Source organism: Triturus cristatus, chromosome 6 (assembly GCF_964204655.1).
Source record: "Triturus cristatus chromosome 6, aTriCri1.1, whole genome shotgun sequence".
Classification (NCBI taxonomy): Eukaryota; Metazoa; Chordata; class Amphibia; order Caudata; family Salamandridae; genus Triturus; species Triturus cristatus.
Window position 1 is genome coordinate 1932744510 of NC_140589.1, and position 72089 is coordinate 1932816598.

Sequence of the window (72089 nt, forward strand, 5' to 3'; positions counted from 1 at the left end):
AGAGGTGGCCGGTGTCCTGGGGGTATTGGGTATCTCGGCACCCACGGGGTACACGGTGCTCAGCCTTGCTGTGCACACTCACTGGCCTCTGGGATGCTTGGGAACCCCCCTCAGGGTAGGCAGAAGTCTTCTATGTCTGTAGGAGCAGCAGAGTGCCAACCGGGTCACTTGCAGTGTTTCAGGTGCCTGCCAAGCAGGGGGGTAACTCCTTTACCCCAAGGGAGATTTGTTCCGTCAGCTGAGTGGCAGCTCATCGAAGTTTCAAGTCTTTGAAGCAAAGTTCTCGTCCAAGATTAATCTGAGGCTCTGGGGACCCCGCACCCACCTTTATCCAGGGATTAGGGGAGTGACAACCAGGGCCCACCAATGGGAGTTCAGGCAGGAAAGGGTGGCTACACCCTCTCCCCTTTGTGTGTTTCCTGCCATGGCAGGGGACAGGATGCCCCATAACTGGTCTGAAGCAGTGTATGCAGAAGTAGGCACTGGAGGAGCCTACGTGCAAGTTTGAAAGGAATCCTAAAGTGCACCCACCCAGTTCCAATCCACATAGTCTGTCTGGGGAGGTGAGGGCACCTCCCTGCAACAGGATCCCTATTGTCCAGCTGCCGTGGCTGGAGTTCTACCCAGCAACAGGCAGCCAGAATTGTGTGGGTGGCGGGTAGCATCCATTTTGTACAACGTGTGGTCTTTTAAATTAGTGTTTGAATCAACCGCTTTTACCTTATCACCCCCCTAGCAGGGTGGAATCATGCCCTCCCTCCAATGGCTGGATTGGGGGTGTGATTCCAAGATGTTTGACACCAAACACGACATGGTTCTGTGCAGTCATTCTCAAGTTAGCATTCTACTGCGATTGATTTATAATGCGCTTAAGAGTATATGGTATGGCTGCACTAAAAACAACCTCGCAATCGTTTTACGAAAGTTACAGAGGGGCCCTACTCACGTAGGGGTTCCCCTCACACACATCTCAGCACCCTGCCTTGTAGGATTAGCAAGGCCTGCCTTAGGGGTGATTTATGAGGATATATGTGTTGTATTTAGGTGGGATACAGGATACCTATATCCTTGTAAGGGGTGCAAGCGCCACCTTACCCAGACTACAGTAGTGGTCTGGTGGTGTCAGTTTGTATGGCTGTCCCAGGGGTGGCACATTGAGTGCTTCAGCCCCTGGTAGGCCTAGGGTACCATCTACAAGGGGCTCATAGGGTGTCCTTCGTATCAAATTGGTATGTACATATGGTACTCACATCGGTTTAGAGAGGAAGCAGATAGGCTGGGGTCATGGATAGCAGGGCCACAGCCTGGCTAGAGTCAAACAGTTAAAACATCAGCAAAAAGTTGGGGGCAACTTTGCAGTCGATGCCAATCTCCTACATGATCCCCCCCCCCCCCCCCCAAACGCAGGGACATTAAACTAACCTTGACCAGTTGAGTCTTCATGTTCTAAGTGGAAATATCTGGAGAGCCCATCTGCATTGGCATGGTTGCTCCAAGGTCTATGTTCCACTGTATAGTGCATCCCCTGTAGGGAAATGGACCACCTGAGTAGTTTGGGGTTTTCACCCTTTATCTGTTTTAGCCATAGGGGGGGCTTATGGTCGGTTTGAACAATAAAGTGAGTGCCAAACAAGTATGGCCTCAGCTTCTTCAAGGCCCAGACCACAGCAAAGGCCTCCCTCTCTATAGATGACCAACGTTTCTCTCTGGGGGTCAACCTTCTGCTAATAAAAGTTACTGGTTGATCCTGGCCCTCTTCATTCAGTTGTGATAATACAGCACCTACCCCCACCTCAGATGCATCAGTTTGAACTATGTATTCTTTGGAGTAGTTGGGGCTTTGGAGCACTGGAGCAGAGCACATGGCCTGTTTTAGGTCATCAAAAGCTTTCTGACAGCTGACAGTCCACTGAACTTTCTTGGTCATCCTCTTAGAGGTTGTCATTTAAGGGGGTCACAATGGTTCCATATCCCTTTACAAATCTTCTGTAGTACCCAGTCAGGCCTAAGAAAGCTCAGACCGGAGTCTGGGTGGTGGGAGCAACCCAGTCCATGATGGTCTGGATTTTGTTCTGTAGTGGTTGAACCTGGCCTCCACCTACAAGGTGGCCCAGGTACACAACCTGACTCTGCCCTATCTGGCACTTGGTAGCCTTGATAGTGAGTCCTTTCAGGGCTTCCAAAACTTTCCTTAGGTGGATCAGGGGATCCTCCCAGGTGGAGCTGAAGACAGCAATATCATCTAGATATGCTGCACTAAAGTCATCCAGGCCTGTGAGGACTTGGTTCACCAACCTTTGAAAAGTGGCAGGTGCATTTTTCAAACCAAAGGGCATTACAATAAATTGATAATGCCCACCAGGCGTTGAAAATGCTGTTTTGGCTTTTGCAGATTTAGCTAACCTTATCTGCCAGTAGCCAGCTGTCAGATCAAATGTGCTCAGATATTTGGCTGAGGCCAATTTATCTATGAGCTCATCTGCTCTGGGAATGGGATGTGCATCAGTCCTAGTGACTGCATTGAGTCCTCTGTAGTCTACACAAAACCTTATCTCTTTCTTGCCACCCTGGGTGTGAGGTTTGGGTACCAGGACTACTGGGCTAGCCCAAGGGGTATCTGAGGGCTCAATAACTCCCAATTCCAACATCTTTTGGGCTTCTGTCCTTATACAGTCCCTGACATGGTCAGGTTGCCTGTAGATCTTATTCTTCACAGGCAGACTGTCCCCAGTGTCCACTTCATGAGTGCGAAACTAGTTATGGTCAATTGTGCACTGCTGTGGTTAGAAGAATTTTCAAAAATCTGTGCCGTGCTCCAGGGTATCACTCCCTGCCAGAGAGTGTGTGAAAATCAAACAATAGGTAACGACCCCACCCCTGTGGGGTGTATCCCCGGGCACTGGACTGGAGTAACTAATTTTTTCGTGGTTGTCAATGAATAATTTGCTTAATTATGTAGTTGAAAGTTTTTTAATTTTGCACTTGATTTTTCATTAATCCGTTGGAAAACTTCATTTCCCAAAATGCAACATGTTAATTTCACAAAGTTGTCTCAATCAGTGTTCCAATGCATTTCGGCAAACTGCCTTCATCAGGGAACATCTAAAACAAAAGATTTAAACTGTCTGTAGTGATACCAGATAGATATGTACAATACACAATACTAGTCACATACATTGTAACAAATATTAAACAAATGGCATGCAAATGTATCTAGCGTGGTTTTTAACTCGAGAGAAAGGCTGTAAGGGGACCGTGTGGGTGAACATCGTGCCAAATAGCGGTTTACTCACTTAGAAAAGATGTGTGGGGGTTATAACTGAAATCGCTATACGGAAGTGACTAAATAAATATAATACGGACGTTGAAGAGTAAATGAGCAAACTGGAGGGGACTACGGAGGCTAATATCAAGATCTTACCGGAGCTGAGACCGTCGGTTCACTCAGGTGCCTTCCATGAGTGTGCTGCTAGTTCGAAACTCGCTGTGTGGTGTGGTATTTAAACGTGAATGACGTGCTACTAAAGGTGAAAAGCGGACTGCTAAAGTGTGCGTGTGGGAGAAAAAAAGTTCCTAAAAGAGAATTAAATTAGGCTCTCATGGCGTGCTGTTTTTGTGGTATGTAATATCAAACGTTTACCAACAGTCTGTATAGTGGATACAGTTAATCAGTTCTAAGACATTGTCAATCAATGAGAAAACGGCAGCCTTCCGATATGGTACCCAAGGCTAATATCGCAGTCAGTATGGTCTGTTTAGGTTGAATGTTTATAAATAACAAGAAAATTCGACCCTGTCATTCATTCTGTGCGGTTGTAGAGAGTTCAAATTGTAAATCCAATGATTTTCTCTTTGCAGTAATGCTGTACGGTTATCAATTCCTTCCCGTTTTTGCACTACCTCTAAAATGCAAGCTTTTAATTGGCTGTTGTGGTGTTGAGCTTCAATAAAGTGATGAGCTACCATTGATTTGGTTTGTTTGGTTCTTATATTGCTTTTGTGTTCATTCAATCGAACTTTTAGTTTGCGTTCTGTTTGTCCGACATAGACTTTTCCGCATGGGCATTTTAACATGTAGATGATATTTGAAGTATCACATGTAGCTGTCACCTGTAGTTTGATTTTATGTCCTTCCATGGGGTGCATGATGTACGTCCCCTTAATGATGTTGTGACAGTTGCTGCAATTTAAACATGGTATCGTGCCCTTGTAGGTAGCTTGTTGAGACTTTGTGGGTGAGTATTTAATGAGCTCTCCGATGTTTTTGCCTCGTGTGTAAGCAAATATCGGTTCACGGATGAAGGTGTTTTTGAAATCCTGCTCTAGTTGTAACAATGGCCAGTGTTTTTTAACAGCCTTTTTCAAGTGTTGGCTCATGGTAGAAAATTTGCTAACGCATGTGATTCTTTCAGCAGTAGTTTTGGGTCTTGTCAAAAGTAGTTGTTGTCTTGAGAAGTTGCTGACACGTTCTTTAGCTTCTGTTAGTATATGTTCTGGGTATCCTCTCTGTCTAAATCGCTGTAACATGTCTTCTTGTTGTTTGGTGGATTCAGCACAGTCTGAGACAATCCTTTTTACCCTCATTAATTGAGAATACGGTAGATGTTGTTTGAGCGGTTGGGGATGGAAGCTGTCATATGTTAAGGTGTTGTTTCTGTCTGAAGATTTTCTGTACAGGTTGGTTTCGAACCCTCTCACAGTTTTAGTCACTTTTACATCCAGGAAGTTGATCGTATGTTCGCTGATCTCATGGGTAAATTGGATCCTGTCATCAATAAGGTTAAGTAGTTGGATTTGATCTTCGAGTTGTTAAATCTCTATACACATCAATCCCACATCAAGCAGGGATTGAAGCAGTTGAAAAGGCCCTTTTAAATACAGATTATGACGAAGGCATGAAGATCTACTTGATGGAACTCCTAGATTTCACTCTTCTACACTCCTACTTCCAGTGGCAAGACACATGGTATTTACAGAAGACTGGCACTTCGATGGGCAACTGTGCAGCGCCCGCGTATGCCAATATCTTTATGAACTCCTTTGAAGAAGAATACATCCTAAACACTCAACCCTGGAAGAATCAGACCCCGTTGTACCTAAGATTCATTGATGACATCTTCCTATTATGGAAAGGAACCCATGAAGAACTCGAAGATCAAATCCAACTACTTAACCTTATTGATGACAGGATCCAATTTACCCATGAGATCAGCGAACATACGATCAACTTCCTGGATGTAAAAGTGACTAAAACTAAAAACGAGGCAAAAACATCGGAGAGCTCATTAAATACTCACCCACAAAGTCTCAACAAGCTACCTACAAAGGCACGATACCATGTTTAAATTGCAGCAACTGTCACAACATCATTAAGGGGACGTACATCATGCACCCCATGAAAGGACATAAAATCAAACTACAGGTGACAGCTACATGTGATACTTCAAATATCATCTACATGTTAAAATGCCCATGCGGAAAAGTCTATGTCGGACAAACAGAACGCAAACTAAAAGTTCGATTGAATGAACACAAAAGCAATATAAGAACCAAACAAACCAAATCAATGGTAGCTCATCACTTTATTGAAGCTCAACACCACAACAGCCAATTAAAAGCTTGCATTTTAGAGGTAGTGCAAAAACGGGAAGGAATTGATAACCGTACAGCATTACTGCAAAGAGAAAATCATTGGATTTACAATTTGAACTCTCTACAACCGCACGGAATGAATGACAGGGTCGAATTTTCTTGTTATTTATAAACATTCAACCTAAACAGACCATACTGACTGCGATATTAGCCTTGGGTACCATATCGGAAGGCTGCCGTTTTCTCATTGATTGACAATGTCTTAGAACTGATTAACTGTATCCACTATACAGACTGTTGGTAAACGTTTGATATTACATACCACAAAAACAGCACGCCATGAGAGCCTAATTTAATTCTCTTTTAGGAACTTTTTTTCTCCCACACGCACACTTTAGCAGTCCGCTTTTCACCTTTAGTAGCACGTCATTCACGTTTAAATACCACACCACACAGCGAGTTTCGAACTAGCAGCACACTCATGGAAGGCACCTGAGTGAACCGACGGTCTCAGCTCCGGTAAGATCTTGATATTAGCCTCCGTAGTCCCCTCCAGTTTGCTCATTTACTCTTCAACGTCCATATTATATTTATTTAGTCACTTCCGTATAGCGATTTCAGTTATAACCCCCACACATCTTTTCTAAGTGAGTAAACCGCTATTTGGCACGATGTTCACCCACACGGTCCCCTTACAGCCTTTCTCTCGAGTTAAAAACCACGCTAGATACATTTGCATGCCATTTGTTTAATATTTGTTACAATGTATGTGACTAGTATTGTGTATTGTACATATCTATCTGGTATCACTACAGACAGTTTAAATCTTTTGTTTTAGATGTTCCCTGATGAAGGCAGTTTGCCGAAATGCATTGGAACACTGATTGAGACAACTTTGTGAAATTAACATGTTGCATTTTGGGAAATGAAGTTTTCCAACGGATTAATGAAAAATCAAGTGCAAAATTAAAAAACTTTCAACTACATAATTGAGCAAATTATTCATTGACAACCACGAAAAAATTCGTTACTCCAGTCACTTCATGAGTGCACCAGGTGGTCTGACTTGGAGTCAGTGAAAACATATGTCTGAATGACTGGAGAACTTGTCTGCAGTCAGACTGTTGCTGGGCAGTGAGGCTGCCTGCCAAGGCTACACCATCTACTGACCCATCAGGGTTGTGAGAGAGCAGGTCTGGGAGAGGGTCACTCTCCTCCTCCTGTCTTTATCAGTTGCCATGAGGAAGCCGATGTCAGCCCTGTCCACATATTGTTTCAGTCTGTTTACGTGAAGTACCCTGTGGGGACATCTGGGAGTGCCAAGGTCCACCAAGTAGGTGACCTCTCCCTTCTGTTCCAATATGGTATGGGGTCCACTCCATTTGTCTTGGAGGCCTGCTGGAGCCACTGGCTCCAACACCCATACCTTCTGTCCTGGCTGGTACACCACCAGTACAGCCTTTTGGTCATGCCAGGCTTTCTGTAATTCCTGACTTGCCTCAAGGTGTTTTGTCGCCGCCTTCATGTACTCAGCCATCCTGGAGCGGAGACCAAGTACATAGTCCACAATATCCTGTTTAGGGGGTTTGAGAGGTAACTCCCACCCCTCCTTCACTAGACAGAGTGGCCCTCTGACAAGGTGGCCAAACAAAAGTTCAAAAGGGCTGTAACCAACCCCCTTCTGTGGCACCTCCCTGTATGCAAAGAGAAGGCAGGACAGAAAAACATCCCATTTTCGCCTGAGCTTTTCTGGGAGTCCTTTGATCATACCCTTTAGGGTCTTGTTAAATCTTTCAACAAGCCCATTGCATTGAGGATGATAAGGGGTGGTGAACCTTTGAACTATTGTATGAATCATGAATTATGACACAATGTATGTGACACATGTTCCCAAAACTGGAAGCAACATTCTAAAAATATGAATGGAATTAGTGAATGATTTGTACTGCTTCTAAACATGCCACATGCATACAAATGGACACAGAACAGTGGACTGATGTCAGCATGATGCTCCTCTTTGAATTATGGTTCCAGATAGTATGGTGTTAGAATTATAGGCAAATACATAGTGTTTTCAACCTACCTGAAGCCGAAAGAAAAACATACCTCGAGGTCACACCTAATTTGCACCTTGTTCCTATAAGCCACAAACATCAGAATTGGTACCATAATGCGTACATATCTCAGCTACAATCTACAATTGAAATTAAGTCTCTACCTTATACGCTTCAAGAATTATATGGCACATTCTGCTGTGTATTATATCCTATCCATTTCAATGGAGTGACCAGATGGCCTCCAGGGGTGACTTTATGAAGTTTTGAGGTTTAAGGGGGCAAAGTCACTTCTTCCACCCAGCCCAAGGTGCTCAAAATTGGGTACAATATCAAGTTTTTCCCTTGGCTGGAAGCTGAAAAAAAAACTTCAGATAATACCAAAGGTAGATAGATCACATGAAAGGATCAGACCTGACCTTTCTAAGAAGTGTATTTATATCTTGTGCACTCAAACAGTGTCTCTGATATCCAGATATCTGATATCTGATATTGCTAATTTTCAGTACCAACCATAATGACTGTTTGCAGGGTGGGTGCTAGGACGGCCAGGAGCTGTCTGACGCACATGCCCACCATGACGTCAGACGGCTCCCAGCCGTCCGTCGCACGCAATGGGTTAAAGTACAGAGAATAGAATATCCACAGTATTTTTGATGTAGTAAACCATCCTTAAAACTCTAAAAACTGTGGGGCTCATTACGATGATGGGTAGACTTGGTCCGCCTGCCACCATAGTGGTGATTGGGACCGGCTGCCAGATATGTGGCGGTCCCACCACTGCAATTAGTATACACCCTTCATACTGGCGGGCGCATCGTTGGCCTTTAACATTGCGGGTGGTGCTGCTGGCTGCAGCACCTTCCGCAATGTGAAAGGTGCTTGCACCTTATTTCCTGCACCACTTGGCAGGCACCATGCGGTGCCTGCCACTTGGTGCAAGGAAATGCAGGGGGGTGCCATGGGTATCCCCCAGTGTAGCAACACCCCCCCCCCCAAGGTTGGCCCACAACGATCCCCCAAACCCAATCCCTGCCGGGCCAGCGGTGGCGATCCTCCCGCCATTGTAATGAGCCCCTAAGTCTTATGTGAATTGTCCTTAATCAATGCAGGGTGGCACCTGGCCTCTGTGGGCTTTTGTTGATAGAACATAGTCAAAAGTAAGATCACAACTGATCTGAATAGTTTGCAACGCAACAAATAAAATAACGTATCTCAGCTTTTCATCTCTTTCAAAAGTCTCAAGAACTGGTTTGACATTAAATTTCTTTTTTGATGTCCGCACTAGCTTTCCAGGAGTTTCCAGTAAGGGGTGACATGAGCATGGACTGTTTGTGGCATCCATGCAATACCGTTCCTTCCGATAATTGGTAAAAAAAAAATAAGCTGTTCATTTTTTTTTTAGGCAGCTCATTTAACTTCTGTATTCCTTCTGTTGCAGATATTAGCTCCCCATGAAAATCATCGCAGACCACCTCTCCTTTTTGAAAAATGCGTGATGCAACGGCCTTCCTTCTACCTTCTTCATCAACAACAGAAACTCCACTCCACCGTTGGTGACTCAGACATGAGTTAATTTGTTTATCACCCATTGGTGAAGTGCTTTCTGTCATTGGTTTCCAATTCTGGATTAGCTCTGCAACTTCGGGTACATTCTTTCTCCATTGCATTTTATTATAAAACTTTAGTACACATTTTTCTTTTGGTTGCCTTCGCTGGAACTGTTCTGTGATTGAAAGAAACAAAATAAATTGATATCAGTTTCTAAAATTGTAACTTTTCAATATATTTCAGCATATCTAAATGTTTACTTACTCATTGTTACCTCCTTTCTTAGAAGTTGCTGTTTCAGTCTCCACTTATCATATGCACGCCGCTCGTGATCACCAACCAGGGCAATTCGGTCTTTTTTACCTGGTGGATTCCCATTCAGTGTCACAGGAAACTCTTTTTCAAAATGTATGAATACATCATGATTTTTTTCACCAGGTACTTTGGATGTAGAAGGCCCATTATGCCGTGCCCTTTAAGTACATAAAGACAAAGTTAAGCATTAGTAAATGGTTCTGTGTTATAGAAAGTGAATATTTTTCATTTTGCATATATGCAAAGTGCATAAAATCTATAACTGTCAATAGCCTAAGACTGAAACAGTAGCTTACAAAATGTATCTGTAAATTAGACCATGCAAAACACACGATCTACAAGGTGGTCATAATTTATGACAGATGATTGCATACGAAAAACAAAGCCGCACATTCTACGTAGCATACCTTTGCCGTCTCTTATCAAGTGGTTGTCTGCAGTGTATAGAATTATCTTGTTTCAAGCATCTGCAAACAAACACAGATAGTAAGAATGGTTAACAAATGTTCAAAATATGTCTAAATACAATAAATAGTTGCATTAAAAGCATAAGGATAATGAGTAAAGTAACTGTTTTCTAAAAATCAGTGAGATGAAAAACAATGACGTATTCTATTACCACTTCCGTAAGATTCCAGGTTTTTCCCCATGGCTGGAATTGGAAAAAACCTTCTTATAGTCCATAAGGTCCACAAACCCCTTCAAAGTATTAGATCTGAGCTTTCTAACAAGTATATTTAGGTCCTGGGTACTCACAAAGTTACTGTGATATCCATTCTGAGCTATTTGGAAAATTAGCAAATTTTGTCAAAAACATTTTTTGACAATTTTTGCTAATTTTCAATATCATCCCTCATGACTGTTTTCAGGTCCCTGTAGCCACCAGGACCCCATAATATATCTCAGGTGATATAACAAGAGTGGCTAGGGCTCATTTCCAGCCTCCAGGTACATGTCTGACTCCTATTTGTGACATTTCAAGGTGTTTGGTGTCAAACTCATTTTTTCCATTATAGGCCATAGAGCTCAGAGTAACATCACATTTCTAGTTCTGGACCCAAGGACCCCATAGTATATCTCAGATGACATACCAAGAGTGTCTAAGACCCATTTCTGGCCTCCAGGGATGACTTTTTGAAGTTTTTTGGTTTAAGGGGGCAAAGTCACTTCTTTCACCCAGCCCAAGGTGCACATAATCGGGTACGATATCAGGTTTTTCCCTTGGCTAGAAGCTGAAAAAAAACTTGAGATAATACCAAAGGTACATAGATCACATGAAAACATCAGATCTGAGCTTTCTAACAAGTATATTTAGGTCCTGGGTACTCACAAAGTGACCGTGATATCCATTCTGAGCTATTTGGAAAATTAGCAAATCTTGTCAAACACTTTTTTTTACAATTTTTGCTAATTTTTGGTATCAACTCATGACAGTTTGTGGGTCCTTGTGGACATCAGGAATCCACATTATACCTCAGGTGATGTACCAGCAATGTCTGAGTCCCAATTCTAGCATCCAGCCACCTGTTTTAGTGATATTTGTCATATTTTTAGGTGTTCAGGGAACAGAGTCACTTCTTCTACAGAAGGCTATGGTGCTGCTCCATGTGCTCCAAGAGGTCAAAAAAATATTTATTACAAAATCATTTACAAAGTATATAGGTACAATTGCAGTGTCTGGAATGCTATATAGGTGCACTTACAGTGTCCTGTGTACCTCCAAAATGAATTTCTAAGACTTTTGAAGTGTACCTGAGGCAAAAAATGTCAAAGACCCAAAACATCAATGATGCATCAAAGTGTTAAAAAATGCTCAAAAATGGATTAAAATGAAAATAATTGAGTGTTACAGTGGCCTAATCACATTATAAACACACAATGAATGAAACAAAATGAATAGTCTCAAAAATAGGTTGGGGGGGGGGGGACAAGGTCACAGTTGTGTCAGAGGTCGTGGAACTCTGAGCTGTGTAAAAGTTCAGCTTAAGGGCCCTCCCCATGGAGGTCAACAATGTTAATCAAAATCATTTAAAAACTATATAGGTGTAATTGCAGCTTTCTGAATGGTATATAAATGCATTTGCACTGTTCTGTGTATTTCCAAAATGAATTTCTAACACTGTTGAAGTCTCCATGAAAGGAAAAAAGACTAAGTCCAAATACATCATTGGTGCATCAAAGTGCTCTAAAACGGTCAAAAGTGGATTGGAATGAAAATAAATGAGTGTTAAAGTGGCCTTAGAGCATTATAAACACACAATGAATGAAACAGAATGAATAGCTTTACAAATAAAGATGAAAATTAGCATTTTCAATTTCAGGGGGACAAGGTCACTTTTGTGTACGAGGTCATGGAACTCAGAGTGGTGTAAAATTTCAGCTTGCCTCCCTTATGGAGGTTAAAATTTGTAATACTTCATAATCATTTTAAAACTATATAGGTGTGATTGCAGTGTTCTGAATAGGTCCCAAATGTATTTTCAGCACTTTTGAATCATCCCTCATCACAAAAATCATCAATTTCCCAACTCATCACCAGTGCTTCAAAGTGTCATAAAATGCTCAAAAATGGTGGAAAATGGGAAAAAAGCATGGAACAGGTGCTTAATAACATCCTAAACAAAATGTATATCTCCATTTAGTTTTAAATCATTTAATAATAGAGTTACTTTTTCATGGACCACTAGTGATGCACACTAAATCTGAGACGCAGCACTGGTGATGCACACCAAACCTGCGATACAACACTGGTGTTGCATGGGAGAAGCTCATTTGTATCACCTTTGCACAACCCTGGGTAGCTGCGGGTTCAAGCAGCAAGGCTTGACAAAGGAACGCAGTGTAACGCATTCAACAGCACCAAACAACCAAGTAAGTCACACACCAATTTATAATACAGTAGACATGGGGCGTTTGTGGCAGCCATGCAGTAAAGACTCCCCAACTCTGTAAAAAGCAAGTCCTCTCTTTTCCAGTTCTTTAATCTGAAGTCCTTCCACTACAGATCTAAGCTCACCATTAGAATCGGACACAATCTCTTCTGTTTGAAATATGCCATTTGCAGTGACTTTCCTTCATCAATAACAGACTCCACTCCCCCATTAACTATGTGTACACGATTTAATGTGTTTATCAGCTGTTTGTTCGTAATGTGATTTCTGTGATGGGCTTCCAGCTCTGGATCATATCCTGTACATCTGCAGCATTCCTTATCTATTTGTTTTTATTTGAAAGCCTTAGTACCCTCTTTTCTGTTGATTGCCTTTGTGGAAAATGTTCTGAGATTTAAAGAAATAAAATTTATTTTTATTTCTAAAAAGTAAACTTGTCAAACCATTTCCCTATATGTTCACTTGTTGTTTCCTAATTTCGTATAAATTGCTGTTTCATTCACTGCTTCTCATATGCTTGACAATCATGAACCCCAGCCACTGTAGTTTGTTCTTCGGTGCTCAGTGGGTTTCCAGTCAATAATAGAAATTATTTTTGAATACTCGTGAGCAAACAAAGCACATTTTTGCTGGACACTTTTGATGCAGGCTGCGCCTTTTGCAGTGCCATTTAAATAAAAAAAAAAGAAATATTGGCACAAGCGTATTACTATAGTGTTGTGTGGTTTAAAGTGAAATGATTTTGAAAGAGCATTCACATGTCTCGTTATTGTAATTATGCTACACGCTTGAACATCTATAGGTGTCAGTCGCCTATTTCTAAAGCAGTAGCTTAAAAATGTATATGTAAATTAAAGAACACAAATGTTTAATTCTTTGTGATCTTTAGTTGCTCATAACTTTAGGACAGATAATTGTATTTAAAAGATTGAGACACGTTACATAGCGTACCTTTAACATCTCTTTAGATGATGCTGCAATATGCATGGCCGGCTCTTGCTTCAAGCCTCTGCCAATGAACACAACCAATAATAATAGTTTGTGATTGTTTGAAATGGTGCTCTGCATACAATATTTACTTGTCATTAAAGTATAAATATTATGGGTATGGTTTTCTAAAGGTCAGATGGCAAAACAATTGTCTCACCTTTTGCTTTCCATGGGTACGTTCATCTAGCAGTTTGGCTGCAGCACAGATATTTTCCAATCCTCATTCAATAATACTTTTCAGCAGTGGGAGTTGAATGTGCCATTTAAATTCACAAAAAGGCTCTTTTTAGCGTCAGTGCTGTCTTCTTTTTTTTTGTGTGCTGTCTCAAACTCGTCTAGCTTCCTGACTCGTAACTGAAGGGATATTGTACCTGTAAGAATTAACATGTGAATCCTGCTGGACATACTGTGAATATTCAAATATTTCTTCAAGGTATCATATGGATCGTGTGCTGATACCGTTGTCAACAGAAGAAACACTACAGCCATGTCTTTGAATATTAAATAACCCTCATCCATTTTAAACTAGTAGATCTAAGAATATAAATTTTAATCACTATTTAATGATACAAAATGTATCAAACGACTGCAGGAAAATGACCTGGGTGTGTCATGATAGGCTGGGGGAGGGGCTTATCATAGAATACACGTACAGAAACTGTCTTGAGACCTGTCATGCTAGTCTTGATCACCTTTGCAGAACCTTGGTTAGCTATGGCTTCAAGCAGCAAGGCTTGACAAAGGAACTTACTATAAAGCATTCAACAGCACCAAACCACAATAGGAGTCACGCACCATGAAAAATCTATAAACAATCAGAATATTTTTAGACACTGAGGAAAATCCACCAGAGTTTTTCGTAGATAGTTTTTTGAAGATATAAATTATTTTAAATGCAACCACAAACAAGCATTCGTCAACGAGTTTAAAACTTTCCAAAGGTTTCCAAAGAGTTAGTTCACCATCTGTAGCCCGGCTTGGGTCAGCAAATCTGGCAGGATGGTGGTCTATGGGTCCAGAAAGGATACTTTGGGCAGTTAACTCATCGCTACAGCATTTTTACATCAAGTTCCAAACTTTTACAGGGCAAGCACCATAGACTATAAGAGTGGTCCTGATGATCCGATTATAGGAGAAAACAAAAGATGCTCAGGAATGCCACAGTTGATGTGCTGTCGACAGGAGTGCATTTGTGGTAAGTTCTTGGTCCATGAGTGGTGTGGGGAGACTTTGGCCAAAGAGGTTGGGGTCCACGAAGTCTTCATGGTTGCAGCAGTTGGCCAGCCAATGCTGGGTGTTAGAAATGGCGATTTCTGGTTGGCTAGGGCTTGCGCCAAAGCCAGGCAGAAACCACCACTCTAGTCAGGGCTGGGGAGTTACACGCCAAAGATAACCCCTGCTCACCCCCTTGGTAGCTTAGCACGAGCAGTCAGGCTTATCCCGGAGGCAATGTGTAAAGCGTTTGCGCGCGCACACAACACCACCACCCAAGGCCCACCACAAAGGAAACTCCACACAAGGTTCTATAAAAATAGCCTTTGTATTATACCAAAACACATTAGATACTATTCACACAATTTACACTGTACCAACTGGCACTGGGCAGAATTTTACAAGGGATTATATGTACAGGGGACAGGGCCACATGGACCACTGTCAGGAATTAGCACTTTTAGAACTTAGCACTTAGAACATAGGATATCAAATTATTGTAGCACAAAATAACACATGTAGCACACAACCAGTAACTACTGGTAACAGGCAAGTACCACCTACGCAACCCTAACCACCTTAGGAGAATGTCACGCAGGGAACCAGGACCTCACTAGCACCACCTGTACTAGGGAGAATAACCACCTAAGTATCACAATACCTGTAGGGGTAGAAACACATTACACATGATGCATCACAACACATTCAGAGGTGTAGGTTGGGAACAATAGCGCAAAACTCACATTAGCCACCACCTGTGGCAGTCCCTAGGCCAACTGGCTTCGTAGGGGCTAGGACGCCCTGTGTCCCAATGTCGGGGGCCTAAACGGACCAGCTGCCCATGAAGTGCTGGGCAGCTGTAGAACAATGGGGGGGCCAACGCCGGAACCTTGCAGGCTCTGGCCAACTGACTGTCCCCTGAGCCCCTCTGGGCTCTAAACACAGGACTGGCCCCTTGGAGCCTCGCTGGGCTCAAACAACAAGAAATGCCCCCCTAGAGCCTCCGTGGCTCTGAACTACAAATATGCCCTGGGGCAACGTTGGAGCCTCGTGGGCTCTAAACAAACAATGCGCCGTCGTTGGAGTCCCTCTGGACTCTGAGCAACAAATAATGCCCCCGGGGTCGGAGTCCCGCTCGGGGGCTCTGGACAGCTACTTCTGGCCTCGGGTGGAGCGCACTAGCGCTCTAGGATACTAACGCCTCTCCGGGGGCGAAGGGGCACTCTCTTCAGTGTTGCCCCCGTCGGAGCAGCCTGCAACTGCGGCGCCACTGTGGGGGACAGGGGGCAGAGACTACTACCATGTGGAGTCCCGCTTACCTGGGACTCCCGCGTTGTCTCCGCCTGGTCTCACCGGCGTCTTCCCCGCTGCCGGTCTCCTCAGCCTGCAGTTCTCTTGGGGAGCCTCCGAGGCTCGAGGCACACCGGACTCTTCGGGGGCAGTACGACGGCCACAAGAGAGCTCCAGCTCCTCGGGGGCTCTCTCCTTCGGGACGGCCTTTTCGCTGTGGCTACCGGAGCGCGGGGTGGGCTCCCATCGACTTCCGTTTCGGGACGAGGCCCCGCCCACGTCCTAACAAGAACTGCCTGACTTCCTGGATGCCACGGCGGTGATTTCAGTACGGCAGCAATGAGGGTATAAGAGTTGGCAGAAACAGCTTGACACAGGCGTGGTAGTCTTATGATTGTTTAATGGGGAATAGTCAAAGGTCTCGGTGTAACAATAAAGAAATGTCAAAGTCGGGCATCAAAAGAACCCATAACGAAAGGGGGTGAGTCATGTTCTTCTTCCTCCAGGGGGATAGGTTCTCCCTCTTTGAAGATGCTCGCCTTGTCCCCTCGACCAGGAATCACTCGTCCGACGTTGTTATGAGGGTAGAACAGAAATAGAAAGGAGACCGATTAGGAATATACAGGTCTTGTTTTGCTTAAGGGCAAGGGAGTGCGGGATGTCACCATCTATCGATTCTTGTTTCGTGCGCAGAGGTCAGGATTCCCTACCGGGCAGCCCCACTCCTCCTTCGGCTCTATGATGGACCCGGCTCCCGGTACCCAGCAAACGCTGCCGTACCTGTTCGAGCCACCGTCCTCCGGGACCGTGGCAGGGCGCTTCGCGGGATTGTTGGCCTCCAGGCTCCTCTGTACTCTCGTCCTCCGGGGTCCTCGACACCACTGGATTCTTCGCGTCCTCGTCTCCTCTCCTCTCCGTTGTTCGTCTCGGCGTTCTCCTTCCTCCTTCCCGCTGTTGACTACCTTTTCCGTGGCGGCCGGTCTTTTTACGTCAGATGACGCGATGGTGCTCCACCCCCGGGGGCGGAGTCCGTAGTCTTCCGTCTGTTCCTGAAAGGGCCAGTACCCGGAAGGGGGGGAACTCTGATGATGCCGTCCAAAGCGTGGCAGGGTCCGGCGACTGAAAGGTGGAAACATCGGTGAGTGGGGGAGGAGAAGGTAACATCGGTGTCTCAGAACCCGGACCCTGACAGAGGGGTAGGCTCCCTCTTCTTTAAACATACGAGCGGGGTGGGCACCCGTTATGGGCGGCAATGCCCCTGGCAGGGTGGGCACCTGCCAGGGGGGCTTCAGGATCTGCCAAGAATGGGGCAAAGGCCGGGTGGGCACCGGCTTTCAGAAATAAAGTGCTCCTGGCGCTAAGGGTAAAGGTGAAAGCGCTCTCTGCGCTGAAGGCAAGTCCAGCGCTTCCAGGCGCTGGAGGCTTCAGCAAAGCACCAAGTAAAGTGCTCCTCGACACTGGGGTCCCAAATAAAGCGCTCCTAGCGCTATAAGTCAAATAAAACTAGCTATTGGACTCCTGAGGCGGAAGCCGGGAGAATGCATAACCCTGTTTCTTAAATCGACAAAAACTTTTAAAACACTGTAATCTCGTGTTCCTATCACCCCCACCCCCCCTACCTGCACTTCTTGGCTTCTCGTTCACAGCGCTCCTCGCTGCAACGACCCCTCACCTCCAGACGCCATTCTCGAGCGCGAGGCGCGCCACAGACACGCCCACTCTGTTGGCCACGCCCCCTCGACTTCTGGCATATATAAGCGAGCGCTGAAGCAAGCCGCTTCACTAGCTATTGGACTCCTGAGGCGGAAGCCGGGAGAATGCATAACCCTGTTTTTTAAATCGACAAAAACTTTTAAACCACTGTAATCTCGTGTTCCTATCACCCCCACCCCCCCTACCTGCACTTCTTGGCTTCTCGTTCACAGCGCTCCTCGCTGCAACGACCCCTCACCTCCAGACGCCATTCTCGAGCGCGAGGCGCGCCACAGACACGCCCACTCTGTTGGCCACGCCCCCTCGACTTCTGGCATATATAAGCGAGCGCTGAAGCAAGCCGCTTCACTAGCTATTGGACTCCTGAGGCGGAAGCCGGGAGAATGCATAACCCTGTTTTTTAAATCGACAAAAACTTTTAAACCACTGTAATCTCGTGTTCCTATCACCCCCACCCCCCCTACCTGCACTTCTTGGCTTCTCGTTCACAGCGCTCCTCGCTGCAACGACCCCTCACCTCCAGACGCCATTCTCGAGCGCGAGGCGCGCCACAGACGCGCCCACTCTGTTGGCCACGCCCCCTCGACTTCTGGCATATATAAGCGAGCGCTGAAGCAAGCCGCTTCACTAGCTATTGGACTCCTGAGGCGGAAGCCGGGAGAATGCATAACCCTGTTTTTTAAATCGACAAAAACTTTTAAACCACTGTAATCTCGTGTTCCTATCACCCCCACCCCCCCTACCTGCACTTCTTGGCTTCTCGTTCACAGCGCTCCTCGCTGCAACGACCCCTCACCTCCAGACGCCATTCTCGAGCGCGAGGCGCGCCACAGACACGCCCACTCTGTTGGCCACGCCCCTTTCTACTCCCCGCCTCACGACCATAAATATGTGTCTTGGTAGGAAGCGCAGCGGACGAGCGCAGCGGGCGCGACGATTGCGCGCCGAAGGCGCGCCTAAGGCAAGCCCGTCTGCGCCCGTCCGCGACTGGCCGGGACTAGGGGCCTTATACTCTGCCCCTCCCATCACCTATAGCCCGGACCTACTTCGCAGCTACCAGGGCCCCTGGCCCATCACGACCAGTACCAGCTCTCGCATTTCTGCTCTCGGTATTGCCTCCCTCTCTTCCTCTCACCCCCCTCCTATTCTGGACACCCCGCCCACGACCTGTAGGGCTGCTCCTTCGCCAAACCCTAAAACTCTCACAGCTCTCTACCTCAACACCCGTTCTGCTGTTGCCCACTCGCACGAACTCTCGGTCCTATTAGACTTACAGGCCCCTGATCTCCTTTTCCTAACTGAGACCTGGTTCTGCGATGACTCCCTCCCCGCACTCCTATCCACTCTTCCTGCCCCCTACTACGCCCTCAGGGCCGACCGCCCTCCGGGCAGAGCCGGGGGCGGCGTGGCAGTCATCGCACGCACCGACTTCCCTTTCCAAATTCTCCCTCTTCCTAACATTGCCACCACCGAATTCTTGGTGATCCGCACGGTGTCCACCTCCCCTCCTCTTACCTGTTTCCTTACCTATCGTCCTCCTCAGTCCCCAGTGCAGTTTCTCCCAGATTTTTTGGAGGTCCTGACTACCATTGCAATCAACAACTCCTCCATCCTGCTCCTTGGCGACTTTAATTTTTGGCCCTCCGATCCTGCCGAATGTCTGTCATCTAAGGATTTCTCTGAAACCCTCCACTCCCTTAATTTCATTCCCCACGTTCACTCCCCCACTCACATCAAGGGTCACCAGCTTGACCAAATCTGGTCCCTAAACTGTCCTGTGGAATCCTTATCTATCTCCCCTTGCACTTGGTCCGACCATCATTTGATTTCATTTCTCCTTCCTATCCTCCCCCCTGCTATGCCCCCCCGACCCAAAAACATCTGGGTCCGATCATGGGGCCGAGTCAACCTTGAGAACCTCTCCTCTCTCCTTGCTGGCTCTCTCCCGCCTCTTCAGGGCCTCACCACCGTCTCCCAGGCTGATGCTATAGACCAGTGGCTCTCCCGCAGCTGCGACTCCGTTGCCCCGCTCAAGCGCATTACCTCTAAACGCGACAAAGACGCCAACCGGTGGTTTACCCAAGAACTAAAAGCCACCAAACTTATTGTTCGCCGCGCAGAGCGGGCGTGGAGGAGAAACTACTGCCCCACTTTGAAACTGGAATATATCAATATCCTTAACCAGTACAAACAAAACATCCTGGAGGCCAAAACAGCTTATTTTTCCTCCAAAATCTTAGCAGCGGAGAACCAGTCCAAGGAGATCTTTTCCATCGTTCACAATCTGGCATTCTCGGACAGAACTACGCTTAAACCTGCCCCGTCAAATGACCTCTGTCTCTCTCTTAATAATTATTTCACCCAGAAAATTATCACCATCAAGGCCAACATCCCCCCACCCCCCCCCTCCTTTGTTGATCCCCAATGCCCCCCTCCCAAAGGCAAACTAACCACCTTTCCCCCTATCACTCGGGAAAACTTGACTTCACTGGTGCCTCTGATCAAATCTGGCTCCCCTCTAGATCCTTGTCCTGCCCATATCCTCCGTCACATCTTTGTCTCCTGTCCAGATCCCCCCACTCACCTCCTCAACAGCTCCCTCGCGCAAGGCATAGTTCCTAGTTCCATGAAGTCTGCGGTAATTGTGCCCATCCTGAAAAAACCTGGGGCAGATCCCTCTGTCCCTGCCAATTTCCGCCCCATCTCCCTCCTGCCATTTCTAGCTAAGGTGCTCGAGCGCCACGTCACCTGCGCTCTGAGCTCCTTTGTGGAGAAACATGGAGCCCTTGCCTCCCGCCAAGCTGGTTTCCGCCCCGCACACTCCACGGAGTCTGTGGTCATGTCGGTCCTCGACACCCTCAGGGAGGGCATGGACACTAATCATCACCAGGCCCTTGTGCTCCTCGACCTCTCAGCCGCCTTTGACACGGTGGACCACAACATCTTACTCTCCCGTGTCAGGGCGGCGGGGATCGATGGGACTGCCCTGGTCTGGTTGTCCTCCTTCCTGAGCGACCGCACCCAGGCTGTACGCCTGGGTGACTTCACAGCGGACTTCCAGAAAGTCCAGTGCGGGGTTCCTCAAGGCTCATCTCTTTCCCCTCTTTTGTTCAATCTATATATCGCCCCACTCATCTTTTCTCTCCAACAGATGGAGGTCGCCGTATTTAATTACGCGGATGACCTCCAGCTGGTCTTTGATCTTTCCTCTCCTTCTTCTGTCCTCAACTTCCACACTGTCATGTTTCACATCAGGGACTGGATGAGCCATAATCACCTCAAACTTAACCCGGACAAAACCGAGTTGGTATTGACGGGCGGTTCTTCCAGCCCCTGGTCCCCCCTTTGCTGGCCTCCCTCTCTTGGTCCCCCTCCTGTCCCCTCCTCCTCTGTCAAAACACTAGGCATTAAGCTCAATTCTCAACTTACCCTTCACTCCCAGGTTAGCTCTGTGGTATCTTCCTCTTTTCTTTCACTACGTACTATCCGCAAGGTGTCCCGTTTCTTTACTTTTTCCGCTCTTAAACTTATTATCCTGGCCATGGTGGTGTCCCGCCTGGACTATGGGAACGCCCTGTATGCCGGCATCCCTGCATACAGTTTGTGCCGCCTACAACAGATTCAAAACCAGGCGGCCCGCCTAGCCTTCAACCTTCCCAAATTCCACCACTCCACCCCACTTCTAAAATCTCTTCACTGGCTCCCAGTATGGGCCAGAATTCAATTTAAACTCGCATCAATCACTTTTCTGGCCCGATCGGACCTGGCACCTGCCTTCATCTCCTCTGAGATTGTTCCCTATGTCCCCTCCAGGGACCTACGTTCTTCCTCTCAGTCCCTCCTCACCATCCCCCGCTTCCGGAGAAAAAAGTGGGGCGGCTCCAAATTTGCCTTTCTAGCACCAACCCTTTGGAATTCCCTCCCCCTTCACCTTCGTGCCAGCACCCTCTATCCCCAATTCCGTAAAAATCTTAAAACCTACCTTTTCACAAAATCCTTTGAATGAATGCCCAGCCCTTTCCCCCTGTTTCTTAAACCTCAGTCCCCACTAGCTACAGCGCCAAGAAACCGCCGGTATACGTGCGCTTTAAAAGTGCTTTTAAACTCAAACTTAAACTCAAACTCAAAAGCACTTCCAGGCGCTTTAGGGGAGAATATAAAAGTCCAGCAAAGTTCTCCTCTGTATGCAGCAAGGCAGGGGGGGGGGGGGGCAAGGCTGGACCTAGAGCCAGCTTACTGGGCCTCCAGGCAGGGAGGTAGTCCAAGTGGCAGTCCTCTGGTCCAGCAACAGCAGCAGCCCCCCTCAGGCAGGATCCTGGAAGAGAACACATTCATGGGGTCACAGCCCCTTTTTATACATAGCTTTCCTTTGTCTCAAGATGCAGGGAAGGGGCGAACCAGTAACAACTGGTTCCTGAGCACTTTGTTTTGCTCAGCCCCTCTCCCTATTCACAGGACAGGCAAGGGTCATCAGTCGCACCACAGGGGGCGGAGCCAGCATTGTGTGGGGAAAGCCCAGCCCTATTCAGGTCCTAGGTGTACTCCTCCCACCCATCTGGCTGCTGATCTTCCTATTCACCACTGGGTGACTCCTCCTGACTCTGGGGATTTCCTAGCCCGTCACATGACTTCAGCCAGCCAATCACGCGACAGGCAGTCACTGCACATTTATGCCAGCGTCTAGAAGTGGTGCTTCCACACTAGCTACATGGACACCGCACACATCATCGCGCAGCATTTAATCACACGAGTCCGCACATACCAAACTCGCACCTGCACTCCCCACGCATCAGGAACTACCAGGGACACATGCATTCCCCCATGTATTCCTATGGGAGGGCAGGCGTATCTCACCACATGCACCCAGAGTGCGCACGCACTTTACTCTGGGACACAGGGAAAGTGCGCAGAAACCAAAAATCACTACCACCAGGGCACCAGTAAAAGCAAAAAGTTTAGGGGTGAACCTGCCAGAAGGGCCAAGTCCAACACTGGGCTACTGGTCTCCTTGTACCATGGTCAGGGCAAAGTCCTTTGGCAGGTACTAGTATCCCTCTTGGGGGATGAATCCAGATTGACAGCTCTTCCAGCTTGAGTGCAACTTTTGGTCATTGTGGATTGGTCACTTTGTGTGCCCGGCAGCAGGTAGTGGCAAAACATCTGTGGTGACTACCAACTTGCCTGTTTCAGTTTCTTTAACTCAAGTCCCTGGAGCTGGTTCCAGGGGATCAGCCGACTGATCCTTGGAGTCACTGTTATGGTTTTGAGGCCCAGGAATCCACTTTTGCCTGGGTCAGGAGCTGCAGGCACAGTCCAAACCTGACTAGCGCAAACTGCAGCAGGTGTAGTCCTTCCAACAGTGCAGCCTCTCCTTGTGCAGTTTTAAGGGCAGCAGGCCGGTCCTTCTTTGGTCCTTTCTTCGAATCCAGAGTAATCTGATGTGCAGGGTGCCATAATTATCTCAGGAAAATGCCTGGAACGTACTGTCGTCATTAGCCAATGGGCTCCTGGGTCCCCTTCCCTTCTGGTGACATGTCTCCTGCAGTGTGTGGAATCTGGCTATCTTAGGGTACACTATTCAAGCCACTCTCAAAATGTTGTGGCCCGTCATTAGCTTGGTAGCCTACCCTAGAGCTGAGGCTACTTTTGGGGATGGGTATTCCCTCTCTGTCCCTGTCTAAAACTTGTCTGCTTGAACAAAAGGCATCCTTCTGTGTTGTCACAGGTGACCTTCATACGTGACTTCCCCTATGCAGCTCGCTTTTTGGGCTAACACTACGAGTGGCATTCCTGGGCGAGGAGTTAACACCTCACTCTGCAGCAACTGCCTTTTGTCCCTTAGCCTTGGAGTCATTCACACATCTCAGACTCTGCACACACCTTTCCCCTCCTGAGGCGGAAGCCGGGAGGTCTCCTGCTTTTCTTTCAATTTTAAACTAATTTTCGTGATTTTACTCGTTTTTTCACCTGTGCTTGCTAATTGTATTTTCTAGCCTGCAGCAGTGTGTAGAGACCCCCCAGCGCTCAGCAGCGCTTAAAAACTCTTTTTTCCCCCCTCCCTGCAGCTCCGGTCCCACCCTCGGCTGAGTGTTGATGCCGAGGGCTGGACGCCGGTTTTGGCGGCCATCTTCGTTTGGGCTGGGTTGGGGAGGCCATAGACAAGGACTATAAAAGGCACCTGAGACTTGGAAAGCGGTAATATCAGACTCTGCACACACCTTTCCCCTCCTGAGGCGGAAGCCGGGAGGTCTCCTGCTTTTCTTTCAATTTTAAACTAATTTTCGTGATTTTACTCGTTTTTTCACCTGTGCTTGCTAATTGTATTTTCTAGCCTGCAGCAGTGTGTAGAGACCCCCCAGCGCTCAGCAGCGCTTAAAAACTCTTTTTTCCCCCCTCCCTGCAGCTCCGGTCCCACCCTCGGCTGAGTGTTGATGCCGAGGGGTGGACGCCGGTTTTGGCGGCCATCTTTGTTTGGGCTGGGTTGGGGAGGCCATAGACAAGGACTATAAAAACAGGCACTTACGGCTCCGCGCAGCGGACGCGACCAGCGGATGCGCCGGACCTGCGCCGGAGTCGTGCTAGAGTCCTGCCCGTCTGCGCCCGTCAGCGTCCCGGAAGCGTCTGGCGTGGCTGGTACCTCTGGCCCCTATGCTCTCCTACTCCGCTCAGGAGCTATACTCTTTGCGTAACTGGAATGCGTCGTGTTACACGGTTTTTCCTGGCCGATATAAGGGTAAACATACGTGCCCTGCCTGCCATTGGCACCCTGTTCGCTCCTTCCCTTCCCCTATCCCTGCTAAGGAGTGTAGCATCAAACACCTTTGTGTACTCCTCAATACGAGGTCGTTGCACCGACACACTCAAGAGATTTTTGATCTCCTCTCAACGACCAGTCCTACCTGTCTGATGCTTACTGAAACATGGCTGAATGATTCCCCCCACCCGGACATTGTGGCAGCCATCCCCACGGACTATACCATCCATCGACAGGACAGAGACAAGGGTAGGGGAGGAGGAGTTGCCTTGGTTGTTAAAAAATCTTTTCCGTGCACGGTCACGCATACTCACACCATCGCAGGGGCGGACTCTTTAGCCTTTACGATCTCCCTATCGCCGCAACAAGCGCTGAAGGGTCTGATTGTTTACAGACCCCCGGGCCCAGTGGGATCCTTTTTTGATGATCTCCAGCAGGCCATGTCGATCCTTGTCCTTAGATCGGAGCTGTGCCTACTGGCGGGAGATTTTAATTTCCATTTGGACGACCATAATGACCAGGACGCCATCAAATTGCTGGATATTGCATCCACTCTAGGCCTTTCCCCCTATCTTTCTGGTCCGACCCACAACAAAGGCCACACACTCGATCAGGTGTTTTCCACCACACCTATCATGGCTGTAACTCTTCTGCCAGTCGTCTGGTCTGATCATTATCTTGCCCACTTTGAAATACTTTCTACTGTGACCTCTCCGGCCAGTGTCATGAGGCAGCAGGGCAGCAGCTATAGGGCATTCCACCGGGTGACCCCAGACATGCTAACGCATGCCCTGGCAGATCACCCTGTTTCCTGTACTGGCGACCTGGAGAAAGATCTGGAGAGCCTACAATCCTGGCTTCTTGCCAGACTAAATGAGCTCACTCCCTCACAGCCACCCAGATCTGCTGCCCGGCGGGTCTCTGCCCCCTGGTTTACGGAGGATTTAGCCCACGCTCGTAGGCAATGTAAAGCTGCTGAGCGGGCGTGGAGAGTCCAGTATGAGCCTGAAGCCAAACAACGCTATAAAATCATGATGAAGTCCTACCACGATCTTATTTTACAGGGCAAGAAATGTTACTTCGCTAAAAGGATTGAAGACGCAGCTAACTCCTGTAAGGAGATTTTTTCTATTGTACGTGAATTTACCAGCCCCCGGACAACCTCTACTCAGGGTGCCCCGGTGGAGACCTGGGCTAACACTATTGCCAATTTCTTCACCACCAAAATCAGGCTAATTCAGGATTCTTTCCCGTCGAGAGCGTTAGATGATTTATCTACGATGCCGACGGAGACAGTCTTCCTGTCTCCTCCTGGCCCAGCTTTGCTAGACTTTCCTCCCCTTCCGGTTGCCGCATCCTTAGCCTTGATGAGGAACCTTAAATCAGGCTCACCATTAGATCCGTGTCCAGCAAAATTCTTAGCGAAAATGGCAGATGTCATTAATCCCATAGCTAATCCTATCCTCAATTTATCCCTGAGTCAGGGTTTTCTGCCCCAGGCCTGGAAGCAAGCCATGGTCATCCCCCTGATCAAGAAGCCCAATCTTGATCCAGAGGCGCCTTCTAATTATAGGCCAATCTCGCTCCTTCCAGCACTGACCAAGATCCTGGAGAAACACGTGCACAGCGTGCTTTCTAACTTCCTGGAGTCTAATGAGTTACTTCATGAATCCCAATCGGGCTTTCGTTCCAACTTAAGCACCGAGACGGCGCTCCTGGAAGTCTCGGAGATCGTGAAGGAGGTGCTGGACACAGGAGGCAGGGTGATGTTAGTCATGTTAGACCTGTCGGTGGCGTTTGACACCGTCCCCCACGAGGATCTCCTCACTAGACTTCATAACATCGGTCTAGGGGGGACGGTGCTCAACTGGTTTCGTTCCTTTCTGGCCAACCGCCGGCAGACGGTCTGGGTCCCACCCGGGTCCGCCGAGATGCCGCCATTGGGAGTCGGAGTGCCTCAGGGCTCTGTACTGAGCCCCACTCTATTTAACATCCTTATGACCCCTCTGGCGACACTGGCGGAGTCCTACGGGGCCCGGATCGTCTCTTATGCTGACGACACCCAGCTTCTATTCACCTGTCGTAAGAGCGAAGAGTTCGATGGAGAAAGGATCTGCGAGTGCCTTGGGGCTGTCTTTAGCTGGTTTTCACACAACAGCCTCAAATGCAACTCGGACAAATCCGAAATACTATTCTTCGGATGCCCATCAGAACCAGATTGGCAGGGATGGTGGCCTGCTGACATGTTCCCTCCCACTCAGTCCTCTAAGTGGGCTAAGAACCTGGGGGTTAAAATTGACAACGAGCTTTCGCTCAAATCCCAGGTTTCCACTCTTACGGGAACATGCTTTGGGATACTCAGAATGTTGCGCAAGTTCTTTCCCCTTCTCTCGGAGGAACATCGGAGGATTACTGTTCAGGCACTCATAGGGTCCAGATTGGACTATGCAAATGTCCTATATCTGGGTCTGCCTGAATACCTCCTCCAGCGTTTGCAGGTTACTCAGAACGCTGCTGCTCGTGCAATTTTTGGCCTGCACCGTCGCACCAGTGCCTCCAATCTCCTCGTATCCCTTCACTGGCTTCCGGTGCGGAAGAGGATACTTTTCAAGGCCATGACTCTCGCCCATAAGGCCTTGCATGGCAATGGTGCCAAATATCTTCAGAGGAGGCTGGACTTCTATCGGCCTGTACGATCCCTCAGGTCAGAAGCTTTGGCTCGGGTGCCACGCATCAAAAGGGCTCGGCTAGGCGGCCGGTCCTTTAGCTTTCTTGCTCCGCAGCTATGGAATTCCTTACCGGTGTCCTTGCGAAACACCGCTAACCTGCTTGCCTTCAGAAAAGACTTAAAAACCTGGCTGTTCACTGGATAATCTGCCCCCTCTTTAGGCCCCTGCTCTTTTTACTATTATGTTTTCCAGCTCTTTCTTTGGTCTGGAGCACAAAAGCGCCGGGACACTCCTTTGGAGTAGCCGTTGCGCTATAAAAGTCCCATTTAACATAACATAACATAACATCTCTCCAGGCAGGCAGAAAGTTGTCTGGCGCCTTTCTGAGGCCACTGGACTAGCTGGGCAAAGAGTGGCAACTTGCTAAAAGTTGCAAAACCTTAAATATGACAGTACCCTCAACCTGGGCATGAGTTCAAGTTCAACACACAAGTTAAAGGGTAGGAGGAAAAACGCCTTACTTTGACCTCCTATAAACACTTAAACACATCTAGAAGGGGGGCTTTGCATTTGAAGCTGCTGTGATCTAGGGGTGACAAAACACACCGGGGTGTTAAAACTGCCCTCATCCACAGAAATCTGTGGCATGCTTCATCATAGGGCTGCTAACACACAGACCAGACCAAAGCTGGAGGTGGAGCAATAGGGGAGGGGAAGACAATACAATACATAAAGAAACAGTGTGGGATCAAGTGTAAATGATGCAGAGAAACAATTTAAAATGGACCAAGGGAATTCCAAATGTATACTTTAATAATGGATTCTCTGATCAGAGTAAAAGGTCATTAATGGACCCATTGATGATGGTATGATAGGCTATGATGAACCCACTACACCTCCACTCTACAAACTTTCGACATGCTTCATCCAGCTACCGTAATTACCCTGGCTTTCATCAGGACTAACAAAGATCCCATAGGTACTACCCCTACCGCCTCACTTCTATGGTAGAGTGTAGACACACGAATGAGTGAATACTCTGACAAAATCAAAGAGTAACTTGCTCTCCGTGGGATACCTGTAATAAAATCAACAAAACCTATATCAAACATACAGTGCCCTCTGTGAAAAAAATGTCAAAGGTGGTTTTGACCAACCCGATCAAAACAGCGATTCCAATTGGCGTCACAATATTAAAAAGACCACTAGTGCGAGTTGTAAGGCCTTGTGCCCCATTTGATGAGGATAGACTTCCCATTTGAGTGCTCAATACACACTTGTTCCTTACATTAATAGTACCCAAAGAAGGCATCTGTGCTAAACGAAAGACAGTCATTAATTCGGCAAATCTTACTGAGTTTATTAAAATCAATGCTTGAACTGGCAGGGGAGCGAGGACAGCTCCATATAGTCACACACTTTTGGGATACGGAGATAAAAGAGGAGGAAATCCAATAGTTAACTATGTAATGAGTAGAAAAATTGGACCTGCCTCGGGGCCGACGCGGTAGTGTGCTCTGCTAAACCTAATTCCCGAGTAGGCATAGGGACTTGGTGTACCTTCTGTAGCGATAGCACAAAGTGCTTCCTCCACCCTCGGGGCGGCATTGGAGAGAAAGACTTACTTGATAGACGTGCGCAACCGGTGGTTCGTTAGAGGCAGAGAGAAAGTTGCAGCGCTGACCACCTATCCCATATTGGGTGTAGGTTGTGTCTTGGTGCAGGTGCGTTTATGAAGGTGCAGGTGCGTGTATCAAGCTCATGGAAAAGTAGATCTCATGCATGACACCATCAAAATAGATAATGTGCGCGTGCAGTGCCTGTCCGGTGTGCCCATATTACAAATATTCCTCATACCTGGTGTATGTTTGCTAGTAACTACCTTGGTGGGAAAAACATGCTATAATAAGTATATGCTAAAATAACGTGTGTGCAGCAACCAGATTATAATTGTAGTGACCAAAAACAAGAAATGATTGGTCCCTAGACTGGTACCGGCTTGTGCTGCATCTATAGGGTAGTGTCTGTCTACACATACAGTGGCCAATACTGAGTACATGTATGCTCCAAGAGGAAACAAAGTCCCAAGCAAAAAATAACTCAAATGTGGTCCAGACGGGTGAAATGACTGGGAGGGACAGGGGGCCGTATCTGACTCCACATAAATGAGGTGATCCCAGATCCCTCTGCATATGTGTATTGGATGTCATAAATAGTCCCCAACGTTCAAGGCTGGTCAGGGAGGGAAACCGGTGGCCCGAAGGTGTCTCATAAGTTATTCAGTGCATTCCAAGGAATGTCATCGTTCAGGCCCTCAATGTTGCTCTAAACCCCATTTATCCAGTTTTGCTCCCTAATGAAGTGTTTTCTGGGTTACGGGCAGTGGCTGTGATATTGGGCTCAAGTGTTTAAAAATAGAGAGAGACCCCTTGTGAGATTCAAGGGAATAGGGTACTCTTCCAAGTAACAACTAGCAGTCCCTTGAACACAAATATATTAAAGCAATGTAGATTTACAAAGATAGTCACTCAATGGTTCAATGGTTAGAGCGGCAGACCCTGAAGCAGAGTTCTGGCCAGGGACCAGGGTTCGATTCCCGCCTTGGCGGGGCTCGGGCTCAATTTCCTCGGACCTGTCTATTCTCGCCTCGGTGCCTATTCTAATCACGGGCCCCACGCTGCAACTCTGGGCAATAGCTTGCTTAGCCTCCACACCGGCCCCAACAGCGCTAAGGATGCCTGGCTTCACCCTGGGGGTGCCCAGGAGTGGACACTTCACAGGGAAAGCCAGGAGGGGTTCCACAGCGGTATGAGTATCAGCGCCAGGAAACCGCAAAGGCGACACTGCAAGGTGTCCGTCTGGTGACAGTGCGCTCTATAAGTACCTTGACATTTACATTTACATTTACACACAATCAAATTAAAAAGGCCACGTACATTTATTTTATAAGAAACATGTATTTCATCACATTTAAAAACATCACTTGATATTGATTTCCTGTTCTAATCAACACCCTGAGTCTAATCACATACAACATATAATGACTCGCAAATACAAAAAAAGCCTAAGACAAAATTGCAAATTTACCATAAACAAGTCAAATGATAAAATACACAACCCTATTATGAGCCCGCATAACAGAGAGAATACAACATGAAGAAGACACTACACTTTGTCATAAACTATACATCCAATCTAAGACAGCTCTGGGGATTAAACACTTGTGAGATCTTAAACCATTTATCCTATCAAGTGGATATCCGTTTCTTTGGATTGTATTTGTTCTATGCGTCGACGTGTTTCGATGGGCTAAATTTATGCCGCTATCTTTGTCAAGACCAGTAATCGATGTTTTTCTCTCGTTCAGTGTTGATTTATAAATTTCCGCTAAGAAAGAAAAAGATTTATAATTATATTTAGATGGGTTATCACCTACATCTATTTCATAACTGTTTCTAATGAGCTATGCCCTGTCCAGACTGGCCCTAATCCTCATATCATTATATCTGGAAAACTCCATGTTCAAGAATTTTTGAGGTACTATCACTTTCACTCGTAGCACTTAAGGCATTATGTTACTTATGTTCATATTTATACTACATGTTCATATTTTTGCGGTCTACATTCATTGAATATTCTCACCTGAGTATATTTTACTCTTTGTTCCTTATTGATACAGCCCACTGCGGATGATTGGGCGACACTTCTTGTGTAACGGGAATTAATGGTCCACCTTCCTTCTTCACCTATATGCAATCTGTAAAGCATATAAATTACCTCATGTCCATTCTTTTTCATGTTAACTCAACTACACTGCCTCACTCAATACCTATAGATTGTATAGTTCGGGTATGATTTACATTCTTACCGTTAGGCTTGTGTAATACAGATACGGCTTGTCAGGGAAATCGGGCACTGTTCTTTATCTGTTCAATTGGCCCAGCTACTGTTGTCCGTTTATCGTGATCTATAATACATACATATTATGGTCATATCCCTGTTATGTACGACCTCCTCCATTCCTATCGTTTGCCCTTTGTTGTATGAAGTTTTTTCCTACCTTTTTCGTGGCGTTTATACTATGGCCCGCATGTCGTTCCTTTTCTTCCAATTTAAAGCAGGTACACTTGAGACCTGTTCGAGGACCGGCAATGAATGGAGCGTCCTCCCTGTTTGACAATTCCCCTATTCTGAGATGAACAAAACGGTTTTGAAATTAATATTGGGGAAATTTTAGGAGTGTGCCCCCTACAAACTTTTTATCCCATTACAGCGAAAAACGACTGATTTCACTGTTAGGTTTTCCTCCTCGTTAATCTTACCTTGGAGATACAGGTTCTGTCGTCCATGCGGGGATAATTCCTAGATGCGGTTTGTAATTACCGCTATTACCTCCCGATGTCCTCTATTTGTTTTAACAAACTCCCTTTCTGATTGGTTACCTTCATCTTGTGACTTATCATGGGCCAATCCCCTTGTCTCATTCATGTAGCTTGTAGTTATTACATGTTATCTGCCTGCTCATACGCAGATGCAAACATGATGTATTCTGATTTTAAAGTAGAACCCCGTTCATTGGTTCTCATATACCCACATCCATCTAGTGGTTTTGTTTTCCTCGTCTTTTTTTTGGAAATGATTTCAATTAAAACTTTACGAGTTTGTTCCACAACTCAGGTTAATACAAGAAAAAAACTAATTTTGTTCGTTTTTGTCTCTATTGCGTCTATTTTTGTTTTTTTGTTGTTTTGTTGTTTCCTCACTACCTTAAATAGTAATATGTGTCTGCTCACCCTCCATATAGCCTTTATGTACTTAAGGAATGTGGGTAATACGTTTTACGCATTACCCGACAACGTCCGCCACATTTTATTATCTATAGAGAGGAAAGGCAAACCACCCCTTACCTCTAGTAGTTTATCCTGACAACATTTTATACACACTATGTTTGTGGAAAAGGATATATATATCCTAACCACCCTGTTCTAACAAGTGTCCCTGTTTAGTCGAGATCTTGCTAACCGAAATTGCGATGGCATAAATATTCTCAATTATCACAAACTCAGGTATTAACCGGATTGAATATGAAAACCTCACAACTACAGATATATGGGACCATTCCTTACACCGACTACTAAGGTCTGAAGGTTGCAAATAAATACCCAGGCGATGTCACAGAGCCAATATTACAGTTGGAACTATCTGCAACCCAATAGAGCAAAGGCTCTCTCCAATGTCTCTTATCTTGTAATGATGCTCATCCAATCTTCTTTGGAATTAAGGCCCCTATCTACTGTGTTCAAATAACACATGAACCACTGTTCACGTTGTTTTCTTCGGGTATTAGAGTCCCCTCCTCTCCTGTTGACTGTGATTTTTTCTAAGATGAACCATTTGAATTCATTGCAATCGTGTTTGAATTTCCCATAATGGTCTGTAAGTGGAGCCTTATCTTTCATATTCCTAATAGCAGACCTGTGTTCAGACAGGCGGGTGCGAAGTTCTCTGCCTGTCTCGCCTACATAGCCCAATCCACACGGGCAGATGAGGAGATAGACAACATTTCTGCTACGGCAGTTAAGTGTTTTTGCCCATATGTTCTTCTGGTTATATGTGATACTTTTAGCTTCCAAACACTGTGCACAAGTCGAACAAGAGCCACATTTGTAGTTCCCTTTGGCTTTTTCACCTGCCAGTGTGGTTTGGGTGTCATGATTCTGTTTGTAAGTCTTCACCAGGGATTTACGGATAGTTTTATTCCGTCTAAATTAAAAAAGGGGTTTTTCTAATCTACTTTCTGCTTCATAGTTGAGAATTTTCCAATTTCTGTTAACTATGTTCTTAATTCTATTGCTTATATTGGAAAATTGTGAAACAAAGACAATTCTACCACTCGATATGTCTTTTTTGTTTTTGTTTTTGTTGGTCTCTAATAGACATTCTCGGTTGTAGAACCTCGCCCTTTTTAAGGAATGCTTTATTAGTTTCCTTGGATATCCTCTTGCTTTTAATTTATTTGTTAGGATTTCCGCATGGCGGTAGAAGTCATCCAAGGTCGTGCAGTTGCGTCTCAATCTTAGAAATTCACCAAAGGGGATGTTATCTTTTTGGGAACGAGGGTGATTGCTATCATATGTGAGTAAGGTGTTCTTATCAGTGAGCTTTGTAAAAAGCTCCATCTGTAACGAGTTAGCCACATTTTTAATTTTGATGTCCAGAAAATCTACATACGAGTTGCTGTAATTCGCTGTAAATTTAAGATTTTGATCACCTAAATTGATCCAGTCTAGAAAAGATTCTAACTCATGGCTGTCACCGTTCCAGATAAAAATAATATTGTCTATGAAGCGGTACCATCCCTGTACATTCTCAAAATATGGAGCCATCTCGTTGAAGATGTGTTTCTGTTCGAAATTGCTGACATAGAGGCATGCCAGACTGGGAGCACAGGTAGCCCCCATGCTGGTCCCTTTCACCTGTATGTAGGCATCATTTTTGAATAAAAAAATATTATTCTTGAGAACCATTTCTATACAAGAAACTATAAAGTTTTTATTAGCCCCTTCCAAGTTTTCTTTCTCAAGGGTATCGGCCACCACCCTGATGGTGTCATTTTGGGGGATATTTGTATATAATGCTTCAATGTCTAGGGTGACCAAAAGTTGGGTCACCCCATTGAAGCTCTGCCCTTCAAAAATAGAAATCGCATGGGCTGTGTCTTTGATATAAGACCTCTGTTTCTGTACTATCGGTTTTAGGAAATGGTCAACATATCTGCTTAAGGGTTCCAACATCGAGCCTATACTACTGACTATAGGCCTCATCGGGGGGTTGTTTATACTTTTATGGATTTTCGGTAGACCGTAAATGGCCGGTGTTATTGGATGCGCATTCAATAGAAATTTATACTCATTTTCGCAAATCCATCCCTCGTCTAGTCCCTGTTTAAGAAGAGAAGCCACTTCTGGACTGTCCATAAAATTCTCAGCCATGTTTTTTCACTCCTTGTAGTGAGTTGTCAGGTGGGTAGTTGTCCTTTGTCATCTGACAGTGGATCTGAGTTCCATTATCCTGACTTTTACCCTGCGGGTGGTCATCCAGATGTAGATAAGGCCGCATGGGCATTTGAGCATGTACGACATTGGTCGTGCTGCAGTTGGTATGCTTTTGTTGTTCCCATGGGTAATTAAGACCAATGTCCACAGTCTGTGTTTGCAGTCAGGTGACAAATGTTGCATGTCCCACACCTCGTGTGCCCTGTCACTAGCGGGAGACCCCATGCATTCTTCTGGCCCAGGACTGCGACATACCTTGCTGATGTATTCCTAGGTCTGGTATGAACCAGTAAATCCCTTATGTTCTGGCTCCTTTTCAAAGAACATATACAATAAGGAGCAATAGAGGGTTCTACAAATCAGACCGCCCTCCACACAAAATCAAATAAAGACCTGATCTGCTGCTGGACTAGCAATTTCAAAAAAACAAACTTGGCTGCTATACTGATAAAATAGCGTCTGAGATGTGTAAAGCGCATGGCTGTAACAGTAAAGAGACGTCCCAGCGCTGAGAAGCAGGGAAAGATATATATATATAAAAGTTACAGGAACAGTCATATCTTTACTGCCTTTACAAATATCAGAAGATTAGAAATCCTCCTGATAGAGAGGCAGTGAGTTCCATAAAGTAGGAGCCAACACTTTGAAGGAACGTCCTCCAGTTTTGGCTCTACGGAAGCGAGGCACATACATCAAATTAAGGTCTGCATAGCGTAGAGCATGAGATGGGACATCTTGGTAGCCTAAATTATTGAGGATAACCGGGTCGAAGCCCGTCAGAACTTCATGAGTAACAAAGTGCTTTGTACTTAACTCTCTGATCCACGGGGAGCCAGTGGAGTTGACGCACTACACCTGACACTGGACTATACTTAGGTAGAGCAAGTACCATGTGAGCTGCCGCATTCATAGTGTGTTGAAGCCTATTTATCACAGACTTATTAGCCCCTAACAGGAGGCTGTTACAATAGTCTAACCTAGACAGGATTGTGGCTTGAACAACTAGCTGGCGTGTTCGAGGGACAAACCGACCCAAAATGGGTTTGAGTCCGTGCAGAATTCTGAAACAGGTCCTTGCCACAGATTTTAGCATTTTCCTCAAAAGAGAGCAGTATCCAACCTTACGCTGAGATTTTTCACCATGTTTTTGGGCATGGGGGGGATTGCCCAATATAGACAGCCACCAGTTGTTGCCCCACCGATGTGAGTCTCTGCCGAGAAATAGAAATTCTGTTTTGGGTGAATTGAGTTGGAGACCATTTCCCTCCATCCACCCATCTATAACTGCCAAATCTTCCTGAAATGTAGTCCTGTCTTGACTGGAGTCTTTAGTACAGGAAAAAATTAGTTACGTATCGTCCGCATAGGTTGCTGGTATTGGCTATCAAGGCCAGCGGAGAAACATAAATGTTAAACAATGTTGGGCTCAAAGCCGACCCCTGTGGGACTCCATAATGCACATGGTGCGTCAAAGAATGAAATGGAGGGGCAATGACCTGAAATGACTTGTCACCCAAAAAGGAGGAGAGCCAGTCGAGGGCATGGCCTTCAATACCAATCTCAAGCAGCCGATGGAGCAAAATACTGTGTGAGACTGTATAGATGGCCGCGCCAAGGTCAAGCAGGATGAGTGCTATTCCAAATAGACCCACTTTTCTTAAATCTGTACAGCAATACCCTATCTCCCCTACTTGTATCCCCTACTACAAGTGCCCAAATGAAAAAAATGTGTGGTCTGAAAGTACTTCACGTAAGCACAACCTCAGGAGCTGCTGGTAGGTACTCACCAGTATGCTCACATCTTCATCGGTATCTTTCAAGACCAAAAATGAAATGTGTGAAGAATAGTGTAAAGCAAGAATACTCTAATAGTGTGTGAACAGAATAGACTGCACACGTAAATCGTGCTACCTTATTATGACCCCATAGTGCAGAGCAAAGGAAAAGAAAAAATACGTATGTTTCGCTTCTCAAAGCTAAAAAGGAGCGGGAACTGACGAGACTGCCAACTTTAATCAATGCAGTGGACCTACTCCAATTAAAAATGGCACAATGTTGCAAACCACTTCCATTTAAGGAAGGCCAACATGTTTCATTGCCTACGAAACTTACGGCAATTTCGTCAGGGCTCGGGGTCAGTCGTCAACACATTAGTATTCCTTTTTTGATCCTGGGGAGATAGACAAACATTCAAGACATAACACATGCCACATGGTTAGGACATCACAACATAATTAAAACAATACCACGCATTTGGTGTATCAGTTAAAAATTGTTTAGAGGCCATAAATATTTACCAGGTGGTTGCTCTCAATGCGCATGATTTCTGCAATATGTATTTCACACTGCCCTGGCGTGTATTCACGGTTGCTTCTTGTCAACCTGCAATATTCATGATGTCAGATGCGGTATATTCCAACAATTTTACTCTATAGTTCCAAGTCTCTCAAGCATATATGTACGGAGCTACGAACTCCTGTAAGTAGAGCCACACACTTCACATGTCCTTAGCTTGCTTGCGTCTAAGGGAACCACCCACAAAGGATGGGGCAATTCTTTTGCTCGTACCGACCTGCACTTGTTACTGCAACAAAGTGGTTACGTATTCTAACTTCGTTCCGGTTCTATCCGCAACACCAAACTCCCATAGTTTCGCTATGGCACTGTGTTCCACCCTCTCATAGGTAAGCCGTATTGGATTCCATCTCATATTACAATGCTCATTCAAACCGCCCACACACTTACCAGAGACGCAGGAACTGTCCCACCGGAAGGCTAACCCTCAATGACTTAGGGTGGAAGCTCTCAAAGAGGAGGAGACTTCCTGTCTGTGGAACACTCTAGTTTGTAGGCGTCCTTCGCTGGGGAAAATCACCAAGTCAAAAAAGGGGAAGCTCCCTGTAGTGATGGTAAATGTAAAGGGAGGTTCCTGTTGTTCAACCACTCCAAGAAGTCTTGTATGGACTTTGCATTCCTCTCCAAGATCAAAAGGACGTCATCAATGTAGCTCCTCCACACCTTGATGTTTCTCCAGGAACTAGCGGTGGTGAAGACGTATTGGTCTTCATAAGCCGCTACATAGCCCCACAAGACTTGGGGCAAACATGCTCCCCCTGGAAGCCCCATGCGTTTGGAGATGGTATGTGCCCTGGAATGTAAAAAAGTTTCGCAGTGCTATCTCTGCCAAGGTGTAAAATGAATGGTCTCTGGGTGTAGAATTCCCAGTCGAGGGTAAAAAGCATCTCCTCCACCACGCGTAGTCTCTCTCTTTTGGGGTATGTTCACGTACCGTGACTCTACGTCTAAAACCACCAGGAACTCTTTCTCTGGATCAAAAATCAGGTCCTTCAATAGGTGCAGTACATCGGTGGTGTGCTTAAGGTAGGCTGTGCTGCTTTGTACCAATGGCTTCAGGAAGAAATCAGAATTGTGAGAGGGGTTCCAATAGCCACCTATGCCTGATACTATGGGTCTTCCTGGCGGAGGTCTTGTCTGTTTGTGCACCTTGGGAAGGGTGTAGAAGTATGGCGTCACCGTATCTTCTTGGCACAAGAAACTCCCTTCTTTTTCAGTGATCCATCCGTTATTCACCGCTTCCTCTACCATGGAGGCTATCATTTTTGATGTCCGCAGTGGGATCCCTGCGAAGCAGGCTGTAATTGCTTTCATCTGAAAGGAGACTCAGGCACTCTGCCTCATAAGTGATCTTCTGAATCACGATGGCTCCCCCTTGTCCTGCTGGTTTTATCACGATATTTTGGTTCTTCCTTAGTTCTTCCAGAACCTCCTTTTCAGGTCTGGTCTGATTCTTGTAAGGGGATTCTTGTAAGGGGAGTTTTCTTGTCCCGCAAGGGTTTCCACTTCATGGATGACTGCTCATTCAAATGTTTCCACTTCAATAGGAAGGGTACCAGTGGGGGGGTGTGAATTTGGATTTAGGGCGGAAATTGGTGTCCCCTTTTGGCTCAGTGTTCTCCGACCTGTTTTCAAAGAAGACCCTTAGACTAATGTTGCCGAAGAAACCTGCCAGTTCCTGGCGGATCCTAAACACATCTAGGGTATTCGTCGGAACAAAACCAAGCCCCTTGTTGAGGAGTGCTTCCTTGAGGACCTGTCAGGGCAGTGTTGGTTAGGTTCATTACTAGGGGGTTTACTCCCTTCTCGTCCCCGGTGATGGGTTGCTCTCCATGCTCCAGGTCACCCTCTGCTCCGGGTCCTCCCATTGTACACCTGTCTTTCCCTTCTGCTTGCCCATTCCTCTCCCTCGGCCTCTCCCTAAAAAAGGATTCGACATCTGAGAAAACTGTGCTTTCTGGCCACCCTGCATCACTGGGAATTGAAAAGTGGGTGGCCACCCAAAGTTTTGACCAGAGAAGTTGGGGTACATAGGGTTAAACAGGGGTGTGGACCTCCAAAGAAACCCCTTCCTCTACCCCTTCTACTTGGCTTTCTCACATAGACAGAAGTAGCACAAGCAGTGGAGAGTGGAGGGGCAGGGTGTTAATCATAGCCTACCATGCCATCATCCACGGGTCCGTTAATGACCTTTTACTCTGATCAAGGAATCCATTATTAAAGTATACATTTGGAATTCCCGTGGTCAGTTTTAAATTTTCTTTGCAGCATTTCTACTTGATCCCACACTGTTTCTGTGTTGTCTTCCCTTCCCCTATTGCTCCATCTCCAGCGTTGGTCTGCGCAGAGGTGTGTTAGCAGCCCTATAATGAAGCATGCCTCAGATTTCTGTGGGTGAGGGCCGTTTCAACACCCCTGTGTTTTTTTCACCCCCTAGATCACAGCGATTTCAAGTGCGAAGTCCCTCTTCTGCATACGTGTGTGTGTGTTTGTGTGTACATGAGTTCGAGTTCTGTACTACAATTAATTTGATACCTTGTGATATTGATATTGAATTTGATATCCTGCTTTAGCCAATGGGGCTACTTACTTTTCCCAGAAAAACACTTTCAAAGTGTTTTTATTAAGACATGTGAAACATATAGGTCCTAACAAACTATAGCTCCCTGCCATAGGGCTCCATAGGCCTTCCTTAGGGGCAACTTACATATGCGGTTGAGTGATGGCTTTGTCATTCCTTTTTAAATATCTCAGTCGAACTGGCAGTGCAAACACTGCACTTCCTGTCTGTAGTGGCAAGCTGGGAGCCATGTGGACCTTTGTCACGCTCAGTGCTGCAGCCCTGGGTGGACCCTCTGCCCTGCATGCTCTGGGTACTGTGCACTAGGGACGTATAAGTAAGCCAGCATTTATGAATTGGGTATAGCCAATTTGACATACACTATGTAAGGGTATGAGCACTAGCATTAAGGTCTGGTCAGCTGTACTCCGTGCACTCTGAGTCGAAGAACCAGCAGCATGATGTGGGGATGAGCATTAATGAAGGCATTTCCGTACAAATAGACATTTAAAGAGAGAGGGAACGCATTGCTTAAGAGATTCCCATCTAAAAGACCATTGGATAATACAGAGATCTCATGGATGCTGATCTTTCCACTCCCATTCACCGGTCTCATTCTCTGCAATGCATTTTTCAGGCCGCAAATTTCAATTTCTCTCATTACCCTTTGACCCTTTCTGAGCACCATATTGTTTTCCAAACTGCTGGAACCAGTAATAGCTGTGTTATGGCTTCATGGGGTATGCTTTGTAATCTACTCAGCAGGGCGAATTATAACCGATACTGTATCCTGATTGGGGGACGGTACATGAGCTCACTGCTGAGCTAGAAAGCTGACCTTCATATTACTGGTCATATTTTTTCTTCCATGTTTGTTGACATTTTTTTTTTTTTTTTTTTTTTTTGCTGCTAAATTTTGAATTAAGAAGTCATAATCATCACCTCTGATTCTTTAATAGAATCCAAACTTCATTTCACATTAGTGAGGGAGAGTTACATGAATGTGTACACTAAAGACTGTACCGGTCTTTGCGGTGGAGAGGGCCCGCCGTACTCTGGGAGCGCGGCCACCGGTGGGGGCTCTTCCACGGCCTAGATTGGCGAGAATCTTGAACTATCAGGATCGGGATGTGGTGCTGAGGCAGGCTCGTACGATGGGCACAATCACACACCAGGGCATCCAAGTCACCTTCTACCCGGACTTCACCCCGGCGGTGCAGGCTGCTGGAGAATTCTTACCGGCAAAGAAGATCCTATTGCAGGCACATATACCGTACTCTCTGCTCTACCCTGCCAAACTCAGGTTCCTATGACGCTCGGCTCATTTTTTCACCAAATCAGCCTTGAAATTTGCCAAACATGTGGGTGGCAAGCTGAACAAGAAATGTCCAGGTCCAGCTGTGGCAGAGGAACGGCAGCTAAGTGATAATGACTAAATAATAGACATTTGTATTCTTTATGGAACGTGTGTTCTTTTTCCCCCCTACACAAATGCTCGTAATTACACAAACTGACATTCTGTGTATTTAGGTTCCAGAAGTCAGTGTTCTGCTTTTCTATGTCACACACAAGTGCATTGAATTTTCTTATTATTCTAATAATTGGTAATGGTTAATAACGCCATAGATGATAGATATCCGCTGCGCTCACACCTTATGCCTTTGCAACCTAGCGGGGTGAGACGGTTAAAGTGGGATAGATGATCGTAACCACATGATGAGAGATGGTTAAAGTGAATGTCGCCTTAAGACCACATGCTTTGTTTGGATAGATGCAGTGCAGGTTTGGTCTCTTGCAGTACCTCGGCCACCCTGCTACGGTAAGGAAGTATGCTGATACTCATACGTCCCCATGGGAAGTTTCCCTGAAACATTCAGTTTTAAGTTTTTTGGGGGGGAATTGTTCCAACCTGATTGGGGAGTTGATGTGGGTGGGGGGGTTGTTTTGGGTATATTTGCTGGTGTGTGGCTGTCGATTGCTAGGACTGATTCAGGACGCAAAGACAGAACTATTTGTCCGATGGGCCGGGGGGGGGGGGGGGGGGGTGATGCGCATGCACCTTTGCTGACGATCACGAGACTACGGTAAATTGTTTAACATGGAATATTAGAGGCCTTAATGACAGTAAGAAGTCGAGGTTGGTCCATGCGTATCTCGCACGCCACAATGTCGACATATGCTTATTGCAGGAGACTCCTCTCCGATCCCAGCACTCGACAAAACTCACATAGGCGTTGGGGCTCTTCATATGTGTCAGTATACTCTAATTTCTCTAGGGGAGTAGCTGTGCTGGTGCGGCGAGGCATAGATTGGAGGGAAAGAGACTTATGCTGACCCTGATGGCCGTTATGTCATACTCCTGGGCTATTTGGGGGGAACTTTACTGACAGTTGTAGCACTATATGGCCCCCAACACTGACTCCCTGGGTTCTTTCAGGACGTCTGGGCTAAAGTTAGGGCCACTGGTTGTACCACGTCCCTCTGGGGTGGAAACTTCAATGCCATTATTCACGATGACTTAGACAGGCAAGGCACAGCTAGGACACATCACCCTGTGGCTAGCAGGGTATTAAATGCCCTGTTGGACGAAGGTGATATGGTGGACATATGGAGGCTTTGCAACCCACTGACTAAAGAGGGCACATGCTTCTCAGAACACCATCGTGCCTGGTCTAGGTTGGACAATTGGTTGATGTTGAAAGATGTGGCCAGCTGGGTGGAGGACGTTAAGCATCTGTCGAACTCTATCGGACCACTCGCCATGCCTGCTGACCCTCTCCCTGCCCAACACTACAAGGAAGGCATTTTCTTGGAGGCTGCCCCCACAGGCGCTTTTAGATGAGCCATTCAAAGAACAAATATGCACTGAAATTATGGACTACTTCACACTTAACACGGGGTCCATCGACACGGAGGCCTCACTATGGGAAGCGTTTAATACGGTCATTAGGGGTCAATGTATCTCGACAGGCGGGTGTCCTCAAGGCCATTAGAACAACATTGTGCAGTATTGAGACACAAATTAAAGATTTGGAGGCGCGCATACAAGTGGATGTGGAGTACTGGGAATTTTAAGCCCAGCGGTGCAGGGGAACTCACCCTATGACTTCGGGTTCTTCCTGTTTCAGACCTACAGAAACACAGAGTCTTCTGGGTGAAGTCAAAATTCAGTTTATTGGCTGCAGACCAATTACAGGCATCCTAGAAGTACAACAGCGTGTATGTTCTCAGGAGACTGCTGAAAATCACAGAAACGGGCTTCTCCTTAAATACAAAATATCCTGCTTCAGGCATACATTCCTAGTTTTATGGCATGGTCATTTAGATGTATACATTTCAAACAAAAAGGCAGAGTCATGATGACCATCCCACATTCCAGTTAAGCCAGCCCGCAATTATTTACCCAGCAAGGCTCAGATCCCACATCAGATATTTGATAGGCCCCAATAAACATGAGCATCTCCTGTTTGGAAAACAAGCCATAAAGCAGGAACAGTCAGGTGCGAAAGAGATTAGCTGGAGGCTTGTGTAGGATGAAAAGACTTTATGGTGTGTCAAGCCCTGATGCTAATCACAGGTGGCCAGAGGACGGGGAACTCGTGAGACCGGACTGACCTGGGGCAGCGGAGCCAAGCTGCCCAGGTCACAGAAAAGTCAAAGAAAGGCACATGTGCTCTAAAAGGCCCGTATTTGCTTCATGCTATGTAGCCTATGTGAGGGCAACCATAAGATGGCCACCGCTCTAAAATGGAACCCACGTAGTGATGTATAATAGCGTATACACAGTGCATTCATAGCTAAAACGTTACACAAAGCACTTGTACATACCGCATTAACCATTCGCGGTTCACTAATACCGGGATAGACAGGGGTAGGGCCCTGCCTCCTACGCGGTCCCAAATTCTAAAGTACGACAGACCCTCCTTTTGCCCTTACATAGGCAATAACTATACTCATTTCAATCCGAGTCTAGGTCAATATTCACGAAGTCATGGAGATGTTGCTGTAGCATCATCCTATTACTTAGCTCGTCCCTCGATACAGGTTTCCTTACACATAATGTAGCACAGAGGCCACATATCGCAGGAGCACACTGTATGCACAGACAGAACAGGAAAAGGATGGCTAAGATCATTCCAATGACCATCAGAACTTTCCAACCCCAGGCAGATATCAGTTCCCAGAACCACCCCACCAGTGACCAATCTCCTTTATCCACGTGTATGGACTCATGGATAACCTTACATACCCCACCGCGGTCTGCAAGTATGACGTCTAGAACCATGCGGTTCTGCAAAGTCATGAGGCGATCCGCTTGGAGCTCAGCTGTCAAATTACCAAGGGCACCAGCCGTAACATTAACAGTGGATTCAACCACACGAGTCAGTTGTCTCAGGTTCCTACTATTGACCATAGGTCCCCAAAACGGTAGGAAACCCAAAAAGAAGTCTCCCGCTTCCTGACCGGCAGTATCCTCCTTACTAATCACGCCTCTCACAACTCTGGTCTTGTGATAGTCAGAGGCGGCAGTAAATGTTGGCGGTAGCAGATTTGCAATATAACATGTGCCCGAGAAATCAGGGGGCAACCATGTATATGCTCGGTCATTGCAGATAAAATATGTACCCTTGGCAGCCAAAAACGCTGGGGAAAACTGTGACGGAAAAGTGTACGTTTCAGTACAGTCACTTCTTCCCAGTTGAGCTCTAGGATTCTGACCATTACCTTGCAAACAGAACCGACCTATGTGGGGTACGACCCAGATTGGGGATGAGATTCTTCGCTGTCTTTCACCCAGACTAATACTATACCCCGTCGCGTTCCACCCTACATAAGCTCTCAACTCTTCTTTGGGAATAGATGAGTATGCATCGATATCTCTGCTCATATCGGCAACTCCTTTCATTAAAGCTTTGTTATTGGTACTAGGTCTGATGGAACGCGGTTGTCGCGGGGAGTAGGCATCTAGTGCATAGAGAAACATGGTCTGGAATGCCCATGACGATCCATTGTAACTAAACGGCAGCACTAGATAGGGAATACCCTTATTAATGGTATGTGGCATTAAACCACACACCCAGCAATTGGTTGTATTCATCACTAGTTGGTGCTGGTGCAGGAGCTGAATAAACGAGTTGTTTACAAACTCAGACCGTATAGCTTGTTCATGTTCAGGCAGAGGGTGAAAAGAGTGTGAGGAGACAGTAGGAGGAGGTATAGGTTGTACAGTGGGTGCAATGGGCTCTTGAGAGGAGAAGAATACAAATCCTACAGTAAACACTACCATACTACATAATACAAACAGGCATAAAAATACAAAACGTTTGCTCTTTAATATTTTACACATTCTTGCTTTAAAGTTCATTTCCTCAGTGAGTCTCTCCATCTTACAAAACTCCATCCTCTAATCGTGCCGCTCGCGGCGGGTGAGTATCTTCTGCTAAGGAGTACGCCTGTCAGTCCAGGGAACGCCCTAGACCAACCAGAACCGTCGACCTAACGTCTTCGGCCTGTACCCCAAAGTCGTGGCACCGTGACCCTGCGGCTGAACCCGGATGGTGGTTCGAAAAACAAAAATCAAGAAAGTCCTTCAGATGGGAGAGCTCTGGTATCAGAAACAAAAGGGTAAGGAAAAAGAATATTTATTTGTCCATAGGCCTTGGTCTTAGATTATAATGGAGACGGCCAGGTACTGTTTGATCTTGAAACAAAAGTTCAGGCTCTGTGGTGTCCAATCGAATTGACGGTGGCACAGCTTCTTGCAAAATATCGTCACTTTCCTGTGCTGAAGTTGTGCCTTTTATGCGTGCATCACTGAACGGCACAAAACGAGGTACAGTGTCTGTTTCAGAGTCTGCGATACCCTCCTGGACCCACTGGTCATACGGCAGAGGCAAAGGTATCCTCTTCACGTGGGCGCCGTGGATCCAGTTCCTTTTCCCCTTTACTCGAACAGCTGATCTTGTGGATAGGAGTACGAGATGAGGGCCGATCCAACGAGGCTCTTCGTTGCTCTTGCGCTGGAAATTTTTCACCAAGACCCACGTGCCTGGGTCGATAGGGTGTCCTGGAGCCTCAGACGCCTGGGGGAGAGTATCATGCACCTGTTGATGTAAAACACGTAATTTAGCCGTCAAATTCATACAAGTAATCAAGCAGTACTGGGTGTTCGATTTCACTGAATTTTGTCGGTCTTGGCACACCCCATACATTGGCCGGGCGGCCAAAAACGACCTCGTAGGGACTAAGTCCCACTCGTGAATGCACAGTCATTCTGGTGGACAGGAGTGCTAGAGGCAGAGCGTCAGGCCATTTAAGACCTGAGCTCGCTTGGATTTTGGCCAGTTTGAGTTTTAGAGCGCCATTGTAGCGCTCTACTAATCCAGCTGATTGGGGGTGATTTGCAGCGTGGAATTTCTGCTTTATCCCTACTCCCTCACACACATTCTTCATCACTTGGCCCACAAACTCACTCCCATTATCACTCCACACCATTCTTGGCATTCCAAACCTAGGGAAAAATTCCTTCACAAGGGCTTTGGCTGTGGATAGAGCAGTGTTCTCTTTTAGGGGATAGGCCTCTATCCATTTTGAGAAAGCGCAAACAACCACCAATACATATTTCAGGTTGTTGCATCTTTCCATGTGGATAAAATCTAGCTGCAAAACTTCAAATGGATATGATGGAGGCGCAAAATGACCAGCTGGAGTTGGGGTTCCCCTACCAGGGTTGTACTTCAAGCATACCATACAATTCTTGACCACATTCTCTGCACACTTAGGAATTCCAGCATTCTGCCATACTGGAGCCAACAACTTACAGATTCCTTTCGTACTAATATGTGCCATTCCATGTGCCATAGTAACCACTGGAAGCACATATGCATCAGGTAACAACCATCGCCTATGTTCTGACAGATCAATCCAACAACCATTCTCATCCAACTTACCCATACTTTCTCTCCACTTGCTCAACTCTTTCTCTGTGGCTTCAGCTTGAAGGGACTTTACACTCTCTATTGTGTTTTCACATATTCCAACATCACCAACCCATCTAGCAGGGCCTGCAACATACATTCGAGTCTTCACATCTTTTGCTGTTTCTTTCGCGGTTTCATCAGCAAACGCATTACCACGACCAACATCATCAGTGATTTTCTTGTGCGCACTGCATTTCATAATCGCAACTTGTAACGGTAGGGTCAGCGACTCAAGGAGATCAAACACCAACTTGCCATTCTGAATCTTAGCTCCATGCGAAGTCAGTAACCCACGTTCCTTCCATAATCGCCCAAAACTATGAGCCACGCCAAAGGCGTATTGGCTATCCGTATATATGTTCACTTTCATTCCTTCAGACAACACGCATGCTCTCGTAAGGGCAATCAATTCTGCTGCTTGAGCCGAATTTTGTGGCACACGTGCAGTTTCCACAATCGTGTGCAAAGTCGTGATAGCATATGCAGCAGTCGTATCACCATTCGGAAGCTTGAAACACGAACCATCCACCCATAAAGTACCATCACACTCAGTCAGGGGAGTATCTTTAAGATCTACTCTCCCTTTTGTCTCTTCTTCTGTTCTGAACAGACAATCATGTTGCTCAATCTCGTCTAGGTCTGCTGGAATTGGTAATAGTGTAGCTGGATTCAATGTGTTGCATCTCTTTATGTGTATATGGTTTGCTAACAGTGTCAGCTCATAACCAGATAATCGCGCACTAGTTAAGTGCTGTGTCTTGGTCCTGTTTAACAATGTGTCCACAGCATGTGGAACCATAACAATCAATGTATTATCCATTACTAGGCCAGCAGACTGTCGAATAGACATAGCTGCAGCGGCTGTGGCTCTCAGACAGCTTGGCAATGCCCTCGCTACCGGGTCCAAGGTTGACGAAAAATACGCGCATGGACGCGGTCTGTCGCCAAAAGGCTGTGTTAACACTGATAATGCGCAACCATCTTTCTCATGAACATACAATGTAAAAGGCTTGCTGTAGTCAGGGGTACCCAACACAGGAGCTGAACACAATGCATTACGCAATTCCCAAAAACTTTTCTGACACTCTTCAGACCATGGGATAGGATTCGGTGTGTCTTTACATGTTAATGCTAACTAAGGTTTTGCCAACAAGGAAAAATTAGGAATCCAATGCCTACAGTATGAAGTAATGCCCAAGAAAGCACGCACTTCTCTCTGTGTTCTTGGCACACTCAACTGTGCAATGGCTTGAATTCTTTCTGGGGTCAGTTTCCTTCCCTCCTTCGATAAGAGATGACCTAAGTAGGTCACTTCTTGTCGACAATATTGCAGCTTTGAGAGGGACACTTTGTGATGGAAGGCAGACAAATGACGCAACAATGACAAGGTAGCGTTTTTGCAAATCTTTTCAGTATCCGCGGTGATTAGTAAATCGTCAACGTACTGAATGAGGATAGCGCCACTAGGTAAAACCAGTGCATCAAGCTGTGCCTTTAAAGCCTGACTGTATATAGATGGACTTTCACAGTAGCCCTGGGGAGCGCGTTTAAAGCGGAAGCTGCGACCTCCTAAACTAAAGCCAAAAATGTCTCTGCTCTCCTCTGCAATTGGGATGCTAAAGAAAGCATTCTTCAGATCGATCACTGAGAACCATGCAGCGGAGGCTGGAATCATGGTTAACAAGGCAGTTATATCAGGGACAACTGGAAACTGTGGTACAACAATCTTATTAACCTCTCTAAGATCAATCACAAATCTGTAAACAGGTGGCTGTGAAGGGTCCGTTCGTTTTAAGACAGGTAAAACAGGACTATTGCAAACGTTGCCTCTTGTCTCTTCAATTACACCCTTTTTAATCAAATCACTGACAATTGCTAACAATGCTTTCTGACCTTCATTGGAGATCTTGTACTGGGGAATACGTGGCAATCTGACATTGGCTTTTAAAGTGACCACATATGGCGGTATTTCCAAAAGACCCACATCATTGGGACCAGTAGCCCAAAGGACATCCGGAAGGGATGACAATTCAGGTGGCATTGCATTTTTAGACAAATACATCGGGGAAATCACTTTCTTGCCTAATGTAAGTTGTACTCCTGAGGGAGAACAATATAGCGTTGCATGCAATCTTTTTAGCAAATCTAAGCCTAGCAAATTTTCACCACAACCTGTTAGAATGAGGGGTGCTTTTAGCTCACAAGGTCCAACAGAAAGTGACATAGGACTAGAAATCGGGTTCCTAACTGGGGCGCCAGAAAAACCTACTGAGACATTCATTTCGCCAGACAAAGGTGCGCCAGGGAGTTTTGAATGCATGATTGAACTCTTTGCAGCACCAGTATCCAGCAGAAAGGGCTCCGTTACATTTGCTGTAGTTACTTTAACATAAGGTCCGCTCTGATCCACTGGCACTGAAACAACTCACTCTCTCTGTCTACGGCTGTCCTAGTAATCATTATCTTCCATATTGTCGTCTTCTGCATAATAATCATTATTGTAGTACTGAGCTGTATTACCAGACGCATTGGCTTGCTGATCAAAGCTATTTATGGTATTTTGAGGCGGAAGAGGACGCGCGTTCTGGAGAGCATTTCCACGCCCTCTACCCCTAGGAGCTTGCTGACCACCTCTACCTCTTGCGCCATACGCATTACTGTTACGCTGCATTAATTTAGGGCAACTATATTTAAAATGCCCTTCCTCTTTGCAATATGAGCATTTGTTGGGACCTACAGGGATGCGTGGTTGATAATACCCATTCATTTGCTGGTTATTCTGAAACTGTTGGGGCTGCTGATAGACACCTTGTGTTTGCCTATAATTATTCTGTCCTCCACGTGGCGGATAGGCCTGCTGCAAGAGGACCTTTGTTTTCAGTTCTTTTGTTTTCTTATCTGTTCTATCCTTCTCATCTTTGTCTCTATTCTCATAATACTGTGCAGTAGCCAGTATTTGCGCTGAAGAGGAAACAGCCCAAGAACTTTCTGAGTCTTTTAATTTCCTACACAACTCGGGAAGTAGATTCTGCACAAATTTATCAACAAATAACCGTTGGCCACCTTCAGTGCTCATGTCTTGACCACTGTGGTCGATAAACGTTTCTTCAAACCTGGTGAAGAAATCAGACACTGTCTCATCTTTCTTCTGCTTACATGCGGATAGTTTATCCCAATTTACGCGCATCGCAGGCATCATAGTTTTCATGTAGGTGATAATTCGACCAGAGAGTTCTGCTACCAAAGGATCAGGTTTCGCGCCACCAACTTGGCCAGCATCTGCAGCAATGATATTAGCCCATGTGTTACCCAATTCTGCAGCGTGATCTACATTACGAATGGATCCCCATAAAGGCTGTGGAACAACATTCCCAAACAACATGTCTATGTCAGCCAGATTCATTACACATGATTCTGCAGTTTGTGATAACTCCTTATAATATCCTGTAGGGTTTTTACGGGGGTCAGGCAATGTCTGCTTAAGCGCTAAGACCTCAGAACGCTTCCAAGGAACATGCACCCAAACACGCTGAAAATATGGCTGAACAGGTGGGTTAGCAGCTAAATCACCAGGTCTCCACACTGGAGGAACCTCACGCATCGGATATTGGCGTGCTTTTAGCTTCTTCCCCACAGGGAAATCCTGCTTAAACAATGATTGCTGACAATCGCCATTTCTGAAGGACAGCAAAGTCGCAACTGCTTTATCTACATTGGGACCCACAATTGTACCTTTTTCAAAATCAAATCGCACTCGACACAATTCCTGTGGGTTTGGGTTTGCACCATTATCCTCCAATTCCTCACAGAGGAATTCACACATTTTGTCAAAGACATACCTTTGTGTTGGGGCATCCCATTGGTGAAAAACGGTAACTACTGATTCCACATTATAAAGTAAAGGGAAACCAATCCACCTACGCGCCAGATGATCTAACACCTCTTTCTCGTCGGGACCAGGCAGCTGACTGCGCAATTGCTTACGCTGTAAGGCAGGAGTCGCACTCGATGACCCAAAGAGAGGCGACATTAAACTAGTAACTACATTAGCTAGTCGTTGTCGTGCTGAAGGAGAAGTTGAGGCGAAAACGGGGGATAGACAGAGGGAAGAAAAACAGATTCAGATACAGGTACCTGGGTAGTATAAGAAGGAGCGCCAGGGGAAGCCGCTGGCGTGCTAGGCAAAGTCGCAGGAAGCGCAGGGGTAACAGGTAACAAAACTGGCGACCCTTGAGAGGGCTGCACTGCAGGGATAGGAGCCAGCTGAGGAGGAGCTGCGGCTGTGGGAAGGCTTGCGGCATATTTACCGGAGGCTGCACATTTACGAGCTGTGGAGGTGCTGTGGCATTTTGCGCATATGGGGTGGTGAACTTAACAAATGGGACATTAGGGAATCTTTCTCTTTCTCTTTTGTCTCATCTTGCACAAGGGGTGACAAAACATGGTAACATTTATCAATCCCTAGTCTGCGCTGTCTGTGCAATTGCTCATTCATTTGTTCTTCCTCATTATCTTTAAATTGCACAGCTGCTTGCATCACTGACATACCTCTTTCTCTCTTATTTCTTTTCGCTAGCTTAATTTCCTTCTGTTTGGCTTCCTTTCGCCATAGGCGGAAAAATCAAACATCGCCGGCCGGGCTTTCTTTTTAAACAATTTAACTTCCAAATTATCTAAGATATCTGCATCGAAACTACCATTTTGGGGCCATTTTAAAACACCGTCCTTTCTGGTGTATCGGATCCATACTTCATTATATGCAATGGGGCCCACGCCATGTTTTACATAAAGCTCATAAGTTGGAGTTCCAATTGGAGGAACCGGACATGAATCCTCTAACTGGAAATCCCTTCCACAACCCAAACAAAATAATCTTCCAAATACACTAGCACCAGGCATCTTTGCTCACTAGTCTAGTTCCAAACTTCAAAGGATTATCGATTACGATAGTCTCGTGAATACATGAGTCCTCTGGCTTTGGGGTTTGCAAACTCCAAATAAACCAAAATTATCCCGAAGGATACCAAACAAATTGGGAGACGCTCCACTTATACTTAACTGAATATTGATGATCAATGGCGTCACCAGAAGACTCTCTCGATTGTTTCGCTCTACCAAAATCGTCAAGGGTCCAAAACAGGGCGATTAATCAGGGCAGCAGTCCTTCGTAGCCGTCGGGACGCGGAGAACCTCGCAGAAAAGACTTTCGTCCACGTCGACATGCAGGGGTCGATGAAGTGGCGGCCTTCCTCCAGAATTTCCACACAAAGCTCCTCACGAACCTCTGGCTTGGACCGGTACTGCTGAAATCGCGCCGAGTTGGGCGCCAACTGGAGTACTGGGAATTTTAAGCCCAGCGGTGCAGGGGAACACACCCTATGACTTCGGGTTCTTCCTGTTTCAGACCTACAGAAACAGAGTCTTCTGGGTGAAGTCAAAGATCAGTTTATTGGCTGCAGACCAATTACAGGCATCCTAGAAGTACAACAGCGTGTATGTTCTCAGGAGACTGCTGAAAATCACAGAAACGGGCTTCTCCTTAAATACAAAATATCCTGCTTCAGGCATACATTCCTAGTTTTATGGCATGGTCATTTAGATGTATACATTTCAAACGAAAAGGCAGAGTCATGATGACCATCCCACATTCCAGTTAAGCCAGCCCGCAATTATTTACCCAGCAAGGCTCAGATCCCACATCAGATATTTGATAGGGCCCAATAAACATGAGCATCTCCTGTTTGGAAAACAAGCCATAAAGCAGGAACAGTCAGGTGCGAAAGAGATTAGCTGGAGGCTTGTGTAGGATGAAAAGACTTTATGGTGTGTCAAGCCCTGATGCTAATCACAGGTGGCCAGAGGACGGGGAACTCGTGAGACCGGACTGACCTGGGGCAGCGGAGCCAAGCTGCCCAGGTCACAGAAAAGTCAAAGAAAGGCACATGTGCTCTAAAAGGCCCGTATTTGCTTCATGCTATGTAGCCTATGTGAGGGCAACCATAAGATGGCCACCGCTCTAAAATGGAACCCACGTAGTGATGTATAATAGCGTATACACAGTGCATTCATAGCTAAAACGTTACACAAAGCACTTGTACATACCGCATTAACCATTCGCGGTTCACTAATACCGGGATAGACAGGGGTAGGGCCCTGCCTCCTACGCGGTCCCAAATTCTAAAGTACGACAGATGGGGAAGCCGCCCTTTTGGCTGAGTTGATGGTCAAGCTGCTGGAATATGAAGAGGAAGCACAGAGGAAGGTAAAGTTTCTGGGGAAATATGCAGAGGCCCGGAGGTATGAGGAAGGAGACAGACCGGGGAGAACACTGGCTGATATGCTTCGTGCCTCCCGCTCTGCAGCATTTGTCCCGGAAATCATAAGTCCACAGGGTGACTGTGATGGCGACGGAACACGGAGCTCAGGCGAGGGGGATGGCGACTCACCTCCAGAAGCACGGAGCGGTCTAGTGGCCCAAACACTCCGGACACACCTCCCGGCGTCACCAACATCGCTGACAGGGGATTGGTGCCACGACCAAAAGAAGGCGGAGAAAAGGGAAGTCCAGGAAAGAAAAGGGGCGGGGAACGAAGAGAGAGTTGTCTGCCGACCGGAAGAGACAGTCAGCGAGACGGAGAAAGGCGAGAGTAGAGAAGCGGACGAGCCCAGCGGGAAGGAGCCCAGCGGGAAGGAGCCCAGCGGGAAGGAGTCCAGCGGTGAGGAGTCCAGCGGTGAGGAGTCCAGCGGTGAGGAGTCCAGCGGTGAGGAGTCCAGCGGTGAGGAGTCCAGCGGTGAGGAGTCCAGCGGTGAGGAGTCCAGCGGTGAGGAGTCCAGCGGTGAGGAGTCCAGCGGTGAGGAGTCCAGCGGTGAGGAGTCCAGCGGTGAGGAGTCCAGCGGTGAGGAGTCCAGCGGTGAGGAGTCCAGCGGTGAGGAGTCCAGCGGTGAGGAGTCCAGCGGTGAGGAGTCCAGCGGTGAGGAGTCCAGCGGTGAGGAGTCCAGCGGTGAGGAGTCCAGCGGTGAGGAGTCCAGCGGTGAGGAGTGCAGCGGTGAGGAGTCCAGCGGTGAGGAGTCCAGCGGTGACCCAAGAGAGCGGAAGGCGGCAGATCCGAAGACCGGAGGGTCCCGGAGTGCAGAGACTACCAAGAACGCTCAAGGTCCCAGCGCCGCGGCCCAGTCCCTGGGTCGTGGCTCAAGGCAAGTGACCGCTCGGGGTTCACTGTGGTGGTGGGCTGGGCAGAGTTGCATGGGGCTCTAAAAAGGGGCACAAGAGGGTTGGAGGTGAAGCCTGTGTCGCCACTGACCTTTTCCCGACCGAACAGCACCCTGTCTCACCCCGACCAGTTCTCCTTGATAGTCACGATAAAAAACGCACGAAAACCCCCCAAACCCCTGGTGATGGTTGCACACAAAGTTCCTAGCGTAGGAGCAAAACAGTAACCCCGTACCTTTATTATTTTGCATGTCGCTGAGGTCCGGAATCCTTCCAGAGGAGCGAGACAGCAAACAGCCGACGGACTTCGCAAGGGAAGAAGATTCTGGCCCCACACGGGACGATTACCTCCTGGTGTTCTACCCTTTTCCCCATTTTTCAAACCTCCGGTGTTCGATTACCCAGCACCTGAGCAAGGCAACGAAATAAAACAAAAGAAGCAGCCCTTCTTTCACCAACCCTCTAACTGTTTCTGTCGTGTTTCTGACAAACCAACCACTTCCCTCAAGGTAATCCCCGGGGCCCGGCCGAACGACCCACCGGGTCCGGTACAGTGACGTTGTCGGGGGCTCCTCAGATTTTACATGAGTTTTCATTATTTTATACAAATCTCTACACAGCCATAAAAACTGCTTGTCCGGAGGGTAGGCAGGATTTCCTGGATTCAGTGGCGCTGGTGTGGTTTAATGATAGACACAGAGAATATATGCACCTACCGTTCTCAGTGGACGATGTCAAAGATGTTATTAATAGCCTGCCTTTGGATAAGGCCCTCGGTTCAGATGGTCTGACGACCGCATTTTACAAAACATACGTTGAAGAACTGGCGCCCAAACTCCTTGCTGTGTATGGGGAGGCGCATGAAACGGGTATTCTGCCTCAGTCAATGCGTGAAGCTATCATTATCCCCTTACTCAAGCCAGGCAAGCCAGAAACCGAATTAGACTCATATAGACCACTGTCACTTATTAATGTAGACGTTAAAATCTTGGCAAAACTGTTTGCGAATAGGCTGCAACCTTTACTTCCAATGATGGCGCTACCGGATCAATCGGGTTTCATACCTGGCAGATCCACATCTCACAACCTTAGGACGGTGTTTTCAGTCTTACATTATCTGCACTCTGATGTTCAAGCAGCGGTGGTATTCCTGGATGCTACAAAGGCATTCGACTCGCTTGAATGGCCATACCTCTTACAAATTTTGGCACGAATGGGCATTGGCCCCCTGTTCATTAAATGGATACAATTGCTATACACTAAGCCATAGGCAAGGGTGCGAGTGAATGGTATGATCTCCGCCACGTTCCATATAACGCGAGGCACTAGGCAGGGATGCCCGTTGTCCCCTTTACTATTTGCTATTGCGATGGAGCCATTGGCAGCTCGCATCAGGCAACACCATACCGAAAAAGGCATAGGATTTGGAGCAAGGAGTCTTTTGATTTTGCTGTATGCCGATATTACGCTGTATATTCTGCGTCCAATCTGGATGTAGTGCTAAGGGAACTCATCAAATTTGGGGGTCTCTCGGGAGTAAATATTAACTGGTCTAAATCTGTGATATTTGCCTGGCTGGAGGACAAGGTGAACCTGTGGGCTGAACTTAAACTTGGCCTCAAGGGTCTTGTGACCTCAGTGACAGTCACTGTCACTCTTGGATGCTGAGACCCCAATGTCAAAATTTCCAGGCGTGAGGACCTCCTCCTAACAGATTTCTAGAACTTGATACTCCTCACCAACCACCACAAACTCCCCCAGTTCCCATGGCAAATCATGTTTACGGTGGGGCAATATTATTAAACGGTGTTTAGCAAATTAAAGGTTTGTGGGTGACTGTGGTTCGGAGTCACAGGCTTACTACAGAGTTCAAACAAAAAGGCTCAAAAAAGAAATTCCCAAAAATACACAAAAGTACTTTTCCTAAACAAAACATAATTTGACACAACTTGATCACACATTTCTGAAATAATGTGATGGGTTTGCCTGTTTTTCTCCAGAGAGATGGTCAGTCTGTGGATGTATTTTTGCTACTGCCATCCTCTGGTTGTGTTCCACCTCAAGTTTTGAACGGTACTTCGTCTTTTAATACTGGCAATGCTGAGAACCCAATATTGCATAAATATGATGAACTAAAAGGCAGAATAGTCTTGACTGGGGGAATTTTTGGCTAAAAATGTCTGAAGGACATTCATGTTTGTCAAAAATTTCAATGAGATTTTGCTGAATTGCATCTGGAGAACGCGATCTGTCTGGACCTCAATTAGGTCTCCCTGAAGGTGCATTGGGAGATGAGTACCTGCATCCACTAGAAACGTTTGGAAGACCCAGTCATGATCAATGTCCTCAGGAAAGTACTTTTCTAAACAGTCCCTGAGAGAAGTCAAGTGATTTCTTATGCAGCACTTTCAAGTTCATATCCTGTGTCCTCAACAGCTTCTGATGAACATGGGAATGCCTCCATCAGGCCACATTGGATTAGTCTTTTCCACAACTCCAGCTTCTTCTTGAAAGCAGATATTTTTTTGCATACTATGAAAGATGTACTTTAAGCTCCTTGCAAAGACAAATTCAAGGAATTTAATTTATTTAAGATGTCTGTTCTGCTTTGTATGTATCCAAATATAGAAGGAATTGCTGTAATTCATTTCTCAGTTCAAAAATACCATTCAGAACCTTCCCTCTGGATAACCATCGGACTTTTGTATGGAAAAGAAAACATTATGTTCAGCTCCCAATTCTGCACACACAATTGCAAACAGACTAGCTCTACTGGGGTGAGCCTTTATGAAATTAACAATTTTCACAGCACAATCCAACACATCCCCAAGTTCTCTATCCATGTTTCAGACTGCAAGGGCTTCCCGGCGTATCATACAGGGGTTCCATAGAATACGAGGAGCCACTTTTAACACTACATGGAAGGAGCACCATCCGTACAGATCCCAACACAGTTGTCCCATTTTAAGCCATTGGAGCACAGGAAGTCATTGAGAATGTCAAACAGGGTTGATGCTGTTGTTTGTCCCTTGATTGGTTTACAGAATAACAAATCTTCCAATATTAGTTTTGTGGCAGTATCTGACATAAGCAATTAAATGAGCTTCCTTAGCTAAGTCAGTCGCTTCATCCAATTGCAAAGCAAACAAACTCGATTTCAAGCGTGCAAGAAGTAGTCTGTGGATATCCTCTGACATGTCAGATTCGGCGGCAAATTGTTATGTCTGAGAGTGGTACCATTTTCAACTTCTCTGCCGCTTTTTCACCAAGCATTGTGTTGGCCACATAAAGCATTGCTGGAAAAATCTTTTCCCCCATCTGTAAAAGACTTTTTTTGATTTTGGCAATGTGGTACACCACTTTGTAAGATGCTTTCAAGGCATTTGTTGATGTGAAGACCACATTTTTCACAGTCTCTTTTTGGTGGATGATGTCTTCCAGCTTTCTGGCAAAATAATCTGTATTCTTTCCTACCTGCGACACATGTTTAGTTTCCATGTGGTGCTTTCATTGGTTTGGTTGCAGACTCTTGATAGCCAAGGTCATGCCACAAACCACACACTGACTTTATTTCACCATTTATGGTGATATAGGTGAATACAAGGTCCAGGTAGGAGGTATCATTCCTCCTAATTTTTACAGCTCTTTTCACATCTGTTTCGGCCTTTTGTTTGAGTGACCTACCATCTTTTGGCAGCAGGAAACGAGCCATGTCAAATGTGTTTGACCTATGATACAAAATTCCAAAGTCCAATATCAATGATTACCACAGACTTGCTGCTGCATGCAGTTTGGTAGTCATTTTTTAGGAAAAATCTTTGCAATTTCACAAGAAACATAAAAAATCTTATCCTATCTAAAATGCGAACATCCGGTTCCTTCCACATGCTTAAAACAGAAACGGCAGCTGGTCCTGGCTTCCATTACGTGAGCTGGCGTTGTGGGACATTACCAAGGTTCCCTTTCACCTGAGTGCACACACATTGATAGCAATAGGTAACATGGGTGGACAACATGTTTAAAATCCACCGCTGACTTGTTAATGAGATAACAAATCTGCTGTTTGTGCCCAAGTTGATCATTGTAGTGCTCTCTATATAGGCTAGTCCAACTCCTGATCTCCTGACACTTTCAAGAAGGGTAAAAGGACTACAAGGTTGTTGTCTGTGTCATAATTGATCTCAGAAGGAAGACCACTGAGATCCAGTAAAAGAAAGCCTTTTGGTGCTGACTTAGAAACCCTGCCAGACAAGTGTAGGCTGTTGTGGCAGACTCTATTCACTTTCTTGTCTTTGCTCTTATATTCTATCTCCTTCCTTGCATTTAACCTCTTTTCCATCGCTCTTTCTCTTAAAGGAATTAATGTTCATACATGCATTCTGCCATTTTGTTAGACCATCTGGTTCATCCCATTTGCCCCAAAATCACTTATAATGCATTGGACAACTGTAAGACCACAGGGGGCTCTGTTTTTGTTTTGCTTTGCCAGCAGCACACTAGGGTCTGCTGAAGTGGGGAAGTACCAAGAGGCCATTCACACACATAACAAGATGACTTATGTGCAGCACAGTTTACATTCAGTGGTCATGAAGACTTCGCTGCTGTATTCTGATGAGGATTATCTAGCAATCACAAAAAGCCCACTCAGAGTATGCACTCTCTCCCTGGAAATCCCCCTTTCCTTGACAGGTTGGTGTCTGACCTTCCTCTCCTTCGTGACAGCCTGAGATGAAAGCTTGCAAAAATTATCTCCACCCTTGTTAGATTTGGGGGTCTCTAGTTTGCATAGGTAGGTACCTGTGACAAATAGGGACCCTTGTGTCTAGTCAGGGTAAGGGGCTACACTCCTAAAATAACCCTGCTCACCCCCTTGGTAGCTTGGCATGAGCAGGCAGGCTTATCTCGGAGGCAGTGTGTAAAGTATTTGTGAACAGATACAGTAATACAGTGACAACACTACAAATGGACACCACAAAGGTTGTATTATAAAAATAGGTATTTTTATATAGACTTAACACAAGACCAAACACACATCCACAATACTGTACACAAATAGTCTCTCAAATATTATAAAATGGCTCAGTTCTCTCAAGTTGTAAATGCAACACTTTACTCTCAATGTACCTTAGATGTGTAGCGCAAAGAAAACAAAAGGGTTGCAGGGAAGGGGATGTGTCGGTTCTTTACACTCTGGGGAGTGGATGTGTCGGTTCCTTACTGCTGCGCAGGGGAGTTGATGCTCGCTTCCTTACTGTGTGGGGAGTTGATGCGTTGGCTTCTTACTGCTCTCTGGTGCGATGCAACCGCTGGCACCTCGATGCGATACTCTTCATCGGTGCAATGCGACAAAATGGCGCCTAGGTTGCGATGGGACAACGTTGGTGTGATGTGTGCACGCCCGACGGCCGTGCGGCGACTCGATTACCTTTTGGAGCTGCGACAGGCCCTGCGACGCATTTCTCCGGTGATGCGACGATGACCTCTGTGGCCGCTTCTCTGGCGATGCGCCGCGCTTCAAATTTCTGAGTCAGTTAGGATTATAAGATGTAATAATCAAACTGCCCATTCTGGCCTATGGAGAACAGGTAGCCTTGCAATAGTGAAAAACGAAAAATAGCTGTAATTCACTATTAGGACATGCCACACACACCAGGGCATGTCCTACCTTTTACCTACAATGCACCTTGCCCTTGGGCCTACCATAGGGGTGACTAATATGTATAAAAGGGAAGGTTTAGGGATTGGCATGTGGGTGCACTTGCCCAGTCAGCATGGCAGTACCAGACTGCACACAAGCTCTGCAATGGCAGAACAGAGACACACTTTACAAGCTGCTCCGGTGTGTGGCACAATCAGTGCTGCACGCCCACCGGCAGCATTGGTTACAAGCCCTGGGCACACGCAGTGCACTGTACTAGGGTCTGACAAGTAAACCAATCAAGCCAATCATGGAGTCACTAATCCATACATCAATTTAACATAGGGAGCACTTGCACTGTGGCACTGAACAGCAATGGCACAGTGCCCAAAGCATCTATAACCAGTAAAAACACATGAGGCAACAGCAAAAAATGGAAGGGAGACCCACGCCAATGGTGTCCGGTCTAACAACCTTTGTCACCTATAGTTAGGATTTCTAAACCTGGCACCCAGCTTGACATTCTCTAGCTTCCTGCCAGTGCCACCAAGTGTCGCCTCCCCTCTCATTACTGGAGCTCACTGAGCTTTAAGGGATATAGTGCAAAGGGGACAGTGACGTGTACTGCGTGAGTGCAGCATATATGAGATCTTAAAAAGGGGCCCATATTTGGAAAGCGGGGCTGTTTGTAAACTGTAATTGAGCGGTATGTGTTTTGTGTTAGGATTCAAGCTTCAGGTAGCACAGCCGGGGTACATAGAATGTTAGAGCCTTAATGCATGATCAACGACTTTGTTAGTTCATATTGTGACGGCCCCAAACTCTCAGAGGCCATCTCCCCCGTCAGCCAATGCTTGGCTTACTGTTCCTGACAAATGACCATGCCCCCTCCTTGTTCCGATCGAGATCCTGTTTCTTGTGGTATTGCTTCCTGCTTGCAGTCTTCGTCTCCCTATCTTGATACGCCTTGAAGACTTTAGCTAAAGTCCCCTGGAATCCTGCTTCATTTGGTTTCCTTGTGTTGGCGTTTGGTGTTTTTCACAGCTGCTCCGCTCCATCCCCATCGGAGCCGGACAGCACGCCATGCCACCTTTCCTCTCGAGGATCCCCAGCTGGGAAGCGGGTGCATGACTGTTCTGCCGGCCAGCACGCACGCCGCATTCACTTTCTCTCCCTGCCTGAAAGCGTGTGCACTGCTGTTCCGCTCCTTCCCCCTCCTGAGCCGGCCAGTGCGCCACGTCTTGAAATTCCCTTTTAGTTTATTTGAAAAGAATTGCTGCTCCGCTCAACCTCTATCATTGGTGCCGGCTAGCACGCTGAAATTAAAGGCGCCTTAGGTTACATCTCACACCTTTTCAATCCTTTTGGAATCCCACTCTTAAACACATTGTTATTCCCTAAGTAACCTTGTATGAGTGTGGATGTGAGTGTCATTACCTCGTCCCTTAAGTGCTCACTCTCCCAGTAGTCACCTCAGACTTCTCTCCAGGCTTATCATTGATATCAACTATTGCCTGTCACTTTCCATGAGATACTGAGACATTCCAGCTGGTAAGTGGACTATATTTAACTGGAATTGACATGCATTAATGTTCTAAGACTAGTTATTAGTTCATTGATAGTAACCAGTAAGACCTGTTTGTATTTTTTATCTTTTAGCCCTCTGTCTATCCAGTTCCACAACGTTACCTGTTGCCACATCTGGGGAAGAGTGGTGGTCACTCTGATTTATTCCCTTCACTTTTTGGCGAGCAATTTCCTGTGAGTGAGTTACTATATATTCCTCTGGGAGTTGTTGTCTAGAAGTGTTTTGCCCAGCATCTTTGCTCCTGTGGAATCTCACTTGGATCAGGCTGGGATTTAGGTTTCATTCGCGACATTTTGCAAGGTATGGTAGACTGCATGCATTTGTGCTTCATGCAGACAATATTTGTGGTAATAGCACATAAATCAAGACCACTGACCTGACCTGCAACCCCTTTGGGCATGACCAGACTGCACTATAGGAAGGGCTTCTAAAATTATGAGGCAACAGAGGACCGAATTATGCCACGGTTTTAAACTTGTGAGGCAGAGCTGTGGAGGTATTTTGCAAGGTCTGGTAGACTACATGCACTTGTGCATCCTGCAGACCATATTTGTGGTAATAGCACAAAAATTAAGAGTAAAAACAGCCCACCCGACTGTAAAACAAGTCAGCATGCATCAAAACAAAGCACACACGCTGACCTGACTGGCCTCCCCTGACTGCACTGCCAGACTGCCCTATAGGAAGGGCTACTAAAATTATGAGGCAAGGGAGGACCAAATTATACAGCAGGGTCGACTAAATTGTATGGTAAGAAAATGTAAATAAAGCAATGTTTTGCGCATATTTTGGGATACTACTGCTTTATTATTTTGACATTTCTCTATACACGCTAACAATGGCCAAAGGTTTCACCTCATCAGTACCCGTTTATAATTAAAATACAGCAATGAACAACAAAGATGTCAACTCAACCTTTGTATAGGGCCTTCCACTCTGCAAGAATGTGTAGCCACATTAGAAGCTCCCCTGGCTTGGAGAAGTAGGGGGTCCCTTAAAACCCTGGAAGTCTTGTGCAGAGTTGAACAGTTCACACACGCCTCTTTCCTCCCACCCCCTCCCATCCATCCCTCCATCCATCCCTCTGATCTGTCACTTAAAGAATGTCTGGCCCTGTCTCTCAATACCTAATAATCACACACAGGTCGGGCATTGTCTGTCCAGGCTCTTCACTATCATCCCATCAATGTTATGCCCCTGCCCACCCAGGCCCCCACCAAGCAGACTGCCTTTCTGTCAGCTGCATAACATGTGTATTTTTGTAAAGCACAAGTATCACCCAAGCTAGGGTCTCAAGGCACTGAATAACAGATGGTTTTTCTTACCCAACTCAATGGTGCTCATTTTATCAACCTCAGGTGGATGAAAGGCTAAGTGGACCCGCCAGGATTTGAACCCGTGACCATGAGGTCGAACACAGACCCCTACAGTGGATGCATTAGTTTACTTAGCTACCAGACCCGGCTTGATAGCTGCACCATTTCAAAAGGGGGCTGAGCACCTGCAGCCTGCACCACAGGAGCACTGCCCCAACCCTGCCTCAGACAAAAAGGAAAAGGCACACTCCCCTAGCCCTCAGAGCTAGAGTCCGAGTGCACACAACACATGATGTCTCTGGTTGGTTTCTACAACATACAGCTCCCGAGATATCACTTTAAATCCACTTTTGGAAGTGGAACAATAAACCAGTACTCGCTTCTCCAAATTCATTTGCCACCGAGTCATCTCAGGACACAAGTGCCCTGTGAAATAAAAGTTTGAACTGCTACACGCCATTTGTTAGCCTCACTTCAAGTCCATTCCCAAAACCAACAAGGTTTGCATCGTCTTGAAACAGGGTGGAGCTGTGTCCACCCTAGACTGCAGCTACCAATAAATACAGCCACTAACCACCCCATCCCAGGTGACCTTATTGTCTGGATATATTAACTCTACATTAGTAGGGTGCAACCCCAAGTATGAGACCCTCTCGAAACAGCAGCTGAGAAAGTAGGGTAAGGCAGACCTTCCACAGCAATCCTGTTGTATCCTGAGAGCTTTGGAAAAACAAACCTTGGTAAAGAACAGGGACTCCCCATCAAAAGAGAATCTCCCACTCAATTGCCACCACTAATGAAAAACTGATGGCGAGAGTTTACAGGAGGCTGCCCACTAAACAGGATTGGCATATTGTGTCCCCTCCCCAGCTGCTTGGTCAAGTTGGTGATACAGGGGGACAAAAGGCCTCAGATGAGGCAAGAAGAAAGTTTAACAAAGGACACCAGCCAAAGGTAATTTATCAGAGTTGCTCATTTTCCAGTGAGCTGCAGGTTGAGGAAATTGTAATCATGTGACAGTGCCACCATTTACAGAACAAAGGCAGGTAAACGGATGCCATTCACCTCTGCATACTAAGGCAGAGCCCATTTTCAAAATCATCCATCACTTCATGTTTAGGGCCTTGCATGGTGCACATGAGGTCATAGTCAATAGACTTGTTTTTGAAGGAGACTGCTAGGTTAGTAGGAATTGGCAAAATCAGATTTACAGAAATATTTTCCCCTTATCACCTACAAAGGTTGCTAATCAAATGATTTTTCCTGAAAAAAAAATCCAAAAGCATGTAGCTGTTCCCCTCTGATATGATTTCTAGTAGAGCTAGTAGCTGTTGTAGCACTGGCAGTAGTGAAATTAGTAGTAGCAGTTGGAGAAGTAGGAATAGTTGCCTTAGGGGTAATCGTATTATTATCATTAATAGGTTTGATGTGCCGTGAAATAGTAATATGCCATCAAAGTATCCCCAGAGGACAATACAAAAAAGCAAAAAACTGGGCCAGAATTAAAGGTCATGGAAAAAAGTGAAATAATTGTGCTAAGATTTAAAGTAAACATTTGCTTTGACTGTGGGGCAACGTATCCTCTTGGACCTAGAGGGGCCTGCTTCGTCGCTGTGCTCTCGTTCTACGGGCGGGACCTCACTGGCGATTCCAGAGTCTGCGGGGTTGCTGGTTCTCAAGAGTTCGGTGGCCCAAGCCAATCACTTGGTCAAGTCGAGAAAAGCAGCAATACGTGCGTCCTCGGAGATGCCTGTCTGGGTCTCCTCGACTTGGGACCTCATTGTAAACAGCAGTGGGGATCCCTGACTATCCATCTGATTCAGGGCGTGTGCCTCCCAATCTGGAAGGAGAAGAAAAACACATATTTTAGCCACACGCGTGCTCCCCCCCTGGTGCTCTCATCACGCTCCCTGGCCCGGGGAACCAGCTCAGGCCCCCCACCTGACCCGTACTTACTCAACAACTACCGGGGCACAGGCGATGGGCGTGCTGTCCAGCAGTCGTGCCAGCGGTAGGCCGCCCACAATAGTCACTCTGGGCTCCTCGTCAACCTCTAAACCTTCACGCAAGGCTGCTGTAAAAACAAACAAATGTGAGGCATGGAAAAAAAGGGGGGGGGGGGGAACTCCTTCACCCCCAGCGGATATCTTGCCGCAGCATAACAGGTGTCCATTGTCAACCACCCTGGCACAGGGGCTGCATGGACCCAGCAACCACTGAAACCCGTGATCTGGCAGTGGGGCGCCCAGTCTCCTCGCTTGCCCTACCCCCTTTTTAATTCCCGCTACAGTGCAGTTGCCACTAGCACGGCTGGAGCATTTTGTTCTTGGGGCAGCCACAGTAATTCTCCCCGCAAAACACTGCCTGGAGCGCTGGCGCATCGGCAACCACCTCCCGCCTCCGCCTGCGACTACAACCCGTGCACACGCGGGTCTTCTAATGCGGGCTGCCACGCATTCATGTGGGCTCCCTCAAGGGCTGTAGTGCGCGCGCGTCGCCACGCATCCTCCGCCCAAACCCCCCCCCCCCCCCTGTTGCCGGGGGCGACGACAGAGAAAACCTACTACACTGGAGCGGAGACTACGCATGCCTTAGCAAGCTTGCCTGCTCATCCCCTCCCACTCGGTGCCGGAGCGGGGGCAACCCAAAACGGCATTCCTTCCCCTCGTGCGCAGGGGGGGGTGCGGTCCGGGCACCTGATGCACGCAGCGCGGGGACCCAGCGCCTGCCGCCAAAACGCGCCCCCCCAAAGCACCCCTCGGTGCGTGCCCCACCGCAAAGCACCCTGCTGGGCCTCGCGCGCTAGCAGGCAATATCGCGAACCTCTGGCAGACGCTACCCCCGAACACTTCCATTTTCTGCTTTGTTTAAAATTAAGCTGGTGCGAGCTCGACCCGAAGGTAATGGAGCAGCTGTGCATGGGCCCGTATTTACATTACACATTCAATCACGGGGGGGATGGCGTGATTACCCGGAACCACCAAATGGATGCGACCTCGAGGCTCGAACCCTGGTGTCCTGCGCCGGAGGCGGCAGCGCCGCCACTGGACCACATTCAAGCGCTACCCCCGAACACTTCCGATTTCCGTTTTAATTTAAAATAAGCTGGCGCGAGCTCAACCCGAAGGTATTGGAGCAGCAATGCATGGGCCCGTATTTTACATTACACATTCAAGCACGGGGGGGGGGATGACGTGATTGCCCGGAACCACAAAATGGATGCGACCTCGAGGCTCTCAGCCTGGTTTCCTGCGCCGGAGGCGGCAGCGCCACCGACGGACCCCATACTCCTTGGGGTGTACTGAGTACACACCGGGCATACCCACCCGGAGGCGGGCTGCACTCTTAAACACTGGCAGCCTCTGAAACCCCCCGGCCTTGCGGGAGTAGCCTGGCGGGGGCAGGCATGGTGAAGGCTCAGGAGCCATATGAGCGGTGGAAGCCACCTTTTGAATTTTAAGAAAAACCCAGACCCCGCACAGCCCCGACTTTTACCATGAGGGGGGACCCGCGTGAATTGCCCTACACACGGTAAGTGTCGGTCATTCCCCAGTGCACAGTGCAAAAGTTCGGTCCGGGCTCTAACTCGAACCTGGGTCTCCGCTTGGGGACTAACGTGGCCTGAACGACGGGTCATCCGTGTGCTTCGCTTCAGGCACGGGGGGATAGAGTGCTTTGCACAGCTCCCGGAGGTGGCCCCTGGTTTCAGCCTCAAGTCGGCAGTCTAGCCGCCGGACCACAGCCTCTCCCCAGCGCGCCGCGACCACCTCCCGCCCACGACCCTCCCGCGGGTTCCCAACCCGGGCAGCCGGACGGTCCACCTAACCCCGCTATGCCTCGCACTTGGCCTTACGGCTCCGCTCCCGCCTCGCGCTATTCGCGTGCTCGCCTCGCCCACGGTGACCTAGGGCCCGTTAGGCTTGTGCCCCCTCCCGCGGCAATCCGTGACACAGGGCCCCGTTCACCTGGTACGGCCCAGGGACAAGGCCGGGGCGGGGGTGGCGTGCATCAGGACTCACCGTTATTTAGATAACGAAACGATCCTCCGGCGCGTGGACCAAACGACCCTTCTGCAGCGTGCGAGGAGAACAAGGAGGTCGCCAGCAGGGTGGGGGAAGGCTAAATAGCCTCCCCCTCGCCACGGAGGCCTGGAAGTGACACGCCTTCGCGTCACTTCCGGGTGAGAGAGAGAGGAGGGAGACACCGGCTGGCGTCCCCGCCCCTTGGAGGGGGGGCGGGGAGGGGTGACCGGTGCCCAGGCGACACTAGGACGCCGACCGTTCTAGTGGCCCCCTGCGGGGGCCGCGGTCGGCGGCAGGCTAGGCAGTGCGAGTTTCTACAGCACCAGTCTGCTCATTTTCGGGCTGCGTGGCTCGACAGTAAAACGGGACAGTGCAAGTGACCTGCTGCATGCCACAGGCATTACAATCGAACACTATCTGCTGACAAGAAAAATTATTGCTGGAATCGGATAGTAAAATGTCACGACGGTTCATGTATTTGTTGCGGCAAACTTCACATAAACTGCAGGTCACACATTCCAATCCTCATAATAGCCCAGTAAGTTATGTGCCCGTTTCAACAAGTAAACACGTTAAGCAGTCCTTTATTCTTTTGCAGGATTTTGTCTTACACAAAGGGAGTCCTTATGCAAGTACACATTACCTGGGGATGACAGATGGTTTGCTTATGACTTTTCTGTGGAATTCTGTTAAAGCTAAGCTAAACTCAGAAGGCTTGCATAAACAGCCAGCACAGGCCCAGAGATTGCAAATGGCTACACACATACGCATTCTTGCAGAGCCTGGCAGGAGCTTTCTTACAAAGTCATTAAACGGTATTAAAACAGAAACAAAATAGATAAATACAAACCTCTCCAGGAGATAACGAAATGGGTGAGGCAAACTTAAAATAAATAAAACAGTCGGTTCCGGGTAATATGAGATTAGAAAGCAAGGGCATACTTGTGTCTGCTCTGCTCCCCACGTCCCGCAGGAGGGTACTACAGAAGCTAAAAAGCGAACAGCCCTAGCACTCCAAGCTCAAGTAAACGTCCACACCTGTAGCAAAACCAGTAGAACAAATGTCTAGAGCGCTTCTACGACTAATCCAGAAATAAACTCTGTGGAAATCAGCTATCACGTGGTTTGCGTGGCGTCTTTCAAAGCAACAGCACTAGACTAGAGGAACCGGAGATGGTGAAGGGGCATAGTACCCCCAGTGGCACCCCTCTGTCCCCCCTCCCCCAGAGTAGGTTACCCAAATAACACACACACAGACTGTTGGGTTGGGTAACAAATGCTGCAGGTTTATTACATAATTTCAAAATATGTAATGGGTGGGTTATCTTACGGGCGATCCAAGGGCAGGCAACCAACTGGGCTGCCTACCCGCCTGATGAGCCGGTCAGCGCGGGAGCGATACCCGCCGATGCTGCCCACCACGTGATTCTTTCTACGATCACGTGCCGTTGGTAACTTCTACTCGCGCCCCCCCCCCCTCTCGGGGCAGAGCGTCGCTTAGCAAACCCCCATTGTTCTGGCCCACAACCGCCTGCAGGACTAGTGGGGCGCCGACACGGCTTCCGGGACCCTCCCTCTGAGGTTCCTCGTTTTGGCTGAGGCACCCCCTATGGTGCCGTGCAGAGGTACCCTTTGTACCGGCCTGCTTCCAGATAGCCCTGTAACTCCGCCTGCAACGAAAAAGAAAACATTAAAACGCTCATAAATCCCCCCCCACCCAACGCCTATGCCGGGTAAGCGGTAGGGAGGGATGTGGCGAGGTGGGCGACAAAAAGGTCGCCAGGAGGGTGGGGGAAGGCCTCCCCTGCCCACAGGGGCCAGGAAGTGACACGCTTGGGCGTCACTTCCGGCCTGCACGAGGAGGGGGTGCTCCGGTCGGCGTCCCCACCCCCTCCATATGGAAGGGGGTGGGGAGGGGTGACCGGTGCCCCGGGGGCACTAGGGCGCCGACTGCTGAGTGGCCCCCTGCGGGGGCCACGGTCAGCGGCATAGTACCCCCAGTGGCACCCCTCTGTCCCCCCTCCCCCAGAGTAGGTTACCCAAATAACACACACACAGACTGTCGGGTTGGGTAACAAATGCTGCAGGTTTATTACATAATTCCAAAATATGTAATGGGTGGGTTATCTTACGGGCGATCCAAGGGCAAGTAACCAACTGGGCTGCCTACCCGCCTGATGAGCCGGGCAGCGTGGGAGCGATACCCGCCGATGCTGCCCACCATGTGATTCTTTCTACGATCACGTGCCGTTGGTAACTTCTACTCAAGCCCCCCCTCTCGGGGCGGAGCGTCGCTTAGCAAACCCCCCGATTGTTCAGGCCCACAATCGCCCGCAGGTCTAGTGGGGCGCCGACACGGCTTCCGGGACCCTCCCCTGAGGTTCCTCTTTTTGGCACAGGCACCCCCTATGTTGCCGCGCAGAGGTACCCTTTGTACTGGCCTGCTTCCAGATCGCCCTGTAACTCCGCCACAGCCCTGGAGGCAGCTCACCGTCGCAGCCAGGGCCCCCCACCACACCTTGCTCTTACCTGCACCCTCTCATCTCTAATGCTTCGCTTAAATCTAATAGAAATAAGTCCATGCCTACTTGGGACAGGTGTACCCCATCTAAGTCGAAATACCCCTTCACAATCCCCCTGATCATCTCATGGCGGATAAAACCTAAGACCCTTTGGGCTGTAAACTTACGCATTGCCCCGTTAATACGCCTCCTAGAATGCTCCACAGCCTCTACTGATTTAGCCCCCGCCAGGACCTACGTGGGATAATCCCTGACCAAACAACCTCGCATTGGCCTAAGCGCTTCCCCAAGTCCCTTTTCATGGCTAGCAGCAACAATCTCCTTCCTAGGGTGATGAGGTCATTCCCCCACAGGTGAATCACCAACGTGTGAGGAAGGGTGGAGCCTTGCAATATCAGCCTCTGCTCCAGCTTGTTCTTTCGCTCAAACCATCTCATGCCAGGGAAGCCATCCACTCCACCTGTGTCTGTGGGAAGTGCCGCATCCAGTTGCGGTGCGACGCCCATTGGGCCGCCCGGGCGACATATGAGTGCCCAATCACCCACACCAAGCGCCCTAGTAAAACAGGAGACATGGTTTACACACAGGGTTATTTAATCATAGTGGGTAATTCAACTAATAACAAAAACACGATAAATCACTGTAAAACCACACAATTCACTGGAAAGCCAACATCACAGGCGAACATATCTTTTGTAACAGTCAGATTCCCAGCGCCCTACTTTCTTCACCTGGGTGGGCGCTAAACCCGCCAGGTGGGCGGCAGTGGCGGGGCCAATCCAGAAAGAGTGGCTGGAGTACCTCTTCTCCGGCTGGTCCAGCCCCGCTCTGGACAGACTGGCCCTGATCATCTGCTCAAACTGGAATCTAGTTACCGGGGCATGGTCCCTATGCAACAGCAGGTATCCGGGGGCGGGGGGGCGGCACTCCAAAAACACCTTTACCCAATGCACTGGGCAGAACCTGGGGTCGCCGAGAGGCTGAAGAACCACATTAATCCCCCGCCCTGCCTGATCAGTCCTAGACTTTCGTAGGTGAATGGACAGGGAGTCAGAGACGGACACATCCGAAATAGCCAGGGCATCCCCTGAACTGTCATCCTTAGACCTGGCCACTAGCTCGCTAATTCTGAATGCCCCAAAAAAAGCTAGGCAAAATGCTACAGAAAACAACGTGGCCTCATAAGGTGAGTGGGTGACCGCCCCAAGTGCGCCCAGCATGCCCTTCAGAATCTCGAAGTCAATGGGTGCTCGGTTGTCTGGCACCCTGGGCTCCTCCCTAGCCCAACCCTTCATGGCGGCCCGGATGGCAAAGTAATTAGTGGGGTCCGCCCCACCGGACAACCTGGTGTCGTGGCTCACAGCCGCCAAATGGCTACCCACCGAAGAGTGGCTTTTCCCCTACTCCCTTGCCCTAACCAATTCCCTCAGCAAGCATAGCACTAGCCGGCACCTGGCAGTCTGGCTGTTGATTGCCTGGACGACCGCCATGTTGTCCGACCAGAATATGACCTTTCTGTCTGACAACGCCGCGGGCCAGAGGTGCAGGGCAACAACGATGGGGAAGAGCTCAAGCACAGTAATGTTTTTCGTGATCCTGCGCCAGACGTTGGGCCATTCCTGGGCACACCAGTCCTCACCCAGGATAGCCCCGAAGCCCTCCCTACCAGAGGCATCCGTGAAAAGACACAGCCCATGACTGTCCACCCACGGCTGCTTCCATATTACTGATCCATTGAAACAGGCTAGGAACTCGTCCCAAACAACCAGGTCTTGTTTCAACCCTGACCCCAGCTTGACCGAGTGATGCTTCTTCCTTATCCCCGCGGTGGCCCTCGCTAGTCTGCGTGCGAAGACCCTCCCCATGGGTATGACCTTCACCGCAAAGTTCAGTTTCCCTAACAAGCATTGGATTTCACCCAGCGTAGCCTTGTCTCTGCCAAGCAAACCGTGAATATCCTGACGCAAGGCCTGTACCTTATCCGCAGGGAGTCTGGACTCGCCCTTCACTGTGTCCAACTCGATGCCCAAGAATACCAAAACCTGCGCTGGACCCTCGGTCTTGCCCGGAGCTCAAGGCACGCCTAAGTGACCTGCCAATTCCTGGAAACACTGCAATGCCCTTGTGCACTCCTGTGAGTCAGCTCCCCCGATGAACAGGAAATCGTCCAGGTAGTGGGTCACTCCCTCTACCCCATACTTGCTCGTTAGGGCCCACTGGAGAAAAGAGCTGAACGCCTCGAAGTACGCGCAGGACACTGAGCAACCCATAGGCATACATCTGTCGTAAAAATCTTTGTCCTCCCACCTGAAGCCCAAAAGGTGTTGGCTATCTGGGTGTACCGGCAGCAGCCTGAAAGCCGATTCTATATCCGACTTTGCCAGCCAGGCTCCCTCACCCGCCCGATTTAAGGTTCTCCGCATCCCTGCTCACTAGGGGGCCTTGGTAAGGGATGCGGAATCCCTCTACAAAACCCTCTGCAATGAGGGTCCCCTCGCTGCTGTTGTGGTATCCGCGGAGGGCGGTAAGAAGGTTAGTTATGCTGATTGGGGAGGGGCCTCTCGAAGTCGTGCGGGGCGAGGACAAGCGCGCTGTGAGTTACATTAGCCAGGGACCAGCGGGCAGGGGGGCGGGGCGATGGTGAGGCCTGTTCCCGCCACCGGCTATTTGCTGGAAGTGGGCTGGCCTGGGCGTCGCACTTGGAGCATGCGGTTGCGGCATGGGGGGCCCCGCATTTGCTGCAATTGTGAGTGAACCGGCACACTTTGCCCCAGAAGCAAGACCCTGCGTTAAATAGCCTGCAGGTGCCGGAAGACTGTGCCCTAAAGCCCGGCTTGCGGCCCCCCCCCTCGGCCGTTTCGAAAGGGCTTCCTATTCTGCGCTTTCCCTTCCTGCTTATTTTCCCTGTTCTTCTCGCTGTTCGTTGTGCTTGATTTTGTTGATGCCTCTACCGTGTGCTTGCCCATGTGCATCACCCATAATCTGACTTCCAACTGATCCCACTCTAGTTCTGGGCAAATAGCCCTCTTCTTCCGGAAGTCACAATCGTAACGGTACCACCCCATGCCCCCGCACTTGGTAGCCTCCTCTGTGATGACACTCGCGTAATGGAAGAGACCTGGCCCTTCATCCGGGAATTTCTCCACAATCACAGCTGCCATGATGGCGAAAGCCTGACCCCAAGTGGCAATATTTTTCTCAGGCCAGGCATGGAAACGCACCTTCCTGTCCTCCTCCTTGGTGCCCATCATTCTAGTATCTACCCCCTCTGCCCCATGCATGAGAAGGGTGAATATATCTATGAACTCCCTACGCCATATACCTTCCTTGGCCACCAATGGAACCTGCCAAGCTAGGGAGCAGCGGCCAGATACTAGTGGAGCGGTGGTGACCAGCCGCTTGGGCACCACAGCCAGCGCCAGCGTCGCCGGGGGCCCCGCCGGTGGAACCCCCGTTGGTAAGTTGAGTGTGCTTGCCACTGCGCCTGACACTACATTCGTTGCAGGGGTGGACTGCGGGGGGTGTACCACCGCTACGGCGGGCTGGCCACTCATGGGTGAAACGTCGGAGGCCACCAAGCCCCCCACCCCGGTCGCCCCGGTCGGGCATGGCTGGCTGCCTGTTAGAAGGGCGATCTCCGGGGAGTCAGATGGTGTCAGACTGATCACCCCGCGAGCCACCGTTCCAAAGGAAAGTAGCCGAGCGCCGCTGAGAAGCCTCCTGGCGAGGTCCTTTTCCTATGATCGTAACAGCCAAGCAATCCCACCACCACAAAGGGACACAACAAGGGTATCAATTCTCACAAGTCTTTA

The 72089-nt window shown here is 47.6% G+C and overlaps 1 pseudogene; it reads right to left on the bottom strand.

The window, feature by feature from the left end:
• Positions 1 to 8745: 8745 nt before the first annotated feature.
• Positions 8746 to 37704, bottom strand: LOC146822524 (uncharacterized; annotated as a pseudogene).
• Between the last annotated feature and the right edge of the window lie 34385 nt (positions 37705 to 72089).